At 36.6% G+C, this 61,295-nt stretch overlaps 7 protein-coding genes and 1 long non-coding RNA gene across 14 annotated transcripts; 5 read left to right on the top strand and 3 right to left on the bottom strand.

Moving 5' to 3' along the window:
- Positions 1 to 661: 661 nt before the first annotated feature.
- On the top strand, positions 662 to 3,992 carry LOC118056082 (CBS domain-containing protein CBSX3, mitochondrial). Of its 2 annotated transcripts, none has more exons than XM_035068185.2 (6): positions 662 to 815; positions 1,701 to 1,964; positions 2,067 to 2,148; positions 3,185 to 3,258; positions 3,337 to 3,397; positions 3,505 to 3,992. In XM_035068185.2, the coding sequence occupies exons 2-6, from the start codon at positions 1,707 to 1,709 to the stop codon at positions 3,645 to 3,647; spliced, it is 618 nt and encodes a 205-aa protein (XP_034924076.1). In that variant the 5' UTR covers positions 662 to 815; positions 1,701 to 1,706; the 3' UTR covers positions 3,648 to 3,992. The 2 variants fall into 2 exon arrangements, with proteins under 2 accessions (XP_034924076.1, XP_034924077.1); XM_035068186.2 differs by lacking the exon at positions 662 to 815 and adding an exon at positions 847 to 1,206.
- Positions 3,993 to 12,862: 8,870 nt separating this feature from the next.
- LOC118056085 (uncharacterized) lies at positions 12,863 to 14,024 on the top strand. Its single transcript, XM_035068188.2, has 2 exons — positions 12,863 to 13,646; positions 13,743 to 14,024. The coding sequence occupies exons 1-2, from the start codon at positions 12,957 to 12,959 to the stop codon at positions 13,887 to 13,889; spliced, it is 837 nt and encodes a 278-aa protein (XP_034924079.1). The 5' UTR covers positions 12,863 to 12,956; the 3' UTR covers positions 13,890 to 14,024.
- A 795-nt stretch (positions 14,025 to 14,819) lies between these two features.
- LOC118056100 (methylenetetrahydrofolate reductase (NADH) 2) lies at positions 14,820 to 19,560 on the bottom strand. Its single transcript, XM_035068215.2, has 11 exons — positions 19,012 to 19,560; positions 18,856 to 18,916; positions 18,653 to 18,735; positions 18,388 to 18,561; positions 18,096 to 18,269; positions 17,905 to 18,005; positions 17,661 to 17,772; positions 16,540 to 16,620; positions 16,250 to 16,427; positions 15,462 to 15,796; positions 14,820 to 15,165 (listed from the first exon to the last, which is right to left on the bottom strand). Exons 1-11 carry the CDS (start codon positions 19,450 to 19,452, stop codon positions 15,082 to 15,084), a joined length of 1,824 nt encoding a protein of 607 aa, XP_034924106.1. The 5' UTR covers positions 19,453 to 19,560; the 3' UTR covers positions 14,820 to 15,081.
- A 572-nt stretch (positions 19,561 to 20,132) lies between these two features.
- Positions 20,133 to 26,218, bottom strand: LOC118056101 (histone-lysine N-methyltransferase ASHH3). 2 transcript variants are annotated; one of them, XM_035068217.2, is made up of 14 exons: positions 26,052 to 26,217; positions 25,551 to 25,586; positions 24,852 to 24,978; positions 24,458 to 24,569; positions 23,107 to 23,206; positions 22,683 to 22,761; positions 22,399 to 22,570; positions 22,218 to 22,298; positions 21,901 to 22,075; positions 21,725 to 21,752; positions 21,522 to 21,612; positions 21,301 to 21,349; positions 21,138 to 21,220; positions 20,133 to 21,051 (listed from the first exon to the last, which is right to left on the bottom strand). In XM_035068217.2, exons 2-13 carry the CDS (start codon positions 25,581 to 25,583, stop codon positions 21,149 to 21,151), a joined length of 1,119 nt encoding a protein of 372 aa, XP_034924108.1. In that variant the 5' UTR covers positions 25,584 to 25,586; positions 26,052 to 26,217; the 3' UTR covers positions 20,133 to 21,051; positions 21,138 to 21,148. The 2 variants fall into 2 exon arrangements, with proteins under 2 accessions (XP_034924108.1, XP_073261776.1); XM_073405675.1 differs by having other exon boundaries at positions 25,551 to 26,218.
- Positions 26,219 to 26,564: 346 nt separating this feature from the next.
- Positions 26,565 to 32,428, top strand: LOC118056102 (cysteine protease ATG4). 4 transcript variants are annotated; one of them, XM_035068218.2, is made up of 9 exons: positions 26,565 to 26,885; positions 27,276 to 27,838; positions 27,945 to 28,030; positions 28,182 to 28,232; positions 28,368 to 28,747; positions 29,561 to 29,699; positions 31,579 to 31,634; positions 31,723 to 31,796; positions 31,922 to 32,428. In XM_035068218.2, exons 2-9 carry the CDS (start codon positions 27,370 to 27,372, stop codon positions 32,116 to 32,118), a joined length of 1,452 nt encoding a protein of 483 aa, XP_034924109.1. In that variant the 5' UTR covers positions 26,565 to 26,885; positions 27,276 to 27,369; the 3' UTR covers positions 32,119 to 32,428. The 4 variants fall into 4 exon arrangements, with proteins under 4 accessions (XP_034924109.1, XP_073261955.1, XP_034924110.1 ...); XM_035068219.2 differs by having other exon boundaries at positions 26,566 to 26,885; positions 31,726 to 31,796; XM_035068220.2 differs by lacking the exon at positions 26,565 to 26,885 and having other exon boundaries at positions 27,367 to 27,506; positions 27,638 to 27,838.
- Positions 32,429 to 39,859: 7,431 nt separating this feature from the next.
- LOC140954906 (uncharacterized) lies at positions 39,860 to 40,929 on the top strand. Its single transcript, XR_012168532.1, has 2 exons — positions 39,860 to 40,253; positions 40,448 to 40,929. It is a non-coding gene; the product is annotated as an uncharacterized lncRNA (long non-coding RNA).
- A 38-nt stretch (positions 40,930 to 40,967) lies between these two features.
- LOC118056103 (F-box/kelch-repeat protein SKIP20) lies at positions 40,968 to 42,967 on the bottom strand. Its single transcript, XM_035068221.2, has one exon. It carries the CDS (start codon positions 42,524 to 42,526, stop codon positions 41,141 to 41,143), a length of 1,386 nt encoding a protein of 461 aa, XP_034924112.1. The 5' UTR covers positions 42,527 to 42,967; the 3' UTR covers positions 40,968 to 41,140.
- Positions 42,968 to 47,441: 4,474 nt separating this feature from the next.
- On the top strand, positions 47,442 to 52,417 carry LOC118056105 (MLO-like protein 1). 2 transcript variants are annotated; one of them, XM_035068226.2, is made up of 14 exons: positions 47,446 to 47,739; positions 47,943 to 48,000; positions 48,101 to 48,321; positions 49,387 to 49,503; positions 49,616 to 49,673; positions 49,854 to 49,948; positions 50,362 to 50,436; positions 50,503 to 50,591; positions 50,776 to 50,825; positions 51,244 to 51,284; positions 51,393 to 51,602; positions 51,693 to 51,760; positions 51,858 to 51,918; positions 51,992 to 52,417. In XM_035068226.2, the coding sequence occupies exons 1-14, from the start codon at positions 47,623 to 47,625 to the stop codon at positions 52,226 to 52,228; spliced, it is 1,497 nt and encodes a 498-aa protein (XP_034924117.1). In that variant the 5' UTR covers positions 47,446 to 47,622; the 3' UTR covers positions 52,229 to 52,417. The 2 variants fall into 2 exon arrangements, with proteins under 2 accessions (XP_034924116.1, XP_034924117.1); XM_035068225.2 differs by having other exon boundaries at positions 47,442 to 47,739; positions 50,362 to 50,591.
- Positions 52,418 to 61,295: the final 8,878 nt, after the last annotated feature.

The following is a 61,295-nucleotide window of genomic DNA, read 5'->3' as shown; positions in this document are numbered from 1 at the left end:
GGCTAGTTTTTGTAGGTATTTGCATTTATTTTCATGCCCGGTTGGTCCCTGACCAGAGGAGCCTGTTTCAATGTGTATTTTCGTTGAATTTTAGGAGAAATTGAATGCTGGCAATTGGCGTTCCATCAACACAAACCAGATTAGTTACACTAATCTTTTTCTCCTGTCACATTATTTTTCTTTTTTTTTTACTATTGGATTTTCATAAAATTTTAGATAGACTTTTATTGAGGTTAATTAATTTGCATAAGACATGGATTTTGATTTTAATTTTGACTAAATAACCAATATTGAAAATCTGATTTTGTACAAAACTAACCTGTATTATTTTCCTAATAATTTGTCTACTTATATTGTTTTACTAATTCTTTTACCAAAGTGTCATTTTTGAAAAAACAATCCTCATTTTTTTCTTTGGTTTTAGGCATTTTTTGGTAGTATAGTTGGAGCATTTTTTTTTTTTTGAATTTTTAAAAGTTTTTAAATTCATATTTTTAATATGTTTTGGTGATTTTGATGTATTGATAATTATTTTAATATATTTAAAATAAAAACTTTTAAAAACAAATTGCACCAGAATCCATGGCTACTGCTATAAGTGCTTTGTATCTATCCATACTTTATCCTAATAATTTTATTATTATATTATTCGAAGGGGTAAAGTTTATCTTATCCCATCATCTTAACCTTAGTAAAGAGTGGTGGGCCAACTGATAGCTCTGCTGCTACCTCAACCTTATTACTGCCATCTGGTTTGCCTCGGTGCTGTTTCCTCTTCTTCTTTCTTCTTGATTTGAAGATTAAATCACTATCAGGTATCTATCCTATCCATCCTTCATCATCTCCAGCTTCTTTCTGCTTCACATCTCTATATAGCTTAGATCGATCTTTTGATGACAGCTTGATCATCTTTCATCACATCATATCACCAACTAGATATATATAGTGTTTCTATTTTAGGCAGCATATTCATAATTAAGTACTAAATACATATAAACTCAAATAGATAGACAGCTTTGCCAACCGATCTTTTTATTTTTAAAATTTTATTTATGATTTAAAAATATAAAAAAATTAAAGTAAAAAAAAACATTTTTAAAACAAACAAGCTATTGCTTTTCTTTACAATTCCAGCTTCAGTTCCAAATCCATGTCTAACTAATCACGGATCCTTTACCTGCCTATCCGTATGCCATCATTGATCTGGTATGCTTCTACTACCGCTACCTTCCATGATATTATTAACAATTACTTCTAATTTATTCTCATACATCATATCATATCCTTTATTAATTGATTTTCTAGGAAAAAAATAGCTGCTAAAAAAAACTATGAAGGCTGTGCTACACAACTCTCGAATGTATAAAGAAAATTTATATATGGATCATACGTACTTTTATTGTTGGCCACATATCATATTCCTTTCTTATTTTTTTATCATACTTAATAAAAAGTTGTGCTGATTTGTAAATTATTTTAGTCAACTATGCTATTAAAAAAAAAAACTCCTATTCATTTATGGAGTAATTAGATGAATAAATAGATGGACAGGGTAGCTATCTAGCTACTATATATGGATATAATTAATAAATAATGCATGCATAACCATCTTAATTAATTTTTCACCCGTTTGCAATTACTACTAGCTAACATGCTTACTATTAATGCGTTACTTATGTATAACCTCTCTTCTTTCACAGGAAAAGATGCAAGGCGCACTTCGCACGTTTTTAACCCATGGAAATGTCGTCAAGGATTCGCTCTTCCAACATCTCCGTGTTTCGAGTCCAGTCTTGCGGCCCATTGTGTTTTCTCGTTTCGAATCAGTCTCCTCTGCTCTTATTGAAGAGAATGGCTTCGAGAGCACCACAATTGCTGACATCCTCAAAGAAAAAGGTAAAAGTGCGGATGGTTCATGGCTTTGGTGCACTACGGATGACACTGTTTATGATGCTGTCAAGTCGGTAAGCATCTTCGCTTCAGTGTGAGCATTTGTGGCGGTTGTTATCGTTAGTGCATCTTCCACTTTTCTTTAGCTTTTGAGCTGATAAAGCATTTCGCTCCAGATGACACATCACAACGTTGGAGCCTTGGTGGTTGTCAAACATGGTGAGCAGAAATCAATTGCAGGAATCATCACAGAGAGGGGTATTTTAAAACTTCATACTCAACTCAAAAAGCTTATGGCTGAAGTTCTGCATATACACGAAACCTTTTTTAAGGCAGTTGGACATTATGATATTTCTTCTAGTTCCATTGAAGATTATAAGATCTCTTCCTTCCCGTTTCCTCTTTTGGTAGTTGAATTTTATTTCATAGTCTATCATGCTTCATGAATTGAGTGATAATCAGTATTTTAGTTTTAATTACAAATTCGTGATATCTTCTTAATTTATGTGGCATCCCACAATGGAAAGGAGTCTGAATAGAGATACATTTTACAATAAAAAATTCCTTTCGTGCTGTGAGGACATATAGTGCTGAAGCTTATAGTAGTGCTTTTTTGCGAAGAGAGACATTCAATTCCTATTGTCTTGTGGGGGGAAAAAAACATTTTCCTCCAAGCTTTATTGCGGAGACAACTTGGTCAACTACTTGATTGTAAGAAATCAGTCATGCATGGTTGGATTTCTTATGAGTAAGTGCATGTCTGCGTGTGTGTTGACACATTGCCCTAGTATATTAGCTGGGCTCTCCTGGCTGCCTTTAGAACCATTCTAAGCATCTTTTAGCTCTAGCTTTCTGTAACCTCTGAATGGAATCAGGGAACCACTTGGCTCTTATTTTTCCTGGCATGTGGAAAAATTTGATGATGGCATCGAATAACATAACCAGGTCCCACTGCTGGAACCCTTTCTAGTGGAGGATGTAATCTCAATCGCACAATGACATACTTCTTTCTAAAAGTAGTCTCAGCTTCCAATTACCTCCTTGTAAGTTGTAACAATCGATTTCTCATTTAAGGCTTTGTAATAGGAGTTTAGGTGTCCCCAATGTTCATTTTGCAAAGTATGAGTTTGTTTCTGTGAAAAACAAATATTATAGCTCGATAACCACCTTGGTTTGGCACCATTTCCCGTTGTAATTTTGATGATGCTATTGGTGGCCCCACCACCAAACAATGTGGTGTGAGGCATTAGTACTTGCCAATTGAAATTATATCTTGTTTGTTGAAAACTTCCAGACTATCTGCGGAAGATAATTGTGCAGGGAAGATCGTCCAAGTCAACCAAGGTTGGGGATATCATGACTGAAGAGGTATGATGCCTTTACAAGAGCATACGTTGGTTCTATTAAGTTGTTTACAGGTTGCATAATCATGCTTGGTGACCGCAGAACAAGCTTATTACTGTCACGCATGATACCAAAGTTCTGAAGGCAATGCAGTTAATGACAGGTATTTTGTACAAATTGCGAACTGTGGGGTGTTACTGTTTTCTAGTTTATTGATTACTTTCTCAAATGAAAGATGTTATGAAGCTTGGAACTTGTAATGAGTGGCAGATAAACGCATTAGGCACATTCCTGTGATTGATGATAAGGGAATGATTGGCATGGTATCTATTGGAGATGTTGTTCGCGCCGTGGTGACTGAGTACAGGGAGGAGCTGGACCGTCTGAATGCATACATACAAGGATGTTATTGAGACAAGATGTTGATGGTGATGCTGATGACAAACATAACAGGGAGCTGCTAATATACCTGCTCCTGGAAGACAGTGAGCCTAGAAGAGTTTGTAAATATGGTTTGTACGATCACCTACTCTTGGAAGACAGTAAGCCTTGAAGAGTTTGTAAATATGGTTTGTACGATCACCTACTCTTGGAAGACAGTAAGCCTTGAAGAGTTTGTAAATATGGTTTGTACGATCACCTACTCTTGGAAGACAGTAAGCGTTGAAGAGTTTGTAAATATGGTTTGTATGGATCACCTGCTCTGATGTGAATATGCAAACTTTCAGCTGTTTATATATATATATATATCCTTTCAATATTGGGTTAATAAGAAGCACTCTGATGTCGCTTAAGAACTATGTTGTTGTGCCCTTGGATGGATGCACATGATCAGTGTGCCTTGTCAGGAGCAACCTCGGAACACAGAGATCATTCAGAAAGGTTTGGGTGGACTCGAGAACTTTCAAATTGATCTCTTGCTTCTATAAACAGGGAAAGAATCCTTTTTTTTTTTCTTTTTTTTTCTAAAAGTAAGGTCATTTTGGTGGAACGCACTGATTTTGGTTGAAGGAGATTTGACGAGATAAATGTGTTGGGAAAAATGATTTTTTAATATAACCAGGCATGCTCGAGATCAATGACTTTAGACCAGAGGCCACTGTGGTTATTAATTGCCGAAGCTGAAGGCTATGAAAGAGGCGAGCAACGAGAAAGTGTACCAAATAGCTACTTCTCTTCTGTCCAGATATTTGCAGAGTAATAAGAATAACGTGCAACTGTGTATTAAATAAGTACAGGTTTAAATTAATTGGCTGGTAAACAATTATTTTACAATAAAGCTCTTTGATGCTTTCGTGTTTTATTATTTTAAAATTTGTATTAAATAAGTACAAATTTTACTTTTCAAAACATAACAATATTAACAAAACATGATTGGGAGAGATTTTCGCTGTTCTGGTCCCCGTTAGATATTGGATATATTTAGATATTTTCACAGGTTGTTATTAAATTATCAACGAAAAAATATTAAAACAAGCATCAAGGAGAAATTTTATGTTTTCATAATAGGTATCAATTCATCCAAGGGGCATTTTAATATTTATCCAAATATATATAACCAAAAAGCACAGTAAAACAACCAAAATATCATTAAAAACAGATTTTTTAAAATTGATGTCAAGGAGTTTTCTCATCTTTTTGTAATGGTATTTTTGTTATTACCATGTTAGTTTAGGAAAACTTCGATATATGACCAAATACATACATACATACATACATATATATAAAGTTTGGGACATACGTGATAAGAAAATATATTGCACATGTATTTTTAGTCATTCATGCTTTATTTTAGAGAATTTCATGTGTTCCTTAGCAAATTGTCTTGAGTTTTAGATATCTTTGAGAATTATTTATTTCATGGGGATTCAATGTATTTTAGTTCATGAGGATTCAATGTAATTTTTATATATTTAACTACTGGTATGCTGAATTTGAGATCATATGAGAAGGCAAATAATGAGTTGAGCTCACTGGTTGGTTTGTCCTAGATAAGCTTGAGCACTAATTAGTTTTTGGGATATAACGGGAGTTCTACAACTTTGTTTAATGTCTTCTCTACCTTTTTGAAAAGTGGAGATATAGGCCTACAATTCTTATGAAGAGAAAAGAACTCGGTTTTGCTCTTTTGAAGCCCAAAAAAAAGTTGAAATACAAAATCTGAATCAGACCTAGAGTCCCTACGACCTAGACATTATCTCGGTTTTTTTCCCATATCTCGAGTTCCAAACGTACAAAAATTTCAAGACTAGTTTCATTAGAAAGCAAATTTGCTTTTCTACAATTGTTCCCAAAATAAATAAGTCTCAATTCACATGTGTTTTACCTCAAAATTAGCCTATAATATTAGAAAAAAAAAAAGTTAGAATCGGTGACAGGGAATGAAAGTGATTTCCTTTCCTTTGAAGGATAAAGCCAGACTATAAAAACCCGTTTAGGAAGCAGCTAAGGGATGTTTTTTTTATACCCGAAACACACCAAGAGAAAGGAGGCAGCATCTAGGGGTAGAAACAATTAGAATTGAAAGAAAAAAGCCAAGGGCAACAACCCTTTTAAGACATTCAGCTCTCTAATCTTTTCATACTCTTAAGTGATGTTCATTGTATCAAGTTTTTATTTATTTATTTGGCTATGGAGTGGTTCTTTATTCTAGGATTTTTTATGTAGTGTAACTATGATTATGCTAATATTTTTTTTTGATTGAATTAATTTAGTATTTATTAAGTATTTCATTCTAAAATGAGATAGGTGTTGACTAGCCCCATAAGAAGAGAGGTTGTTATTTATGTCTCAATGTATTCCTGTAACAACTCAGTTATATAAACTCAATGTATTCTCTGTATTATTTCAATACCAAGTTATCGACTCAATTATTTCTCAACTTATAGCATCAATCATAATTTGCATCCCATCATTTGGACTTTTAAAACTTAAGCATATATCAATATCTCATTTCTATTTTCTATAATGCTAATTAATTCATAGCATGCATCGTTTGGTTTTTTTTTTTTTTAATAATTGTGTTCAAATGTGTAAACAACCAACCATAATTCAACCTAATAATAACAACATCATAGATTACATCATACATAAGTTAATATCTTTTAACTTTCATATTATTTAATTAATTTTATATTATTTTAATAAATTACTTATATTAATTATATAATTAATAACATCATAATTATATTATATATAAAATATCTAAATTAGTTATATAATTATATTAAAATTAATTTAACATGAAATATATTAAAATATAAATGGCTTTTCTAAATAGTTTTTTACCATTGAAATGTATATAATCAAAAAGGCTATATTTATACTATTCAAAAAGCCATTTTATCAATTTGGCTCTTCAATTTAGCTTTTTGCATCAGAGATGCTCTTATAGGACAAGTGATAGACTGAGAAGATCTGAAAGAACCCCCAAAAACAATCCCAAGTTTTCGGCTTGAGTTAGACCAAGTATAAGCCTTTATATTTTATTTTTCCTCTACTATTTGTTTTGCACTTTTGCTCATTCAAAGTTGTTACAATGTATATCCCTTGAAATAAAGCTAGTTAGTTTTCGAAGTTGAAGTTGATTTGTTAAGCCTAACTCTATTTATTAGAACATTAGCAATGAATAAGGACGACAATAATTTTCTTGAAAACACTTGTGGTTTAGCTTTCACCCAAAGAAAGTCAATATTCATTAGCATTGTTTCTGTTGTTTGACCTGGACCTATCATTGGTATCAGAGCATGGTTACAATGACATCCAACAAAGAAAAAATGGAAAGTTTGGAAGCTGAATTTGATGGAGTTCAAGATGGAATGCAATAGCTAGAGTTATGCGTAATGAATAAACTGCACCATTTAGAGGAAGCCATCAATAAGCTATCAGAAGCTTTTCTTTCAACCATAGAAGTCTCTAGCAACAACCAACGAGAAGGATCTTTCCATTCGCAACGAAAGGGGAACAATGGCAACAGACAAATTTTCTCTTCCAATATAGTGAAGTTGGCATTCCTAAAATACTCTGGAGAAGATCCAACTGAAGGACTTAGTAGAGTAGCTCAATTCTTTGAATTTCAAGGCACAAATGATAATAAGAAGATATTTGTAGCATCTTTTCACCTTGAAGGGGAAGCTAACCAATGGTGGCAATGGATGCGTCGAACATACAGGAGGAAGGCCGATTAGTAACCTGAGAGTTTTTTAAAAAAGAATTGTTGGCTCGTTTTGGACCGAAAAATTATGAAGATTTTGATGAAGCGTTATCTAGAATTCATCAGGTTGGATCCCTTCGAGATTACCAAAACGATTTTGAAAGGCTAGGCAACCGAGTTCAAGGTTGGACACAAAAGGCTCTTGTTGGCACATTCATGGGAGGATTAAAATTTGAGATCGCCGATGGAATTTGAATATTCAAACCCAGAACGTCAAAGGAAGTCATCAGCCTAGCAAAAATGAGGGATGAACAGATCACCAGAACAAAGAGGTTCACACGACCTCCATTGCTGAATTGTGTACCCTTCGCCATCACTCTAGTGAACTGTTCTACCCCAACAATGACACCCAAGAGATTAAGTTAGGATGAAATGCAGAAACAAAGAGCACAAGGGCTCTGTTTCAACTACAACAACATATTCACCCTAGGATATAAGTGCCAAGGGCCTCAACTACTCCTTCTTGAGTGCCAACCTAAAGAATATGAGATGGAAGACGAAGAGTTGTAGATGGCAGATAACCTAGGAGATCTAGCTAAACCAAAAATCCCATTACATTCACTAACAGGCTAGACATCCCCACAAACCATGCGAGTAGCAGCTACCATTAGGTCTTAACACATGATGGTGTTGATTGATAATGGATCCACTCATAATTTTTTGAGTGAGAAAATAGCTAGATTGCTTCGACTTTTAGTAGTACCAACAAAATCATTTGTTGTCTGCATAGCAAATGGGGAATGATTATTCTGTTAGGGTTGCTTTAATGAGGTACAAATGAATGCACAAGACATTAAATTTTCACTCGCCCTTTATTCTTTACCCCTAGTAGGACTTCATATGGTGTTAGACATCCATTGGCTAGAGATGCTAGGCTCTGTGGTCTGCAATTGGAAACAATTAACCATGAATTTCCACTAGGATAAACAAGCACGAAGATTACAAGGAATTAACCAACCCATTCAAGCAACATCATTAGCCTCAGTTGCTAAAGAAATGCATCAAAGCCAAATGTTGTTTGCCATCTATCTACAAGCCATAGAGAAGTTCACCTGGGCAGACACTAATCCTGACATGCAATAAATTTTGAAGGACTACATAGATGTGTTCAAGGAACTAACCACACTACCACCTCTAAAAGACATCGACTATCATATTACCCTCAAATAAGATACTGAACCCATCAATATACGAACCTATAGATATGCACATTTTTTTTTAAAAAAATAAAGATTGAAAAACAGGCCCAAGAAATGCTCAACATGGGATTCATTCAGTCCAGCACCAGCCTATTCTCATCCCCGATTTTATTGGTGAAGAAGAAAGATGGCACTTGGTGATTTTGCACAGACTACCAGGCACTAAATTCAACCACCATTTAAGACAGGTTTCCCATACCTACCATAGATGATATGCTAAATGAGTTATATAGGGCAGCCTATTTCACAAAACTAGACTTGAGATTTGGGTATCATCATGTACAAGTTCATGCTCACAATATTCCAATAACTACCTTTAGAACCCATGATGGCCATTTTAAGTATCTAGTTATGCCTTTTGTCTTATGTAATGCCCCATCCACTTTCCAAGCCATTATGAACTCCATATTCCATCCTTATCTTCACAAATTCATACTAGTCTTTTTTTATGACATTCTTGATTATAGTTCTACCTGTGAATCACATATAAAACATGTTAGAACCACATTAGACATACTAAGACAACATTAGTTTTTCATCAATTCAAACAAGTGTGATTTTAGCAAACAGGAACTAGAGTATTTGGGTCATATTATAACACATTAAAGGGTAAAGACAGATAACAAAAAAATTGAGGCCATGATAGCTTGGCCACAAACTACTAATATTACTGACAACATGGATTTTTAGGCTTGACAAGTTATCATAGGAAATTTTTTCAAAACTATGGACTTTTGGATCGGCCCCTAACCAATCTCCTTAAAAAAGGAAACTTTTAATGGATTGTAAAAGCAAAGGTTGCATTAAAAATATTCAAGCAAGCCATGACAACTACCCCGACTCTAGCCATGCCTAATTTTAATAGCTCTTTCATTATTGAAACTGATGCCTCAGGTGATGGAATTGGTGATGTCCTTACTCAGCAAGGCCGACCTATTGCATTCATGAGTTGCGCTTTAGGAATAAGTTTACAAGCATGGTCCATTTACGCCAAAGAAATGCTCGTGATTGTTAAAGCAATTCGGACATAGCAACCCAATCTTTTAGGCAGAAAATTCATCATTCAAACAAATCACATGTCTCAAATATTTCCTGGAACAACGTGTGGCTACTTTTGAGCAACAAAAGGGGGGTAGCAAAGCAGTTAGCTATGACTACAAAATTCTTTATCATCCAAGACATGAAAATTCAGCAGCTGATGCCCTTTCCCACCACCCTGATAACCCTCTCATTAACCCTTTGTTTGTTCCACAGTTTACTCTTTGGGATGATATGAAAAGGGCAATCCAAGATGATCTATATATGTAACAAGTGAGCCATCGATCAACTACAGATCCCACTGGTCCATACTCCATACAAAATAGTTTATGTTTCTACAAACAAAGAGTAATGATTCCATGAGTTATCCGCAACCAGCTGCTACAAGAATTTCATGACAGCAAAATGGTAAGGCATTCTAGCGTATTGAGAACATTCAAAAGGTTAGCTCAATAATTTTATTGGTCATCCATGTATCGGTCTGTCCAGGACTATATTGCCCAATGTGAAGTTTGCCAAAGAACCAAAATTGAAACTCTTACTCTGGTGGAATTACTTCAGCCACTACCCATTCCCTGTCAAGCATGGGATGATATCGATTTGAATTTAATTAAAGGCCTTCCATCTTCCCACGGCTAAGATAGTCCCTTGATGGTCGTAGATAGACTTAGTAAATATGCTTATTTTTTCTTTATCGCATCCATTTTGTTCAAAGAATGTAGCTGAACACTTTGTAGAACATATCATCAAACTCCACGGTATGCTGAAATCAATCATTAGTGATCGCGACCCCATCTTTATTAGCAAATTCTTGTAAGAATTCTTCACGATGTCAAGAACCAAATTGAAATTGATCTTTGTCTACCACCCACAGCCTGACGGACAAGCTAAAGTTGTGAATCATTTTGTTGAACAATACCTCCTTTTTTTTATCCATCAATGGCTACGAAAATGGTATGGTTACTTACCTTGGACATAATTTTGGTATCATACCACCTACCACAACTCAACAGGGATAACACCTTTCCAAGCCTTATATGGTTGGCTTCCTCCTTCCATTCCCTTGTATTTTGATGGGTTATCTCGGGTTAACGAAGTAGATTAAAGCCTCTTACATCAGGATGAATTGCTCCAGCACTTGAAGATAAATTTGGACAGAGCAACTAATAGAATGAAACAGATAATAGACAAATCAAAATGTTTTGTAGAATTTCAAACAGGTGATATGGTTCTCCTAAAGTTACACCCTTATCGCCAATAAACCTCCTTCAAATGAGTTCACCAGAAACTCGCCAGCAAGTTCTACGGCCCTTATTGAATTGAGAAGAAGATTGGCAATGTTGCATATTGATTACAATTACTAGTATGTGTAAGGATCCACCTTGTTTTTCATGTTTCTTTCTTAAAGAAATATATTGGGAGTCCTTCTTAAGTTACCTTAGAGCTCCCACCAATTACAGATGAAAGAATAGTTTCTATAACACCAGAGAACATCATCGATACATGCTGGATTAAACAGGGTGATAAATTTATGGAAGAAAGTTTGGTGAAGTGAAAGCAGTTGCTTATTGAAAACGTTACCTAGGAGAACACAGTTCTATTACATAATCAATTTTCTTATCTAAACCTTGGGGACAAGGTTCCTGTTGGCGGGAGGAGTATTAATAGATCGAGAAGATCTGAAAGAACCCCTAAAAAGAATCCTAAGTTTTCGGCTTGAGTTAGACCAAGTATAAGCCTTTACATTTTATTTTTCCTCAACTGTTGTTTTGCACTTTTGCTCATTCAAAGTTGTTACAATGCATTTCTCTTGAAATAAGGTTAGGTAGTTTCCAGAGTTGAAGCTAATTTGTTAAGCTTAATTCTATTTATTATATAGAATGTTAGCAATGAATAAGGACAACAATAATTTTCTTGAAAACACTTGTGGTTTAGCTTTTACCCAAAGAAAGTTAGTATTCATTAGCATTGTTTCTCCTATTTGATCGGGACCTATCATCAAGTTCCTCGAGTGTGCTTTTTACCTTTGGTAACACTGTTTTAATAATTGGTGACTATTTTTTTGCTAGTATTGTTGCAGTGTAAAAGGGGAGCTTTTGAGGGAGAGGAATTAAAACCGTGTTAGTTTAGGTAGATGGATTAAAACTCTCACCGTTCTTATCTATCTTGTACACGAGCTTATTGTTACTGAGCCTTGGAATATAAATGTAAAGCTGGCGAGTAGCAGTTTTAGCCATATCCCTTCCTTCATGGTTAGTCATGATTTCAAAAAGCACATCTTTGAAAATGGGTCATTTCAGCTTTATAATTGTGCAAGTATTCGTGCGTGGGCATCTTTTGCTCGTTTATATGCTGGCTTCTTGTCCAAGTTTCTTTGTCAATTGGTTGTGTTCCATCTAAAACCTTGTTAATGGTCTGTTTTTGTAGCTTATATCTGTAATTGACCGCCATTGATTATCAACAGATCATCCTATCAAGTTCATTTCTAGAAGGCACCCACCCACCCTGAAATTTAAGATTAAGCCATGTATGTTTCTTCACCTTAAAGGAGCTTACAAGGCAAAATGACCATCCTTTTTTAACCCTAGCTCTTTCCATTTAGCAGACACTGTTCTTGCAACCATCAGTGAATATTCACTTTCGAGTGTGAAAAGATCTCTCTTATCTTGGATGTCAAATTCCCACTTGTAAGCAGCCTCTTGGTAGTTTTTGAGATGAAAATTACAATAAGAAAAAAGCATACAAAGTGATATTTTTGTTAATGTAGTAGTATCTGCTACGGTGAATGAAAAGAGTTGTGTTTTTCTAAAACAGGGTAATGTTAATTTAATTATAAGATATATCTATTTATTTTAAATAAAAGTAAGTTAATTTAATTGTCAGAAATTGTCTATAAAAATAGATAATTTTAACATGGTTTTTATTATTCAGAAAACTTCGGTATCTCTAAAATTTCAAAATCTCTTTGCTCTATTTTACATAGCATAACTTATAATTTTTTTTGGTTCACACCCTTTCTCTAAGAAATTATAAAATATGAAGAAATTTTTTAACGTTGAAGTCATAATTACTAATAGAGAAATAAATATAAGAAAAATATGATTCTCTTATCCTTTTGTTTTAAAATTGATATCATTATAATTTTTTTTCAATATATATAAAAGCAAAGCAAGAGAGCAGAAAGAAAAGGGGCCAAAACCAAAATTGCAACCAGAAGGTAGGCCTATATATAGGGTGAGGGGTGCTTGGTAAGTGATCGAGTGAAGGAAGTTATGGCGACGGCGACTATGGCTGCAACAGCTGCTAAGCTTATAAAAGGCGGGGGAAGTCCACAAATGCTCCTTTCCTCATCCAAATTGGCATTCTCCTTTTCATGTTTCCCCATTATTATTCATAAGAAGAAGAAACCCATAAATAATATTCCACTGCTAATTTCATTTTCAGCAGCAAGGCATAATTACCATCTCCACCATTCATTTTGCACCACTGCAAATGTGAATGCGGATGCCATCTCTACATCAGATTCAGAATCACAATCAGGAGGAGGAGACGCTAACAGTGATGATACTGGTACTAGTATGAGTAAAATAAAAGATGCAGGGAACCTGCTCGACATAAGGGTTGGGCGCATAATCAAAGCGTGGAGGCATGAGGAGGCTGATTCCCTCTATGTGGAACAAGTGGATGTAGGTGAGGCAGAGCCTCGGATCATCTGTAGCGGTCTAGTTAGATACATCCCCCTGGACCACCTGCAGGATAGAGATGTGGTGGTGCTTGCTAATCTGAAGCCCAGGAACATGCGGGGTGTTAAGTCAAATGGAATGCTGATGGCTGCTTCAGATGCCTCCCATGAGAATGTTGAGCTTCTTCAACCACCTGATGGTTCAATCCCCGGGGATAGGATCTGGTTTGGATCCCCTGATGACCAAACTAACCTTCCCGATCCTGCCTCTCCCAATCAGGTAAAAGGGTTGTTCTATTTCTTCATCGACCTGCATTCAACAATCCCATCATGAATATACCCATGAATATGTCTATCTGTTGCCTCATGCATGCAGATACAAAAGAAAAAGATTTGGGAATCAGTGCAACCTCATCTAAAAACTGATGATTCTTCCATGGCAATTCTTGGAGGGGAGCATTTTATGCGGACATCTGCTGGGGTTGTTGCATCCAAATCTCTGAACAATGCCAACATCTCTTGAGAGGAGAAGATTAGTTAATTATTCGTGTTGCTGTTGCTGTTTTATTTTCAAGTACTTTATGCTACATACTAATGCTTGATATTTTCATCGCCCTTTTCCTCTCACTGAGAAGGAATAGGGCATGTTTTGTTTTTAGCTCGCTCCCTCGTGTGCACCCTCCAAGCTAAGCCTCTCAAGAGTGTTTGCATTGCTTGTCTTGTCTGCCGCTAATTATATTAACTTTCAATTGATTGAAAATCGAAATGAAGTTTCCATTTATTATTTCGCCTTTGAGCCATGGTGCATCGCCCCTCACTTGAGCACCTCAAACCATGCCACTTTCCTTAGTTTGTTCAGATGTATTGTTGTATCTGTATACACCCTGTGGAAGGCACCAGCTCACATTAAGAAAAGTCATGTCGAGTGCTTGAGCAGGATAACGGTTGATTGATTGATTAACCAAGGGGTGCCTTGGATGTACTGGAACTTTTTATCAATCAAGAGGTTAACACCTTTACGATCAACTAAAATTGATTTTCATTTATTTTTATCATTTATTTTTAACATTGATTTTCATTTGCAATCAATTGTGTTCATTTTTTTCAGAATAATACCTTACGATCAACTAAAATTGCAAGCCTCTGGTGGAGGATCTTGCAATGCAATAAGCTACACTAAAGAAGAATTACTAGATGTATCGGACTGAATCGAATCTGCACACGCGATTAGGGTGTGAGGAAGATAGCAGGAAGGTTGGGTGGTGATGTTGATGGCCCTTAACCCCGACCCTGCTACTATGCTAGTTATTTCTCAAGCGAAGTTCTTCTGCTAACTAGAAGGAAAAAAAAAAAGAACATGAAGCCAGCCAATGGAGGTCAATTGCACAGTGAAGGACCATGACCTGGAGATTATGACACCTTAAAAAACGAGGAACGCAGCTCAATTGAAAAGTACCGAGAAAAAGAGGCAATCATATTTTCTTAAAGCTTAGAATTGGTTGCCACTCCAAATACAAATTTGCAGCATATAATGGAGAGGGGAGTAGCAAAATCACAATGAATTATTATTACATTTCAATACGGAAATAATTTCAAAAACAATGTATGCCCATAAGAAGATTAAAGCTGGGATTCAACTTAGGATAAAGCACCACCATTTTTTTGGGGACTAGGATACTCTTAGCAAATGCAGGGGTTGCAAAGGGCCCCTAGCATCATAAATCCGCGAAGACAGCAAAAATATCCCCATGGATGTAATCATTATCTACCAAGCTGACCAAAAAGTAGCTGCTCTGCACCTGCAAAATTTAACATTGTACCATCAGTGAATCCGATGCCGCCTTCAGCAAATGAAATGTGCATGCATGTCTGTATATAACATATGCACACGAGATTCATATTTAGTGCACATTTAATATTGTGATGCAGAGTGCTTTTCAAAAGTAGTTTTTGCTTGAAAATAAATCAAAATGATTTTTTTTCAGATTTTCTTTTTATTTTTTATATCATTAAATCAAAACCATCCGGATGCTTTTTCAAGCCAAACACACCGAAATGCAGTCAGTTACAAACGCAATGTTAAGAAGGCTGTTACCTCTTCAAGTAGGGTTCTGGATGGGTCACCCTCTGGGTACAAGGAAGCCCATCCTCTTGACCAGATTTCAAATGCCTCATCCTTCCACACACTGAAGCTGGTGGGATCCACAACAGTTGGTTGGATAATCTCCTTTGCTGGGAAGACTCCCCAGGTTACAGCATTCACATCAGTCAGGGCAACATTAGAGATCCAACTCCCTCCTTTGTTCACAGCAATGTAAGTTACAGAAGGGAAAGACTTGCACTTCTCCACAAGAGCATTCAGCTTGTCCTTGGAGCAGAAAAACTCTAGATAAGCCTTCTGATATACATACCCTCCTGGCCCACCCCAACCTGCAGGACATATATGGCATGGGTTCATCAAGTCAAAGATGTCATATGTGCCTTCCATAATCATGCTAAGGCAAATGATATGAGGGCCATTTTCACCTAAGATTCTTTACAGAACCAAAATCAAAAGACTACTGCAGTCCAAATATAAAGGGCTCAAATCTTTAACTAGTCCCTTCATATAGCAGAATCCCCAAGGTCATCCTTGAACATTTACTTTAAAAACCTCTTTTACTTTACAAATCATAGATATTGAAGGCTAAAGAAAAATGAACCACATCACTTTTTGGAATTTTGCAAGCATCAAAGTTACAATAAGCTAATGGCACTGAAGACATGAATGTAACATGATTATCCAGTATTCTCCCAGAACTTTGCACGAATTTTGCTAGTTTCTAACCGACATAATGCTAATGATACATTAGATTACAAATAAGAAATGCAAGTACCACTTACCAACAGATGGAGAATCAGATTTTTCCCCATTGACAGCTGGTTGACTATTGATAGTCAGGAATCCCTTCAAGTTGATCTTACCCAGCTGTTCATTAATGATTTTAGTCTCTGGCTGAAGGCCATCTAGTTCTGACCAAGGACTACTTTTCAACTTCCCAAGGCAGTATACCTTGAATTTCTGATAATCAAAAGTTCCACATGATTGGGTTAAAAGGTTAAAAAAAAAGAAGTTAAGAGTAACTAGAAATGGAAAAGAGAAAACACAAAGTAACCGTGGATGGAAACTCTACCTCGTATATATCCTCAACACTTTTCAAGGGGGCAGCCCACTCATCAAGAAGTTTCTTGCCACGTGCCCGGGGTCGCATAAACTATATTGAAAAATTATAACTTGCATCGTATTAACAAAAAAAATATACATTTCTCTAGACTGCATTTTATTAAAGCAAAGGAATAGAGGGCAATTACAAACACAAGTAATTGAAGCTTGGGTCCTCATCTAGAATTTATGCAAGGAAAAAAAAACAAGAAAAAGAAAAGGCAAAGCAAAAGGGCTCTCTTCATTTCTGTTCCATCCATTCTCACCCTTAGCTTTCTCCATTCAGTAGTCATTGTTCTTGCAGCCTTCAGAGAATATCCACTTTCAAGCATGAAAATAACTTTTACTTGGATGCCAATCCCCTATTAACAATGCACCCTCTAACAGGTTTGAGATGAAACTAAGAGAAGCAATTATGCTAGTTATTAGGTTATTTTTTAGTATGATATGTACATCATAGTGCTCTTACGGCATTCTATCCCATTTATTTTTGGAGCAAAAGGAACTATACAGAGTTGTCCTGTTTGTCTTGCAGGACCTATAGAAATTCTGCCTGTGTAACTTTATGTTTATCAAAGCAAAACATATTTGTCAAAAGTGATTTTTTTTTTTTTAATACAGGATGTATGATAGCCAGAACATTCTATGCTATCCAAGGGAGTAACTAATGCGTACTCATTATTTAGAAGTTATTTAAAAGAAGATGAAGCTTCAAGAGCCACAAAATTGTGATTTAATCATGTGTTCTCCTTGCAAGGTTTCTTATAGTGGTTGGCAGCGCGTTTTGGGTTGTTGAAATAGCAATTCCTTATTCTTCTAAGGTTCTCCTACAACTGAAATATTCCTCTTTATTTAATTATATATAAAAAAAAAAGGACGAGAAGGTGAACAAGCAATCCAACCTAAAAAATCTTATATCAATATACCTAACATTCTACATCGTTAGAATGAAAAGATAACTATGCAAACTTGTTAGTTATTGCTGCAACAAACTAGATTGCAAGTGATTAAATTGCACTGGATGACTTTAAAAAGAACGAAAAACTCCTAAAAGGAAGAAACTAAAGAACTGAGTTCAGTAAGCCTCTGCACCTGATAGTCAGATAAAGCACCATAGGATGGATTGCGAGAATCACCCCATCGGCCATGAGGGTACTGGTCCCAACCTATTGTCCTTGTTAGGTAGCTCTTTGGACGATTAGCCCTGCAATCATCAGCAATAAGTGTCAAATGTATTGGAAAAAGAAAGCAATAATAAAGGAAAATTAAATAATGCATCTCCAATCAAACTGAATCTGCACAAAAGAAAATAGGGAATTCGAGACGAATTACATACCAAAATATCGGACGGACATCTTCTTTTACACGGAAAACATTTGTCGGGGGGCGCCATGGTAACGGCCTTGTAATCTTGGACTCTTCAATCAAACCAAGATTCTGCCATTGTAAGTCTACCATCAGATGCAATCATAGGTAATACTATGAGCATTTCAAGGAAAAATAATGAAATGGAAACCAGAAGAAAACCATTAATATAGCTAAAGCAGATTTCTCCATGTTCAGAGTATAGAGATGCAATGTCTTGATTCCATGAGCTAAAATCTTCTTGCACATTTCAGTTCCAAGGTGAATCCCATAGGCTCTGACAGCTTCTTCATTATCCTTGATAGGCTCCAATGCCGCAGTAACCTCAGCTGGTACCTAAATTAAGAAATGAAACATGGCGTTGACTATGAATTCGTTATCATTTGCATGATGGTTTCATTTGTTTCGAACAGGGAGAAAACAAGGGAAGATAGCACAACAGTAATATATATACCTTGGTTTTGCAAAAACCAGTCATACGTATGAAGCCCTTGTAGTTATTAATAGGCATAATACCAGGGACAATGGGACAAGAGATTCCGATTTGGCGGCAGTCATTCACAAATTTCAAGAAAATATCAGTATCATAAAAGAGTTGAGTAACAATTAGATCAGCCCCAGCATCCACCTAGAAATTAAAAAAAAAAAAAAGCATTAATTAAATAAATAAACTACTAGTTAGATTCATAAAGATAATTAAAGAAAGGAAAACTAAGGACCTTCTGCTTCAAATAAGCAAGATCTTTATGGTAATCCTCAGGAGTAGCAAATCCATCACTTCCAATCACATCAGGATGTGCCTCTAAATTAGATTAACAGAGAATTAATTAAAGAGCTGGATCAGGTTTGAAATAAGCTGAGATCATTTCGACAATTTAATTTAACGAAAAGAAAAGGGAAAGCAGAGGGAAGGATGAAGAACCTGGATAGCCAGCGACAGTTATGCCGAAGTAATCACCATGTTTGGATCTGATATGTTTGACCTGCATTACAAAGAAACACAAAGAATAAGAAGGATTGATTTCGATTCCGGTTGATTAAAGAAATGGAATGGAATGGAATGAAAAGAGGTTCTAACGAGGTCGAGAGCGCAAGCGAGGCCGCCTTGGATCTGGACGAATTTATCCTGACCATGAGGAGGATCGCCACGAAGAGCAAGAACATTCTGGATTCCATTGGATTTGATGGTTTCGAGGGCGTGATCGATCTTCTCAACGGGCATGTTGGTGCAGGTGAGATGCATCATAGTCTCGACACAGATGATGTTCTGCATCTTGTTGGCGATGTCTAAGGTCAGATCTGCGGTGGAGCCACCAGCACCCCAAGTGATGTCACAGAAGGAAGGATTGTGAGAGACCATCCTGTCCATTCTCTCGAACAGGTTGTCCACTCCATCATCGGTCTTTGGGGGAAAGAATTCGAAGGAGAAAACAACCTTATTATTGCTGCAGCTATCTCCTCCATTTCCATTGGCATCTCCTGCTCCTGCTGCCGCCCTTATCTTATCAATAACCTTCATTCTGTGCTTCTTGACAAGTGCCAAGGGGGAGGGGGGAGGATCCGGATAGAATGAAAGAGTTAAGAGCAAACCCGCACCGACAAGTAGCAGTTGTAGTTGTAGTTCATCGATTTTATTTTTTTTTCTATTTATAGACAGAGAAAGATGAGATGCAACCACCAACCACACCCCCCCAAGCCAGCCGAGGAATTGCACGCCCACGCCAGCTCCTCCTTTACCAAATCCCCGGCTGTTGTTGTTATTATTATTTTAGTCTATTCATTGAGTAATGCACCTTATTTATTATTTATGTGGTAATATAACGCATATAATCTTCCACTTTAAAACACATTTTCTCAGACTTGAAGCATACTTTATACGATCTTACTGGGATGGTAACTCACCGTGTCCCCGTAGATTTATACATTTCCGTCCAATAATAAAAAAAGCAGAATTAATTTTCTTTTTGTTAATTAAAGAGTGATAGTAAGTACTTTTACTTGGGTCACAATCCCAAAAGGGGCTAAAATTGTTATTGTACCATGGTGCGTGTGGGTGCGTGTGTGTATACGGAGCCTGCCTCGGGTTTGAGCGAGCAGGAAGGTTGACTAAAAGTATGAAACTCCATGGCTTTTTATGATTTAACTTATTACCAAGAATCTATTATTTACTAAATACAAAAAGGGCGATAATTCAATATCTCTCTAATGGTGCATGGAACTCCCTTGCAACAACCATCTTTTCTCCACACAGAAAGCGAGTGAGGGGATCTAAAAATGCCCGCCAGGGCTCGTTGTCAGTCCCGCATCTTGTTCCATGGGTTAAGCTCAAGTATCTGATGCATTAAACTTGAACTTGGGGGGTCCGAAATGAAAAGAGGAAACAAAAAGAAGGGTTGTTTGGTGAAATTGCATCCACTTGTCATTATCCCCTCCTACTCCCACCGTCCCCACCCAAAGACTATGGGGAAATGGTGGCTTCGGGGGGGTTGGGATGGTTCAGGTTGGTGGGAGGGGGCCCACCAGACCTACCCCCATTCCCCCTCATCGCCAATTCCTCGCTGCACAACCACAGCCGAGTAAAATATCTTTCAAGCGGCACGTGCTTTGCTTCTGTCGTTTTAGTTAGGACCCAAACCTACAATTTGTCAACATCATCTTGAGCTTGGTTCTGTTTCTTGGTTGAATTCAGTCCTGATTCTAATGGCAAAAGGCTGAGAGACACATGACATGAGCTGTCTGGTTACCTCATGCAAAGCACAAATGCAAGAGTGATCATTCAACCACCAATTCCCTTGTGTAGGGTCGGCCCACTCTCGCCGGTCTCTTGCTCCACTCCTCCACCGTGGTGGTCACAGCAAAGCAAACTACAGAGGAAGAGCCCCATCGGCCTAATGTTCTTACCAGATAATAATCCTCCATCCCAGAGTTCCTTATTATTCAAAGAAAACTAAAACCGAAAAACACATTCCAGACAAACATCCTGCTAAATGTAAACCCTTTGCAATCAAATATTGTTTTATTGGGGCACAGAACTAGCTCATACACCTGGTACAACATTTATGCAAATATGTCAGGTTAGGTCAAGCGCTACATTTGCCCACCATTATTACCTGCAATCCTGCGATGAAGATAACAATTGCATCAGGTTATAGCATTTCGTCTCATCAGCAATCCTTTATTTAAGAAAAATCACAATTACTCAACCTGGAATCAAATCACAAAGTTACGAATTCCCAATCTTCTTTCGACATGTCAAGAAATTTAACAGTGCCATCTTCAAACATGATCTGCAAGAATATAAATGAAATCAGAAATGATGACGACACTCAGTTGACCTAACTGTAACCTAATAAAGAGCTCTTCTTACCGAGTGTTTTCTTGAATGCTCATCATACTGTTTAATAATCCCAAAATATCTGGAAAATCAAAGCATGGAAAATAAAAATAATTAATAGACCACCACATATGCAAGCTATCAGAACTCGGTTTTTTTATTGAACCTATGAATGAGAGTTCATGAACTGGGGAAAAAAAAAAAAACATTTCTGCATGAAAGCCTGAGCAATATAAGTAGCCTTCTAAACATACATCTGATCAGTGCGACTAGATAGTCTAACCACTTCGCCAATGCAATTACAGGAGTATGTTGGTAGGCTACTGAAAGCATGTTGCGAACTCCCTGGGATGGAATGAAGAACAACAAAGGAATAACATTCAGATAACAATATTGCAGGATTTTGCAGCCATTAAATTAACAAAACAAGGTAACATGCTGAAGGAAACTTCCTTACCTGTGTGCAAACCTCCATTCTGGTGAACCTTCACAAATAACAATACCAGTATCAGTCTGCTTTGCATAAATATATGCACATCATGTGCAGGAAAAAAAAAAAAAGAACAGAAAAGAGGGGAAGCTGAATGGCAACATAAGTGTAAAACCATACATATAACCACCACATATACATACATCTTTTCCAGACAGCATTGCTTTCAGTTTGGGAGAGGATACAGCCACCTGGCATGCTACTAGTTTTAATGCAGCATCTGAAGACATTTTAGGCTTGCTCGGTTTAACCCCTAGCTTTTTCCTGCAGCCTGAGGCACCACAGTGGCAATCTTGATCTGCACCAAATTGGACAAACCTGCTAAATTTATTAGATTGGACTAAGTATAGATTTTGAAACAACAATAAAAAACTAAATGTCTAAGAATGCTCACTGTGTGAGCAATAAAACACTCATCCATAATTAAAGAAAGCAAAAGAGTGGATGCAAGCACTCATACTGATAATCATATGTCAGATGCTCGCCCTTTCGTATGTCATGTGTTGCAAATATGCCAATTCTTGTCTCGCCATCAATTATCCTTTAAGAAAAGAGATGGATAAATTAAGATCGTCTAAAACATGTATGACTGTAATGTTGACTAATAGGATTAAAGTGAGGAATAAGGGTCAATGGAGAACCATTTCTGCATCTCGGTATTAGGAGAACAACTGTGGTTTATATATCTTGACTTGTTTCCCTTGTAAGTAGCATCAATTACCATATTGCGATTGATTTCACACAAGTAAAAGTTTGTTTCCCCACGGTGTTTCATTTTCCAAAGCCTTTCCTCACATGTATTATCATCAATAACTGCATTAAATAATAGATTAAGTATTAATTAATAGGTTTCCAAAATGATGAAACATCAACCTGTCATATATGAAATTTCAATTGAATACCAAGCAGGGACCAGAGACATCACCTTCTCCAACATACTCTATTACAAACTCTCCTTGTTTAATATCTTCATCTGCCACAATTCCAGAGCCACATTTCTCGGTCTACAAACAATACCTTCTTAACTTCATATATTGAGTGCACAAAGAAAAGTGAACAGAAACCAAAGCACTATGACATTTGAACATCAAATAAATTGTGGATAAAAATTCTTAAGAAGATGAGAGGAATTATTTTCCAGGTCCACAATCCATAGCCTAAATAACAATATCCAAGATAAAGAAGAGCAGGAAGACGGAGACAGAAAAGTCATGTACTTGTACCAATAAGATCCTTGTGGTTCTTTTTTCCTTAATACAAGTATCATTCTCAATGCCCTTCACCCTTGATTAATATAGTCCTTCTACTCTACATATTAACTAAGACAAATAAAAGCCACAGAAATATACCTGCACTAATTTCATCTTCTTCAGTGGTCGGTGCTGGAATGGTTTGTTGCTGCATGAACTCCCACATTTGCAGCCTGAAGAGCAGCTAGACAGCAGCATCCTTGGAGATAATAAAAGTAATGATAAGAGTTTTTAAACTATTAAAGAAGCTTCCAAATATATTAGAAACTCAACAGCAATAATAATAACATAAGACACATATAAAGCTACAAGAAATACTATTAACCACACGCTCCAATTATTGAAGACAAGGAGTGGATAAAAAGAAGGGGCACGATTAAATTGTTAGATAATAATTGCTATTAAAGAAGCTCCCAGAGAATGAAAACAATTAACAATAACAATTATATAAATGCTGCATGACATCATCTTAATCATTCAGCTCCAATTACCTAAGACAAGGCATCGGGTGACAGTGAACATGATCATGGACATGTTCCCAGGTCATTGTTACTCACTATGAATTTCAGACAACTGCTGTTAAATTAAATGATCTCACCATGATAATTGTTCATTCAGATTCACATGCATGACAGACACTCCAGTATCAACTCTAGATTTAGGCAGGGTTACATGCACATGTTTCACAGAAAATCAAACTCAAGTATAAACCTATTTCAACCAATCAGATCATCCTGCTCTGACAATTAACAAACATCAAATCTAACCATAAACTTATTTTGACCTCTTGATAAGCAACGAGCAAAACCGCAAATATGCACTGAGCAAGGATATCATTGTACAACATGAACATTTATTGCATTGGCTAAAGCTTGGGTTCAAGTTAGGCACTAATCAATGGCCAGGAGCTCTGACTTGTCTATGTGCACAGGGCCAGACTCAACTTTTAAGTATTGGAGGGGACAAGAGGCTAAATTACTATTTTGAGGGGATCATTATGCAAAGATAACACCATAAAATTATCTTTGACTGCTAGAAATGGTATATATTTCATCTTCGAGATGGGGAGCCCAGGGGCCCCTTTTACCCCTGTATCTCCCTGCATGTAAATGTTCTAAACAGTAACTCGTGAGAGATCAGCTAATAAAGTAGAAAGTGGCGGACACCAAAAACTCATCATAAATAGGGACGGAGTACTAGAACTTGTACAAAGAATTAAGAACAAGTTACAAAGGCAATCTGACCAATGAGTGGCATCTCCAGAAATCAATCATGTACAATCCAATAAGGCATAAAAATAAACATGTATAAACTGAAAATAAAGTTGAAGCCAGTAAAATTATATCAAACTAACATGCTATTACATGAGACTCGGTTACGAACTGTATATGGCATGAAAACTTATCATATATAACTCAGAGTAACCATGATATTGATGGCCACCTCTTACCCACAATGGCAATCTCTATCACACACACGAGAGGAACCCAGTGATGCACTGCAGGAGCAGAATATGCCATCGTCCTCAAGGCGCCTTTTAATCTTCTTGGTGAGATATATATCTTGAAAGTGTCGATCAAGAAAAGCAAATGTGGTATGTTCATACATGGAGATGGAGATAGAAAGAGAGAACCCAGTGCTTTAAAAGCACAAGGACATATGATATCAGTTTCAATTCCGATCAATGAAATGTCTACTGAAGCAATGCAGAGTCCACAAAAGGAAGATCCAAACAATGGAAGGAAAAGCAAAACATCATAACAGCTTTCTAAGCCAAAAAATGAACACTAAAACTGTAACCCCCATAAAATGGCTTTATAAAGTAACATATTTTGAGTGGATACTGCGCTTTATGAGGGTGTAGGCTGTAGACTTTGATTTATTAAATGCATCGGGAAGCTCAAACTCAACTTGATTTCCTATCTCCTTCAGCAACTTGTTGAATGCAAGGGTGATTCGTTGATCAAGGTTCTAATGAACAAAAGAAACAGCAAAAAGCACCGTCTCGGTGAGTTTATCAAAGTAACACCCTAGAATCAGATCAACCCAATGTCGTAATATCAGAAAAGGATAAGTACATAAGGAATTAGTTGAAAGAGCATTGCCATCTTAAAGTAAGTTGTAAAGCGAAAAAACCAGGTTGAAATATCCTAAAATTGCAAGGTAATTAATCTCAAGAAAGAAAGAAACAGGATCCTATGAGAGGTAGGTATGAGATAAACGATTACATGTCTAAGACAGGAGAACAGAAACATTGAGAAGAAAAGGAGAGCATATGCAGTCGAATTTTAGTGAATAAGAATTTCAGAAGAGAGCAATGTCACATTAGTATGGCAAGATGGCGTTGCTGCTGCTAAAACTATATCCATGTAAGAACAATTTGTTAAAAGGAAGACGCGAGCCAGTCACCTATAAATCCAACATCCCAAATGGATAATCTTCACTGATGAACTATAAAGAAGTAAGAAGAGAGAATTGAAAACTAGTTCAAGTTTGAATGTCAAGCTAAAAGGAAAAGAAAATAGAAAGAAGAGCAGAGTAACCTTCTTCGCAGCAGGCATGGCTTCCAGTAGCATAAGCTTGCAGAATGCCAATCATAAGGGATATTACAGTGAGTCAGCAACTAAAGATATCCATTGAAAAGACTTGAAAAAAAAGAGAGAGATAAAAAAGAATTGATGATAATAAAAGGAAATGGGCGTAAAGATTCTCAAAGGGTGGAAGGCAGAATCAACTTAATCGTAGTTGGAAAAAATAAAAACCCAGAAATCAAACACCAGGAACAGACACTGTGAATTCTTTCTCAGTCCACAAAAGATGTTCGTAAGGCAAGGAAGGACATTTTAAAAAGTGAATTCGTTTGATTCAATTCTTAGGAAACCAGTTACCAAACAGAGAATGTTTTAGTGAATAGATCTCATCTGGTGTGGTGTCAGCAAGCGAAGAAGAAAAGATTGCTTTGTTTTAATGGATAAAGAAAAGGGAGGAAGGAGAGGAATATGAGAGGCAAGAGTGTGTGTGTGTGTGTGTGTGTTGTGGCTTACCAGGGGAAGTGAAGAGAGCAGATCTTCTCTCTTCTTCTTCCTCTTGTGCCTGTTGAGGGAGCGAGGGAAGTTGCTTTTTTCTCTCCCTCGCCCTGACAATATTTTACTGCCTGGCTCACTTACAAACGGATGTGTGATATGGCAATAAATTAATAAAAACTAACGACCAAAGAAGGAAAAGTAAAGAAAGGAAGGAGGAGCGCTTGTTTTTGAATTTTAATTTTCTTCTTCCTCTTAGAGAGAGAGAGAGAGAGAGAGAGAGGTGTATCCATCCATTGGACTGGGCTGGGCCCATAGCTTGGATTTTCTAAGAAGAGAAGAAAAGGGCCAACCCGAAAGAAAGAGAGGCCCGAGACCCAGCTGGAAAATGCAACGACAGCGCAGAGAGCTGCTTTAACATGACATAACATCAACCAATAGTCTCTCACACAACACACACGTGGTGATTGAAATTCAAAACGACAAAACCAGTAATAATTATTATTGCTATTACGCTCCCTCCCCCATCATAATCATTGGGGAAGAGTAAAATAATAAACAAAGAAATAAAACATTGTATAATTCCACAGATTTACAGACAAAAAGAAAGAAGCAAGGAATTCCTCCTCGATCAAACAAGAAAAAAAAAAAAAAAACAAGCAGAAGTCTAGCACGAGTAGAAGAACTTGAAGAAGAGGCTGTTAAATTAAAATAAATAAATAATCAAATTTGTTTCATGTTTGATAGTTTGCGTGTCCCTCCCCTCTCCTCTCAAACTCTGAAACACAAGCCAAGCAAAGGAGACTCCTCTCTCCCTTTCCTCGCTGAAATCAATCTCGAATCGAATCGATTCAGGTATCGATTCCCTCTCTCTCTCCCTGTGTATGTGTATAATTGTTGATAAATAGAATTGATCATGGTCTTATTATTAACGCACTGCTTTCTTGATTTGGTTTAGGGTTTATATATATATGTATATCTCTGAATAGATTAGTTAATAAATTTTAATTTTGTTGGAATTTTATTTTTTCAATACAAGACTGTGTCGTCGAGAATAGGTCGATCAGTATTATCTCGATGGCATGAGCTTCTTTTAAATAAATAAATGATTGAATTAATTAATTAAATTTCTTTTTATTAATAAAAAAATGAATTATAGGCAACCATCAATCCGATTTGCAGACCTTTGATCACTGTCTACTAGTGAATAAATCTCTAATTCGTTCCATTTTTTGTGTTGCTCAGCCACATAAACTGTGTTTCTCTTTGGATTCTTGACGACACTCTGGTTGTGTCTATGAGCCCTTTCTATTGCTACATGCTGCTCGATGACTAGGTAATGAAGGGTTTTCGTGAAAGGGGGTTTGTTGCTTCTTCCAAATCTTCATCTACAGCTGAATCCCCAAATAGATCTTTCACTTCTGATTCTTCAGAACTGGGGTCCGCCGACACCAAGTTTTCCAAGCCTTCTTTATGGTCAAACTTCTTTGCATCAGCTTTCTCTGTCTTTGATACACATTGCGATTCATTTTCAACTAGTGAAAAAAAAGCACCTCATATTAGACATGGTAATGGTTGGACGTCAGCTGTGAAGAAAATTGTGGCAGGTGGCTCAATGAGGAGGATCCAAGAGTGTGTATTAGGGACAAGCAAGACAGGGATTTCTAACACAACTAGTGACATTTGGCTCCTAGGAGCATGCTACAAGATTTCACAAGATAATTCTTCTGGGGATGCTGCTGCTACCAATGCTTTAGCTGCCTTTAATCATGATTTTTCTTCACGAATTCTTATCACATATAGAAAAGGTTTGTGTTATGACTTTTCATCCATTTCAGCGTATCTTTAAGTAAAGCTTTAGCAAGCATAATAATCATAACTATGGGGAGCTGTCCTAAAAGTGTTCATTTATAGGGTTTGATGCTATTGAAGATTCAAAACTTACCAGTGATGTAAGCTGGGGTTGTATGCTTCGGAGTAGTCAGATGCTTGTTGCTCAGGTATACTGCTGCTGCTGCATTTCTCACATCAATACTCTCTTCTATGATAGTTCAATCATTTCAGCTAACTTTCAAGCCCTTAGTCCTTATATGTTTTGTTATGATGCTTGCCTTCCAGTTAATTGGTGAATTCTCATTTCTGACTCTGCAGGCATTGCTTTTTCATCGATTAGGGAGATCTTGGAGAAAACCTTTGGACAAGGTGAACTTGTGGATTTTCAATTTTAATGAATTCATTTTTTCCCACCATACAACGATGAATCAAAAAAAAAAAAAAAAAACTTATCTTGCTGCACTATCATGTATTACTTTTCATCCTCCCAATTTAATTATGCAGCCATTGGATCGAGAATATGTTGAGATTTTACATCTTTTTGGTGATTCGGAGTCATCGGCTTTCTCTATTCATAATCTTCTTCGGGCTGGAAAGGCTTATGGCCTTGCAGCTGGGTCATGGGTAGGCCCTTATGCGGTGTGCCACTCTTGGGAATCTCTAGTCCGCTCTAGAAGAGAGGAAACCAATCTTGAATACCAGTCACTTTCAATGGCTGTTTATGTTGTTTCTGGTTCTGAAGATGGGGAGCGAGGGGGAGCTCCAGTTCTCTGCATTGAAGAAGCCGCTAGACATTGTTCAGAGTTTTCTAAAGGTCAAGAAGATTGGACGCCAATTCTTCTATTGGTTCCTTTGGTTCTTGGGCTTGATAAAATAAATCCAAGGTTTGTGATCATGTTCTACACCTACTTTCATATTGAAATCATTGTTGCTTTAGCTGAGAAATCGATTTGCTTTGTGTGTTGGTTTGGTTAGGTCTAATTTGCTGCTTTCATAGAGATTAAATAAAGGAGCATCCATTGCATTCATGAACTGTGATGCTGTGTTTCACCATTTAAGGTGGAAGAATAGTTGAATATTTTGTACCTAACTGGAGCCTTTTTAATTTTCCATGAAAATAAAATGATTATTTTTATACCTGGTAGGCTGGATGCAAATGTTTGTGGGAAGCCTTTGATAGAAGTGACATGGGGCAATTAATGTGAGTCAAATTAAATACCATTGTCTTAACTAACTTTCACAAATAAATACCTAGACTTTGGAACCTGGGGATGTTGTTGAGCATTTATAAGCTAGAAGAAGTTTACAGTCAAACCTTTTACCTGGTGATTGGCTGAAAAATGCATACCCTAATTATCATTTTTTCTACATATTAATGGGGTGCTTCTCCTATTGGAAAGTAACAATGGTGCATTGAGAAAATAGATTTTGGTTTAGGGATATTCCCATTTTTATAGTGGAGAGCTTCAATTGGATGATCCTGTTTTTCTTGTGTAAGGCAGTTTTTCATTTGGTTGCCCAGCATTCCTTTGGGGAATGGGGAAATGTATCATATGATTCAACATTAAAAACAAATAACGAAATCACTTCTTATTTCACTGCTCCCTGATTCTATTAGCATAACATAACTTTAGACATGTATTTAAAGTTCTGTCATGTTTTATTTGTTAACCAGTTGGAATTTAAACTGTTCTCAGGTATATTCCGTCCCTGCAAGCAACATTCACCTTTCCCCAAAGCCTTGGAATTTTGGGTGGGAAACCTGGTGCTTCAACATATATTGTTGGAGTGCAAGACGAGAATGCTTTTTATCTTGATCCACATGAAGTTCAGCCGGTAAATCATAATTCTTCTGATTTATCTGTCATCATATTGTTGATGACTAATTTATTCATTCCTATGTCATTCCATACTCTATGGCCATGATTGTGTACTCTCTTTTTTTACTTCATTTATCCTCTCATAGTGATGATTTACCAGAAATTGAATCTATTTACCTGACATGAGTTTTTCTTCTGTTGAATGAAATGATAGAGATGCCTCCTTTAGTTTCAAAATGAGACATGACCACCACATGGTTGTGCCACCTGTAGATAGGTCAAGCCGGTGGATGCACTAAAGGGAAGTTGAATCAATTGCATCCCTTTCTCTGCAGTTGATTTTGACTGCTTGCTGGTATTTGCCCTCCAAACATGACAAAAAAGAAATTGGGAATCACTTCAATTTCAGAACAAGAATTTAAACAAATTGAAATATGGTACCTGAAACAAGAGAGAGAAGCAAAACAATTGAGGAACGTGCATTTTATCCTATAATGGAAAGGACAGTGTAGATATGAATCTGAAAGGTAGTTCAAGTTAGAAAAGTGTCAAAAAGTTTTAAGACGCCAATTTTTGGTTAACATGTTTAGAAAATGTAATCCGAAAATGGCACCTTACATCTCTTCAAAGCATAAGGGAAAATACAATTATCTTCAAGAACAAAATGTTTGTTAAAGTCTATAACAGGCTCCTAGACTGTGGATCTAATGTTAACTTGATGCTTGCTTGATAAAACACTCCAGGGAAATAGTATGCTTTGATGGTTTTCTACATGACAATCATGATACTAGGAATTAGGAGTTGCTGACTCTTAATCTTCAATCATCATTCGTATTTTTTGTGATTTGTGGAACCTTTTTCACAGAAAATCAAGATGAAAAATGATTGTTTATGTTACATTCATATTAGTCTATGAACTTCCAAAATTAGTCTGTTTGGAGGATTGGGCTGAGCATTAGTGTTAGGAGCATGGCTATAACAAATCAATCTTTGTTCCTTTTGATGAATATAGATACTTATTAGTGACCAAAGCATCTGGCTAATGATCCCAAAAGATCTCCATATATGTGGTCCGTTAAAGTTCGTTGCAATATCCAAGTCAAACTAGTTTTATGATTTGATTTTTACACTGAAGTTGTTGTGTTTAATAATAATTATTATTATTATTATTATTATTATTTGATTTCTGCAGCATATAGGTTTGTAATGTAGATAACTTCACTTCTTGACAGTGGTAGCTAACATACTAGTCCGATGGAGGATCTTTATGAATATTTATTCTAGGAAGTTGGAAGAAGTTATTCTATGCTATTTGGTGAATCTGTTTATTTTAGATTATTAAGATATTTAGAATTAATCAGGGATTTTATTTTGTTTTGGACTGTATTATTTCTATTTCATTTTAGGTTTTCATTAGGGTTTAGGACTTTATATAGGCATCAAATATACTATTTTAAGGTAAGCTGGAATGGTTATTGATAATTTTTTTTTTTTGTTTTTTTTTTCATATGTCGGTTTGTCTGTCTTTATCTCCTCCCTCTTCCTCTGCTCCTTTCTTCCCATGTCTCCTTCCTATTTCCCCTCTCGTATCCCTGTCCTACATCATTGTCTCCCTCTTTTTAGTTGGCATTTGCATGAGCCACAAAATTCTCCTCTTCCAATCCTGCAATATCGATCATGAACCTCCAAAAGTTGTTTGCTAAGATTATTGAGACAAGCACTTGTTTCCATCCCAAACTGATTTCTCATGCACGTCTTTGTTCCTTGTTCTCTTCTCATTTCTTTCTAATTGTACCAAGCTGAATAGTGATATTGTTGCCTACTTTCCATCAATTCAGTTGATTGAGCACATGTTAATTTTTTGATGATATTCTTGCTGGTGCTTGGGTCTTCAGGTGGTCAATGTTAGCAGAGATGATGTAGAGGCCAATACTTCATCTTACCACTGCAAGTAAGCTTATCCAGGGACTCATTTTCTTGTTTAATTACCAATGGCAGCAAATGTTTTAGACTTTGCTAAAAAAAAGTTTTAATTCAAGCAGTGTTGTGCGGCACATCCCTCTGGACTTGATTGATCCATCCTTGGCAATTGGATTTTATTGTCGAGACAAAGGTTGCTGGTTGAATTGTGTTGGTTTGTGATTTTGTTATTTTATCTTTTCAAATGCAACCTGTTAACTAGGCTTCTTCTCCCCCCCCCCCCCCACTTTTTTTTTTTTTCCTTTTTCTGGTTGACAGATGATTTTGATGATTTCTGTACGCTGGCATCCAAGCTGACAGACGAATCAAATGGTGCACCTTTGTTTACAGTGGCTCATTCCCGTAAATTATCAAGGCATGACAGTGGTGAGGTTCAGTCGGATGATTCCCTTGGTGTGATGACTATGAATGATGTAGAGGGCTGTGTACACGAGGATGATTGGCAACTCCTTTAAATGGAAAAATCGTTTGGGGGATTTAAGCTAGTAAGTAAATGGTGTGGATTGCATGGGGATCGAATGCCCTTTTTCCTCAGCACCTCATATCAGGCAGTGCAATGAGGTGTTTAGTCCACGCGTGCTTCAATTCATGACTCCTTTTTCGCTGTTGGATTCAACATTTGTAGAAAGTAGAGGAGATATTTATGATTCTTTTCACGGTGGCAAAAACCGCAAATGTTGTAAGATAAATGATCAAATCTCATTTGGCTGATGAAATAATTCCTTTTGTTTCTTGCAAATGATGATGCAGCATTTACCCAAGACCTATCCATGCGGCAGTGTTCTTGTTTGATCTTGAAGAAGGTGTTAAGATTTGGGAGTAAATCACATTAATTATGGGAGTAAAATGGAACTATCCAACAGTGTTGCTGTCCTTGCATTTGTGAGTCATCACAGGTATCTCATTTGCTTAATAAAAATTTATAATTCACATTCGTTAGAGATGCCAGGATGCATGCATGTTCTTCGAGGTCCCCAGCAACAAACTGGCTCGGGCGGCCTAAATCTTCAGTCTAGTACGATGCTTCTCCCTTGTATGCTTATTGCTTATGCAAAAATTTACTGTATCTCCCTTCGACATTCTCAAGGGTCATCAGTAAATGGCCATATCTCCCGCCTTTCTTTTTCCTCTGAGAACACTAACCTTTCAACCCAATCACCTTTAGAGATTTAGTGTTGTAATTGTTTATTGTTTTCAAATAAAATCCTTTTTTTTTTTTGTGGGAAATTTATGTTGTGAAATACCTTTTACATCCATACTTTCCTAGAATGAATAAAAGTTATATTCATGTTCATATAATTTAAAACTATTAAGAGATTGGAAGTTGTATATATTTTTTATTAATTTTTAAAATAAGATTCATCTCTTATTTTGTTGTTTATCAAATTCCTTTTACATCCATACTTTCTCCTAGAATTCTTAACTTGTAAGTGTTATATATATATATATATATATAACCAGCCTACCCAATAAATAAAAAAGAGTACAAGGGTATTATAGTCTTCAAAAATGTTGACGTTCTAAAAAAGGTATTTTCCCTTGTATAAAAGAGACATCAGATTGTATATTTGCTTTCCTTTGGAGATATATGTTGTAAAATTCTTTTTTCATGTGCACTTTCCTATAATAAATATAATTTTCTTAATTTATAATTATTTACGAGTTAAGAAGTATTTAACTACTTTTTTTCAATAAAATAAAAAGAAAATACAAAGGTATTATAGTCTTCACAAATGTTAACATTCTAAAGAAGCCCTTTCCTCATCCTCTCCAAAAAGTATAATAATCTCCTCTAAGCCCCTTCATATAATTTTATCAAGGACTGTAATCCAATTCCGTGCTCCTAGCAGGTTCATTCCACCGACCATTAATGGGGACGATGCCCATTTACCTCGCATGTTTCGTGTGTTTAGCCTTCCTCTCATTTCTTTTCAAGTTCTTGAACAAAGTATATATGGTGGACTCCAGTTCGCATACAGTCTATGATGAGGTCACAAGGAATCAAAGGCCCTTCTTATAAATTCATCCATGGAAACTCCAAAAAGATTATCAATATGAGAACGAGTGTCGTGAGCTTTCCATTGGAGTTATCACATGTTCATGAGTTGCTCCCCAGAGTACAGCCACACATTCACGCATGGATCAAGCTATATGGTAGATTAATTTCATCAATTTTTTTTTTTTTACCCAAAGCACCAACTTGGTGGAATCTTACTCTTTTTTTCTTTTTTCCTTTTTACATACCAATCATGTCCAGGGATGAATTTTCTGTTCTGGCAAGGTCCTCAAGCCCTGCTTGTTGTGACGGAACCTGAACAAGTCCTTAACAATAAAAACGGAGAATTCCGAAAGAGAGACCCTACATTTTACATATGAAGAAGCTATTGGGGGGTGGAAGTGAAGCAAGCAAGGGTGAAAAATGGTTCAAGCTGCAAAAAATATCTAACCATGGTTTCCATGCAGGGTGCTTGAAAGTAGTGCTATTTTTATTTTCAGTTTTCATAATTGTTTTCAAAGTTCTTACAGATTAAAACAACTCATATAGATCAAAGAATTTCTCTTCTTTAACAGAACATGATTCCGGCATTCATTGCCAGTGTCGAGGTGATGCTAGAAAGATGGAGACAGCACGATGGCAAGGAGATTGAGTTGTTTCATGAATTTAAGATTTTGACATCAGAAATGATTTCCAGGACAGCTTTTGGAAGCAGCTACCTGGAAGGACAACATATATTTGACATTGCTGTCAGGAACAATTTTAAAATGACAATTCCTGTAATCGGGTACGGTTCCTACCTTACTCCAATTCCTTCATATCCATTTGTGCCTTGTTAAATGTGGTGGCCATAGACAGAAGTTGTAATCGGTTTGCAAATCTATTGATCTACCTTCTATAAGTGCAGAACCTTTCTGACTTCTGAATTATCGCTTCCAGAAAATTTGTGAAATTAAGTGCTGATGACATTGAATCAGACAAGCTTCAGCAAGACATAAGCAATTGCTTCCTAAATATGATTAAGAGCAGAGAGAAAGCTATTACGGGACATCAATATTTCGGTTAATAAAGAAGAAAATAATACTAGTCATTCAGCTCTCTCATCACATGCACAAAAGGATAGATAACACATATTTTGTACATTCTCCCTTTTCTGTTACTTGTAATGCTTTTTATTTTTCTTCACGTTTCTCTTTCCAGTTAGTTAGACAATACAAAACAGAATAGTCAGTGTATATATATAAAGGCTCTCTCTGTAAAGAAAATACTAAGTGAAGAATTTCAACAAACAGATACGGGGCCTTCACCTATCTTTTCCATAAGTTGATTGTTTTCCTTTTCAAGGTTTTGATAAAACTTACATGGTATCAGAGCTTCGGCTAATTATTCTCCCTTTTCCAATCAAACCATGGAAGAACAATCCCCATCTTCACAATTTACAAATACTCAAAACCCCAAACACGTTTCTCCTTATTTCAACTTTTCAGATCCAAATAACCCATATCGTATAGAGAATGGTGACCACACATCTTTGGTTCTCGTCACTGAGCTGCTCACTATTGAAAACTACTTTACATGGTCACGATCAATGCGTCGAGCACTTAGAGCGAGGAACAAACTTGGCTTCATTTCTGGGAACATTGTTAGGCCAACAAATGAGAAGGATCCTCTGTTTGAAATGTGGGAAAGGTGCAATGACATAGTAGTTTCTTGGATACAAAATGCAATCAGCACCGATATCAAACATACTTTAGCTTTTGTGGATGATGCTCAAATGGTGTGGACAGAACTCAAGGATCGTTTCACTCAACAAAATGGTCCTCGTATCTTCCAGCTCAAAAGAGATTTGGCTACCCTTCGACAGGACAGAGACTCTGTGAATGCATGTTTTGGTAATCTCAAAACTCTTTGGGATGAAATGATTGTTTATAATACAATGCCATTATGCACATGTGGTCAATTGAAAGTGTTGAGTGAAAGGTATCAAAGAGATTATGTTATACAGTTTCTTATGGGTTTGAACGACCAATACACCAATGCTAGAGATCAAATCATGCTGATTGAGCCCCTTCCCAGCATTAACAAGGTGTTTTCCTTGATTCAATAACAAGAACAACACCACCAACTTACCAATAACACTTCTTCTTGTGAATCTATGGCATTGGCTGGTAAGTTTGTTAATACTCCTTTCAAGATAATTAAGAGAAATTTTACAAGCCTTAGAAAGGAAAGACCATACTGTCAACATTGTCGCACACAAGGACACACATTTGAAAATTGCTATAAGGCTGGAAATGCTGAGCCTTCAGTGTGTTCTCACTGCAATGTAAGTGGTCACATGGTTGAGAAATGTTACAAGCTTCATGGGTATCCCCCGGGCCATAAGCTGTACAAGGGAAGAGTTGCAAGTTCATTTGTCAATTAAGCTACTTTGTCCACAAGTCCTAATAAGGAGGAGGTGAGTGAGGAGAAGATGGTTTTCACCAAGGAGCAATATCATCATCTCATAAGTCTTATCCAACCTAAAAGTCTCCTAACTGCAACCCCCACGGCAAATCCAACTTCATTCAATTCTAAAAACAGTGCCACACCTTCAAAGATGTCTGGTAAAATTATATTTAATGGTAACATTTATGCTGATTTTTTAAAGCCAAATAGTGATCCCTAGATCATTGACTCAGGGGCTACAGACCATATGGTGTGTAGTCATTCGTTTTTAACTTCTGACATTACAAAGGTATCTTATAGGGTAAGTTTGCCTAATGACACTTTCGTATCAGCCACACATCTAGGCAACATTCAACTTACTGATAAGATTGTCCTTCCTGATGTTTTATGCATTCCTTCAATCTCTTTCAATTTGTTTTCTGTTAAAAGGCTTACTGAAAATTTAACTTCTTGTTTGGTTTTGATAAATGATACATGTTTTATACAGGACCTTTCCACCTGGACCATGATTGGAATTGCTAAAGTGAGAAGTGGCTTGTATCATCTCCTTCCTAAAGCAGTCCCTCCTTCATCACTGACCGATCTTCTATCATCTTTGTCTATAAATTTTCCTTCAGTTGCTATTTTTGTTAAAAGTAGTATGGATGTGAATGGTCTTTGGCATTATCGCCTCGGTCATATTTCTGATTCACAAATGAAATTGATTAACGATCCTATTGTAAGAGACAACTTGCTTATAAATAAAACTTCTCCTTGTTGCATTTGTCCTCTTGCTAAACAACATAGACTTCCTTTTCCTAACAACTCACATAAGTCTTCTAGTATTTTTGAATTAGTACACTGTGATATTTGGGGGCCATGTTCCACTAATTCTTATGATAGGTCTAGATATTTTTTGACCTTAGTAGATGATTTATCTAGAACAACTTGGGTTTATTTACTTCAAACCAAATCTGAAACAAGAAAGTGCATTGAATCTTTCTACCACCTTGTAGAGACACAATTCAACTGTAAAATCTAAAACATACGTAGTGATAATGGTATTGAGTTCAAGATGAGTGATTTTTACAATGAGAAAGGGATTATTCACCAACGAACCTGTGTCGAGACACCCCAACAAAATGGGATAGTTGAGAGAAAACACCATCACTTATTAAATGTTGCTCGTACACTGTTTTTCCAATCTAATCTTCCCCTATCTTTTTGGAATGATTGTATCTTAACTGCAGTCTACCTTATAAACAGAACACCTACCCTTATACTTAACAATCGAACTCCTTATGAAGTCCTTTTTAATGTTGAACCATATTATTCTCATTTAAAAAATTTTAGATGTCTTTGTTTTGTTACAACCATATCAAATGGGAGAAGGAAATTTGATCCGAGAGCTAGAAAGTGTGTTTTTCTAGGTTACCCTTTTGGAGTCAAGGAATATAAATTGATGGATTTGAGTAGTAAGATAGTTTTTCTTTCTAGGGATGTCCTCTTTCATGAAACACATTTTCCTTTCAAAGCATCCCCTTCCACAAGTGAAGAACATTCATCTTTCCATTCCATACCAGCCATACAGTATTTTCCTTGCCCCAATCCCTCATTTGACTTTCATTGTTCTCCACCATATGTAGACAACCCCTCTACTTCACCAAACATTCCATCTTCCTCTAGTAATCCTGTTACCACTTCTCAGGATGTCAATCTTGACAACTCATATATCTCCTATGATCATATTGACTACGATACTCCTTCTCCTTCTCAAAATCTTCGAAAATCCACTAAGAACAGGACTGCCCCTGCCTACTTGTAGGATTTTCACTGTCAACAAGCTGCACTCACTTCAGATTTCCAATCCATGGCACATGTATCTTTTCCTTCTTCAAATTGTTCTTTTCCTTTGTCCAATTATCTTTCCTATGATCGTTTTTCACCATAGTTCCAAGCTTTTTCTTCTAATCTTTCTATCATGGTTGACCCAACCTCGTATTCTACAGCAGTTAAGGATCTAGGTTGGTGTAAGGCAATGGATGCTGAATTGCAAGCCTTGGAAGAGAATCAGACTTGGATTCTCATTGATCTACCTCCTGGAAAAGACGTTGTGGCTTGTAAGTATGTCTACAAAATCAAGAGAAATTCAAATGGCAGTGTGGAACGATTGAAGGCCAGATTGGTCACAAAAGGGTATACTCAACAAGAAGGCATCGATTATCATGAGACTTTCTCTCCTGTAGCAAAGATGGTCACTGTGCGATGTCTTCTATTAGTTGTTGTTGTTCATGGTTGGCGTTTGCATCAATTTGATGTAAACAATGTCTTCCTGCATGGAGACCTAGAAGAAGAGATTTACGTGAGAAAACCACCAGGGTACAATAAAGGAACAGCTGGACAAGTGTGTAAACTCCTCAAAAGCCTGTATGGTTTAAAGCAAGCTAGCAGACAATGGTATGCCAAACTCACTTCATGCTTGATCAACTTTGGTTTCACTCAATCAAAGGCTGATTACAGCTTGTTCACCATGTCCATTAGCACTTCTTTCACAGCCCTCCTTATATATGTCGATGACATAATTCTTGTTAGCAGTTCCATGACCAACATTGTTGTAGTCAAGAATTTTTTGCATGACAAGTTTAAGATTAAGGACTTAGGTCTCTTGCGATTTTTCCTTGGCATAGAAGTGGCCAGATCACCCATAGGCATACACATCTTCCAACGGAAATATGCCCTTGATATTATAGCTGATTCAAGGATTCTAAGCTGTAAACCAGTAAAGATTCTTATGGAACAAAATTCAAAACTAAGCAAGGATGCAGGCGACTATTTGGTTGATCCCTCCACATATCGACGACTCATTAGCAAATTACTTTATCTAACCATTATAAGGCCTGACATTAGTTATCCTGTGCAAGTTCTGAGTCAGTTTATGGATAAACCTTTATAGTCTCATTTGACAACTGCTCACAAAGTTTTGCGGTACATCAAGTCTGCACCTGGCCAAGGATTATTGCTATCCGCTTCTTCCAATTTAGAGTTACTTGCTTATTGTGATTCTGATTGGGTTTCATGCCCTGATACTCTTCGTTCAGTTACAGGGTATTGTGTTCTACTAGGACAGTCTTTTATTTCATGGAAATCAAAGAAGCAAAGCTAGTATCTCGGTCTTCTGCAGAGGCAAAATATCGGGTCATGGCTACCACAGTCTCTGAGCTCACTTGGCTTAGGTTTCTCCTTACTGATCTGCATGTTAAGCACCCTCAAACAGCCTCCCTTCATGGTGATAATCAGGCTGCACTCCATATTGTCTCAAACCCAGTTTTCCATGAACGTACGAAACATATTAAGCTCGATTGTCATCTCATCTGGGACAAAATTTTGGAAGGATTCATTGTCACCATGCATGTCCCCACTCACCTTCAACGAGCTGACCTCCTTACGAAGGCACTTCCTTCTTCTCTTATACAAACTCACTTACTCAAGCTGGGAATTGTCAACCTACATTCTTCATCTTATGGGGGGTATTACGGGACATCAATATTTCAGTTAATAAAGAAGAAAATAATACTAGTCATTCAACTCTCTCATCACATGCACGAGAGGATAGATAACACACATTTTGTATATTCTTCCTTTTCTGTTACTTGTATATTTAGCCTCTAGAATTAGCTGGAAGATGCTTTTTATTTTTCTTCACGTTTCTCTTTCCAGTTAGTTAGACAATACAAAACAGAATAGTCAATGTATATATATAAAGGCTCTTTTTGTAAAGGAAATATTAAGTGAAGAATTTCAACAAACAGATACAGGGCCTTCACCTATCTCTTCCATGAGTTGATTGTTTTTCTTTTCAAGGTTTTGATAAAACTTACAAAAGCAGCCATGGAGGGCAAATGGGATGGCTTGGAAGTGATTTTCTTGGATTACTGTTGTCGGCTCGTCATGACACCGATAAGGCAAAAGGAATATCTGTTAAAGACGTGATTGATGAATGCAAATCCTTCTATGTTGGTGGGACATGAAACAACCAGAGCCTCACTCGCCTGGACTTTTCTTCTTCTGGCAATTTACACAGATTGGCAAGATAAAGCAAGGAAGGAGGTCCTCTAATTGTTTGGTCTGCAAAATCCAAGCCCAGAAGGCATCACAAAATTGAAGATTGTAAGAACACATCTTTTAGCAAAAAATCCCGGTGGCATTGCTCGAGGAAATGCCATGCGTCCTCGCTACATTTCTGTCCTGCATTTATATATATTTACCAACATAGAGAATTTGAACAAGTATATAATTGCTAAGATCTGCGTATTAATTTTCAGCTGATCAACATCCAATTTCTCACTCATTTCTTCCTGTAGGTAAGCATGATTATCAATGAATCTCGACGATTATATTGCCCTGCTGTTCAGATCGCAAGGACAGTCCACAAGGAAGTAGGATTGGGGAAGTTTATTCTTCCAGCGAGCACGGAAATCGTTGTTCCAATTGGCGCAGTTCACCATAGCCCTGGAATATGGGGAGAAGATGCTAGCCATTTCAAGCCAGAGAGATTTGCAGATGGAGTTGCTAAAGCAACAACGTGGCTGCATTTCTTGCATTTGGAATGGGGGCTCGGAATTGTGTGGGGTCAAACTTCTCAATTACTGAAACAAAGATTGCGCTCGCAATGATCCTGCAGCGTTACAGGTTTACTTTTATCTCCAACGTGGCTTATATTTTGACAGAGGGACTCAATTAAATAACTTTGAGTGCTAAAGGGTTGAACAATGTCACACGACCCCCCTTGTTAGATGTGCCTTCTCCATTCAGTCATTTTTTTTAATTTCAATTTTAATTCCAACATTTATTTCCTTCTCTTTTTCTTTCCTCCAGATATAATGAATAAAAAATGAGATTGTTGAGCATCCAATATTATAAATCCATTAAGGTACACACGGATGGATGAAAGTAGTATGAATGTGGTTTTTGTAGCCCTGATGAAAGGAAAAATGTTTCATCAATCACTACACAAGTAATTTGAAGTCGCAAAAAGCTGTTCAGAAGTCAAATTCTCAGATTATGAGAGAAGAAGCTGAGTATGGAAAACCAGAAAATCCCACGGGAGTGTGGATATGCCTCCACTTGATGGTGCCGTTATTGCTATATCCATCAGAGAGGAATGCCCCTTCCCCTTCACATTCGCCACAAGCAAGTGTTGAGGATCCCCTGCCGCCACCGCCACCGCCACCGCCACCGCCACTCATTACAAACAATCGATGGTTCCCACCTTCTTGGCCAACATGATCAAGAGCAGTCACACATGGGGTTGTTCCAGTTATGGAATTTGGAAGTGGAATTGAACAGACTATTTCCAACCTAATGTTGTCACTGACCTTGACTACTTCTCTGCTTTGCTGCTGCTGCGACTGTTGTTCACCTCCCAAGAACCATGACCATTGGTATTTGTCCCTGCTGACACAAACTGTAGTTGTGACTCCTCTAGGGCTAGTTGTCGAAAAAGGCCAAACCCCATCAATCTTAGACCAACACCCAGTATGGCGGTCATAAAACTCAACATCAGACCTGAATTGCCCCTGGCTTTCTGTGCCATATCCACTCACAACCCAGAACTTGGAATCCCCCTCCCAAGACAATCCCTGACACTCATCCCTCTCTTCAATCATATCTGGCAACATTTCCCATTGGTCAGTCTCCACGTCATAGACTTCTGCCGATCGCAATGCATTCTTCTGACTGTCATGCCCTCCTGCCACGCACACTGTAGAGGGTCCAACGACACCACAGGCGAAGAAAGAGCGTGGCACTGACATTGAAGCTCCGCGTCTCCATTTGCAGGCAGCTCCAGTAGTCTCGATGAGATCCAGGATGTATACATGAGGGACTGGCTCCAGGGTGGTCGGATCCCAACCACCTAAGAGGAGTAGCTTGCCAGAGGACGGAAGGGCTAAACATTGGCAGAACATGGGAATTCGCGATCCCTCTGGAGGCCTTGTCCTCTGCCAGATGTTATGCGTGGCATTGTAGGTGCTCAGTGCATACTGAGGTGGGCTGTGTATGTGCTGCTGCTCCTCCTCCTCTTGCTTGTCTTCGTCTTTAAGTATTTTATTATTGCTGCTGCTATTGATAAGGGGATCGTCATCGTCATCGTCATCTTCAGTAGTAGGAGAAGTAGTGGAGTGGTTTATCGGGGGTAGTGGTTGGACAAGGCAAACAAGATGCTCAGCAGTGCCAGATTGGAGCCTTTGTTGATAGAAGGAAGGATGGGAGATCAAGCGTTGCCAGGTATGGCAGACTGACTTCATATTGGAATGGAATTGATAAGGCACTCTCACCAGGCACTCCATGGCAATCTCATCTGGAAGGCCTGGAATCAGCTGCTGCCTTTGATCATCTTGTAGTGCGTTTTTTAGCTTGACACTAGTTTTTGTTTCTTCCATTTTTGTTTTCCCTTCCTGTGAACAATTTCCTACATTCAACGACGAGTCTTTATGTATAAAGGGTCGAGTAAGATATTTTATAATTAAAAAAAAATTAAAAAATCGCAAGCTAGCTAGCTAGCCGGACATAATGGAGAAAACTCCGGTTTGTATTTAGCGGATGTAAATGAGGAAGGACGGTTGTAGAGTCGTGATGTACATGTGTTTGTTTCGAATGGATTTAGGTGGGTTGAAGATGTGGAGTGCAGTGGCTAGCCAGCAAGAGGTAGGGCTACAAATTGTGACTGTTGTTGATCTGTGTGTGATTCAGCTTTGTGGTGGTGGTGACTGGTGGGTGATGAGAGCGCGGCGGGGAGAGGAAAAGACAGACAGGAGTGGTGGACCTGGTGGTAAAGATAGCAATGAGTTGCGTGCCTCCCCTCCCTCCCTGCATGCCTACCTTATATCTACATAAAGAGTTGCAGGTCCACATGTGAATTTATATCCATAGCCACCCCAACCCCATTAGTAAATTTACATCTTCTAGAAGCCCATCCCCATGGCCTTGTCGATCGTAATGGATTAGACAAGGTGCTCGCCCTTCACCACACCGTGGATCTATTATCTTGTAAGGAAGTAGACAGGTGTCTCAAACTACACCGTAGGCTTGTTATTTTTTATTATAAAAAAATACCGACGCGATGTATATTTTTAAAAAACAAATAAAATTAAATATTGAGTCAGAATTTAGTATTAAGCATATTAAAAAACAATTAGAGAAAGAATTACTGATAATTACAAGTGATAGGAAAAGCAGAGAGAGAGGGAGGGAGGGAGCAATTACTGATGATCCTGCAAATGTCCAGCAGAGCAGGGCAATTAATTCAATGGAGAAGAGGGGAGGTCGGCTTCGAATGAAGCTCGTGTTCAGACAAACCATACAAGTGTGCAGGCAAGGCAACTGCTCCTTCTAGAAACCTTTTTAAGATTCCCTTCCGAAAAATCGGTTGCGGACAAGATTTAACTTGCCACGTGGCTCCAAGAGTGTGCTTCGCATTATGACCACACCACTATCGTCAAGAATTCATCATCATTGAAGAACAAAAGGATATTGTTTTGACGTGCTTTTCAATAAAATCATTTTCTTACGATTCATCATCGTTCTTATTCAAAAGCAAGATCAGTCACTGAGCGAGGAAGGTTTGTTTTTGTGTTTTAAAATTATTTTTTTAAAATATAAAAATATTATTTTTTTATTAATTTTAAATTAATATATTTTTAGTATTTTTAAATTATTTTAATGTGATGATATAAAAATAATTTTTAAAAAATAAAAAATATTATTAATATATATTTCAACATAAAAAATTATTTAAAAAACAATAATAATTACACTGTTAAACCAGCTCGAAGTGGATGATGATATTCTTTCTGCAGCTCCAAAGCAAACGGGTCTTCTAGAAGGGGAATTGAAAGGCATAATGGCACGGTGCCTCTTCCCTTTCCCTACTTGTCCTCAACCAATTAAAAAAGAAAGCCACATGCACTCAGTACTCTGCTTGGCTGTTGTCCTGTCGCCTTCTGGCAGTTGCTCATTGATCGATCATGCATGCTGGCCGGCTGCCGTTTCCGTCCATCGACTCAGCCCCAGAACTCTTCTCCATGACAAGCATGTGTTAACTGACCGTTACTTTTATTATACGTTGACAAAAGAAAGAAAAAAAAAATGAATCAAACAATTCAATGTTTGAAAAGTCATTAGTTAATTAATAATTAACTGAAACGTGATGGTGAGTGAGCCATTTGATGTCAAAAAAAAAAAAAAAAAAAAAAATTAATTTGTGATGCACAACATATATACATGCAGTACGTGGTAATCATCATGGAGAATAATTTTCTTTTTTGTGTGAATATATAACTATTAAAAGGAGTTGTACGTTTAGATGCTATCAATTTATGAAACAAGGCTTTCAAGTAAGCATGGTAATTAATTAATGACAATTTGTGTGCTCCTACTGATAGCTTGTAATAAAAATAGATATTCCTTAATGGGTTCAGTTGGGTTGGGTGCCTTTTGGGACCGGTTTAGCCATTTTCTTCCCTTGCCCTTTACTGGTCTTTTTGGGCCAAATTAAAGAGTTGTTCAAGAAACAAGGACTGAAATGAAAATCTGTAACAAAAAAGGCTAGTTAGCACGTGTTGCATCTGCCAAATTTAAACGGGTTGCGGGGTCGTCCAGCCTCCATTGGTAAATATCGACGGTGCTTTGATGGCACTCCAACACCTTCTCGGTTTCCGTACTCGTTTTTAACTTCTTTCTTTTCTTCCCCCTGCCTGATTGGGCTTGTTGGGCCTGGTTAGGTTCCATTAGGCCTGTTTGGTCCGGTTGAGCCTCTCCTTCTCTTTCTCTTCAGGGGCTCAGTCTTGTTGAGCTTGGTTGGGCCCCCATTCTATCTCCTCTCCTCCATGGATGAATTGGGCTTTTATTTTGACCCTCATGGTTAGTGTGGTGGCAAGTTCCAACTTAATCATAGAGACCTTAGCCGAGGGACGTTCATAAATGTTTTTCAGCTATAGCCTATAGTGAGGTTTAAGTTGGTAAGCTGCAATTCCATTGTGGTACATATTGTTTTCTTTTTATATAGAAATGTATTAAAAAAATTTAATTTTTTAAAATTTTATTTGAAAACAATTTAAAACACTAATAAAATAATTTAAAATATAAAAAATCAATTTTTTTCAAGATATCGTTTTACCGCAAAGACAAAACAATCAAGTCTCTTTTAGTCAATACTTGGCATGTATGATGGCTGGCGGTGACTTTGGGATTCTTTTCCATGATATATCCTGTTTTTACACTTACACTATAATTAGTCTTCGCGTCTCCATCATGTAGCTAGGAACTTTCTTGGCAAGACTGAGAACCTGGCCACATTTCAATTTAGCTAATATATCAATCATCATTTAAAGCAATTATTTCATTTTTGTTCAAATCAAATTTAAATTCACTCCCAAAAACCCTTTATTTAAGTTTCCAAACTCTTTAATTGAGCCTTAAATATATTTAATTTAAAAAAAAAAACATAAATAAGTAAACCCTAAACCCGATGCAACAACACATAAAACTGAAAAATAATACGAAATTCATTAGTCAGTTCCATCCATTAGACCAGGTCTGTCTAATGCAATCACAACTCTCATTTTAAAATGTATGGAATCTTGGTAGACACCGCAAATCTACGTGTTAAATTCATTAAAAAAAAATAAAGAAATGAACCTGTCTACCCTCTTGGTAAAGAGTTGACTGGGTCATTACCTCGGATGATCAATTAAATTAGTTTTTATGATCAGGGTTTTAGGGTATAGAATTGACTTTTTCCTTGATGTTTATCAGAAGAAAAATGATATAGTGGAGAGAGGATCCAGAAGGCATGCATGCAGTTGGTTGGGTTCTGACACAGTCAAGCAATAATAAAAACCGATGAAAATGATCAGTTGGGAACTCAGCATGTGAAGAGAGAAACCTCCATGGATATTACTGGACCATGCACAACAGTGTTCTGATCAGTCATCGGGCCGGCGAGCAATCATCCATCAGCATACACGTGTACGTACGTGCGATGAATCAAGTAAGAATATATATATATATGAACTGAGAGCAGCACTTTCGACACATGGACCTTCCCTCCCTCCCTAAATTATTTCGAGTTGCTGCGTTCTCTCCCAGTATCCATCAACGTGAAATTATTTTTTTATATAAAAAGAAAATGTTTAAACTTTGATCAAGATCATGGTATAGATACAATGAAGTTTACCTATGATACTAGGAAATACTATTTCTTGTCAAACGTGTGATGCTGGGTATATTCCTAGATTCATTTTTTTAAAACGATCAGTACTTATTACACGATGATGATCATTTTTTAAATTATTTTTTAATTGAAATATATATTAAAATAATATATTTTTTATTTTTTATATCAATTTATTTAAGAATAATATTTCCAACACGTTCAAAAGCTGCCCTTGTGTGTGTGTGGACGCACAAGTAAGAAAGAATAGCATGCACGTACAGAATAAGTCCAATGCTCCTAGCTACTCCATGGAAATTAAGCATGTGTGGGTGTCCACTGTAAAGCCCACGACGACTCTAGAAGAGAATATTAATCTCCATGTGAGCACTGTTTTCGAACTTTACGTGTAAGCTAACCCGAGCTTGAAGCCTTGTCTCGAGAGAGAGAGAGAGAGAGAGAGTTGGCCCTACATGACTCGTAAAAATACCCATTACCTAGTTAACTCGGGAAAATAAAATTCATGTGAAAGTCAACCAGTTCTTGATGGCTGTCTACATCAAGCGAATCCAGGCCGTGTAATAAAACGCGGTGTTTTCTGTTTCATTTTAATAAAGGGGTAATTACACGGTTTACCAACTAATTGAATTCAAATTGGTAATCAACTAGAGACCGCATCAAAAAAATAGGAATTCTTGGTCCTAAAGTTAGGCAGGTCGTTCGCCATCCATTTACGTTGTTTGGTATTGTAATTAGTTTATTTTTTCTTTACTTAAAAATATATTAAAATATTTTTTTTATTTTTTTTTAATTCATCACATGAAAAACACTAACAAATACATTAATTTAATATTTTTTTAAGACAAATACACCTGGAAAAAAAAAAAAACAACAACAACAACAACTTAAATCAGCTCCCAAACATGGTATTCAATTTATTTATTTTTTAAATCATTTTAACTGCAACTATAATTTAAAACTTGCCAGTTGACAACTTGGCACACCGCGTGATATTCAGGTAAAAGAAAGGAAGCCAGGAATCACGCGGCACGGCCCCTTTGCACCCCCTAACACTGTCCCTACTGCACTTGTAGTGAACTTACTTTATTATCTTTAGAAAAAATAAAATAAAATTTTGTTTCCTTAAATTAATCCCGCCGCCTGCGGACCTTCTTTCTCGTTGTTGTATGTACACAATATATATCCAGGCTAACCAATACAATAGAGAAAGAGAGAGAGAGAGAGAGAGAGAGAGAGGCAAGATTCGAAGACTATTACAGGCTCAGCGGCAGCAAGAGGAGGCAGAGAATAATATCGAAAAAACTTATGGCAGAAGGAGGGACTACCTTAGAGTATACTCCCACATGGGTTGTGGCGGTGGTTTGCTCTGTTATCGTTCTTATTTCTCTTATTGTTGAAAGAACCCTCCACTACCTTGGCAAGGTCACCCATCATCCACACTCTCTCCCTCCCATATACAACTATATATGTTATGTTGTATGATCAGTGATCAATTCATTTAATCGCCATGAATTGTTCATCTTTCTAGCTGCATATACATGGAAGAGAATTAATACTCATGTGCGCTAGTACTGATCATCCTGATTAATATATTCAATAACGTTTCTATCCCTGGCTGTCTGCAGTTGTTGAAGAGGAAACACCAGAAACCGCTCTTTGAAGCCTTACAGAAAATCAAAGAAGGTAACATAATAATATTCATATGATTCCTATATATATATGGTGGGCGCGCGCGCGCAGATTGATGTGTAGAATCTTGATTTTGATGGTGATGGTGGTGCAGAGTTGATGCTTTTGGGGTTCATATCACTGCTACTGACAGTGTTCCAGGGAAAAATTAACACCATCTGCATTTCTGAAGATTGGTCAAAAAAAATGCTGCCCTGCAAGGACGAAACCAAAGAAACCACTACTGCCCATTTTCAGACTTTCTTTTCCTTCGTTCCTGGTGGGATTTCCCGTCGCCTTTTAGCCGAGGCCTCCTCTGCTAATTCTTGTTCCGAGGTAGTCAATCAATCAATCACTCCTTCTATATGTTCTTATTTTTGTCATCACCAGTAGTGAGCATCAAGTGTACAGTTATCAAAAGTAGTAATCATAAGTAATATTAATTTGGGTGGAGTGGTTGGCAAGGCATCATGGATATGATTCCGCGCGCAGGCACCAACTAAGTTTCCTTTTTCTCTTTTCTTCGAATAAAAAAAGACCTCTAATTATATTATCGTGTTGTGGGGGACATGAGACAGGACTTGGATTGCTCTACAATAATATAATATAATCAGGTTAAGATAGATTACACGTAAAACTGAAAACTTACTTTTGATTGTCAGTAATATATTAGAGTTCTTGCAGCTCGGGAGACGCTCAGACCTCAACTGAAGTCTGAAGATGTTCGATGCTTAATCTGGATTATAATATTTGGGTTTACTTTTTCTAGTCGATGAAAGAAAAGAGAGTTTTCGGGAAGATGTAATGACCTGTTTGGCACCCTTGTTAGTAACTATTGTAACCTCTCTTTCCAAAGAGACTCTAGTTCCCGTTCATTCAATTATGATTACCTTTACAAAATTGGAGTAATTAATTAGGCCTAGCTACTATACTTGCTTCTTCTACAACCTTCAATTGCTTGTATCTGTTCGACAGTATTTCATTAGCCATGACATCTCTGTAGTGAGAAGAAATAGTTTGCTAGTTTAGTTTCAAAATCATGCTCTCACAAATATTCAGAATTACTCATTGCTCCCTGTCCCTTAATTAATGGTGTTTGACAGTTGAAACCACATGCAGTTTTAGATGCCTTGCTTAAGCATGTATAATATGAACATCGCTTGTAGTATAGACCGTGCTTTGTCCTTTGAAGTATGGATTTAAGCAAGCAGCATTTCTTTTTTGGATAATTAATAGTAGCTTCAATAAAAAAAAAAAGTTTGAAACACATTTGACAGGATTACGTGAATTCATGTGTCTTGTAAGAAAGAATTTGTGACCTTTTTTAGCCATGTGATCTAATGGAAAATTCATATTTATAAGTGCGTGCCTAACATCTTTCCTTTTTTCATCACGTTGCAGGGAAAGGTTCCAATGTTATCTACAACTGCACTGCATCATCTTCATATATTTATCTTCGTGCTAGCTTGTGTGCATGTGGTTTTCTGTGCTCTAACCATTCTTTTTGGAAGCGCTCGGGTAACTTCCACATATTCATTTGCCTTTTTTCCTCTAATTTTTTGTCTAGATTTTGCATTTTTTCTGATCCATCGTATTGAATACTGTTTGTTAAATGTCTTCGCTGGTGCAGATAAGGCAGTGGAAACTTTGGGAGGATTCTATCTCAAAAAAGGAACAAGATCCGGAAGGTAATGCTTGTTAATGGCTTTAGTTTGCTTGTCCTTTTAGATGCTTGTTCTCCTGAGAATTTTATCATAGTTATACTGATTTAACTTCAGAATGAACTGATATCATTCCTATACTTTCTTCAATAGCCAACTCCTCCTTTTGTTGATTTTCTTCTTGCTTGTGCTAATATATTATTGCAGCTCAAGGTCCAAAGTTCACTCATGTTAAAGAACATGATTTTATCAAGTCACGATATCTGGGTTTTGGAAAGAATTCCTACATCCTGGGTTGGGTGGTAAGTCCTTCCACAAGTTCAGATACTAAAACTAATAGAAATTACAAACACTTTTGACCTGTTCTACATTAATATTTTGATAAGGAAAAATTGCTTTACCTTAATATTTTGAATTGAAACGTGTCCTGTCTGAGGATGAGTTTCTGACTCGGAGAAAACACTCCCCTATGAGTTTTTCACTTCAAAAGTGTCTGAAAAATATGAATTAGAAAATTTATCATAGCAAGTAGCTCTTAGCTGCAAAAGAGTGCCCTCTATGCGTGCAGAATTAATGGCAGCCTTGTGCTGTAAACATTAGTCAGCAGGGGCTAATAAAATTAAATAATCATGTGTTATGAACTTATGATATGTGTGGCTTTCTTCATTACAGAAGAGTACGTCTCAGAAATTACCCATCCTACTTTATTTTTCAGCATTCATTTTTCAAGCAGTTCTATGCATCTGTTACAAGATCCGATTACACCACGTTGCGACTGGGCTTCATTATGGTGAGTTTAGGACTCTATTCATGCAAATTTCTGCGTTTCTTTCCATCTGTAACATTTTTTCTACAGACCCATTGCAGGGGAAACCCGAAGTTTGATTTTCACAAATACATGATGCGAGTCCTCGAATCCGACTTTAAGAAAGTTGTTGGAATAAGGTTTGTAATTTTCACATTAATATAATCTTAATTTATGCAATGTAAACTATCTTATCATGGAGAATTACATTACATTCATGCAATTTGAAACTGCTAGTGTTTTCAAAGAGCATATCATCATTTCATTAAGTAGTAATTCTTCTGCGCAAAGTGAATGCACTAAATTCTGGTTTCATGGCTGCAGTTGGTATCTTTGGCTATTTGTGGTTATCTTCTTGTTTCTGAACGTTTCTGGTAAGCTGGTTAATTTTGTTTATCAACAACTAGAGCATCTTTTTGCATCTCTTATATTGAAATCCGTTATTTTACTAGCGGAGCGCGCCATTTTTTTTAATGCAGCACAACCGTGTGAAATTTGATGATTGCAATGAATTGTGCTATTTAGTGTGTATTTGATATTATAATAGCTTTTATGGTTGTAGTTGCAGATAAAAAAGATAACTTCCAAAAAGTTTTGATTTCCAAAACATAAGATGTGTTAATGACAAGCCAAAACCTTTTCTTTTTCTCACTCTTAAAGACTGCCTTGTAAGTTTTGCTGATAAAAAATAATTAAGCTGATGCCATATTCTCTGTTTCCATCCTTTCCTGCTGTATGAACTCATTAAGTAACACAGAAGGTTGTGTTAAATCCAATCTTTTTGGTATGCAGGTTGGCATGCATATTTCTGGATTGCATTCATACCCTTCATTGTAAGCTGTCAAATCCTATATTTTTTGCTTTTATTATGCGTGAAAGAAGTTGATACAGAGTTTAATCTAATTTATTTATTTATAATTATGATGGTGCTCTTTTTGCAGCTTCTGCTAGCCGTGGGTACTAAGTTGGAGCATGTGATTATCCAACTGGCCCACGAGGTTGCTGAGAAACATGTAGCAGTTCAAGGGGATTTGGTTGTTCGACCTTCAGATGAGCACTTCTGGTTCAACAAGCCTAAAATTGTTCTCCTTTTGATTCACATCATTTTATTCCAAAACTCTTTCGAACTGGCATTTTTCTTCTGGATATGGGTAAAGACACAGCACCAGTACACTGCACTTCCAAACAACATTCAGCAAATTACTGCATGAATATATGACATTTTTCACTGATTATTACAGGTGCAGTATGGTTTTGACTCCTGCATAATGGGACAAGTTGGCTATATTATTCCAAGACTTGTTATAGGGTAAATTCACTTCCATGTCTACTGTGTTTTCTACCTTATATATTGATGGACATGTCCTAATTATATGCTCTGTTTCAATGCCAATTCCATCTTTTAGGGCATTCGTTCAGTTCCTCTGCAGTTACAGTACCCTGCCTCTCTATGCCATTGTCACACAGGTAAGTTAGATTTTTCTCAACAGAAGCTGTGTGACACAGAGAGTGTAATTCTATTTGTTTTTTTATAATGCAGATGGGAAGTTCATTTAAGAGGGAGATATTTGAAGAGTATATTCAAGAAGGGCTTGTGGGTTGGGCTAAGCAAGCAAAGAAGAAGGCAGGGTTGAGAAGGGCTGCAAATGAGTCTAGCCATAATCAAGTAAGTCCCAAAATGGAGTCTCCTCTGATTCAGATGGCAAAAGCTGGATCTAGGGAAACTGCAGTGGAAGAGAACAGATCAGGAGAGATTGTACATGGAACTGCCTCCTAAGGAACTACCATGGGAGTCACTCAAGAATCAATCTGCTTGCCAGCTCTCTTTATTATAACATATCCTAGAAAGTATTGTAGCTGTTTTTTTTTTTTTTTTTTTTTTGTTATTTTTCTTCTAATATTTTTTTTTAATTTAGTTTGTTAATGTTAAATTTTTTTTATTTAGCTATTAGACTTTCATGACACGGATCTCAGGCTTGATGAGTTTGTTTAGTTTAGTTTAGTTTAGTTTAGTTTAGTTTAGTTTGTTAATGTTAAATTTATTTTTATTTAATTATCAGATTTTCATGACATGTATCCTGGATTTGACGGGTTAACTTGGTTTGATAGGTTAACCCAGTTAATTCTGGGTAAATCCGTCAATTTTTTTTTCTATTTATTTATCAAACTTTCATGACACGAATCTTAGGTTTGACGGGTTAACCTGGTTTGAAGGGTTAACCTAATGAATTCAGATTTTTTTTCTTTTTCTTCATTAATTTTTTTTCTTCCTATTAGTTTTTTCTTTTGGTTTTTTTCTTTTTAATTAATCTATTTAATTTATCATTTTTATGACACGACCTTATAGCCAGACCCACATGCAATGCTCTTGGGTCCGGTGTTGCAGTTAGACTCACTTAAACTTAAGTTATATAAATTTAATATTATTATTAATATTATAAATATTACTTTTGGATCAAGCGTTATAGCCAAATCCAAGATTATTAGGTATAACTTTGTAAAAAGATCTAACACTTTTAAATTTTAGTTTTTTTAAAATATGTTTTATGTTAAAAAAAATTAATTCGCGGCATCACACGGGTCATGTAACTAATTATGGTCAAAGCACGTGGGTGATGAGAATGATTCAAGGAACGAAGTTAAGGTATCTGATATATGATTTTACAGAATCCAAACTAAATTAAATTAAATAAACCGGTAAGGTGAACGAAGTTAAGGTATCAGTAAAGTGAAGAATTACATGGTGATCAAGGCAAATCAGTGCATTTTAATGAGATACAGAAACCATCTGGAAAATACTATTTCTTGTCAAATGTGTGATGCTGGGTATATTCCTAGATTCATTGTTTTTAAAATGATCAGTACTTATTGATCATCGATCATGAATACAGAGATTTGCTCATTCAAACGTTATTTCGGGGCGTTTGGTACTGCGGTCCAAACGGTTTTTTGCACAATTTCAAATTTTTTTTTTCTAAAATTGAGTTCGGTTTGTACTTTCTGGATCGTTTTGATGTGTTGATATCAAAAATGATTTTTAAAAAATAAAAAAACATTATTGGCATACTTTTCGGCACGAAAAACTATTTGAAAAGCAACAGCTACTACACTCTCAAACACCCTCGTGTATGTAGATGTCAGAAAGGATAAGTAATGAGAGTCACAGTTTTATTTTTTTAAATTATTTTTTTAATTAAAATATATATTAAAATAATATATTTTTTATTTTTTATATCAATTTAACAATAATATTTCCAACACGTTCAAAAGCTACCCTTGTGTGTGTGTACGCACAAGTAAGAAAGAATAGCATGCACGTATAGAATAAGTCCAATGCTCCTAGCTACTCCATGGAAAGCATGTGTGTGCACACTGTAAAGCCCACGACGACTCCAGAAGAGAATATTAATCTTCATGTGAGCACTGTTTTCGAACTTTACGTGTAAGGTAACCCGAGCTTGAAGCCTTGTCTCGATAAAAATAGAGAGAGAGAGGGAGGGAGGGAGAATTGGCCCTACATGACTCGCGTGACTCGTAAAAAATCCCATTACCTAGGTAACTCGGAAAAATAGAACTCATTTAAAAGTCAACTAGTATTTGATGGCTGTCTACATCGAGTGAATCCGGTCCGTGTAATAAAACGTGGTGTTTTCTGTTTCTTAAATGGGTAATAACACGGTTTACCAACTCGCTGAGGCAGCGTTTGCTTGCATGGTAGCTTCCACGTCTACGATTGTTTATGTGTTTGGCTAACTGCATTCCACACATTTTGATGCATGGTACCATAAAAACTTGTGTTCCAACCGCATGAGTGACTTGCTTTTGTTGTGGCTGCTGTTCAAAAAACGTTATTTTTAATTAATGTTTGTTATCCAAAATACAAATTAGCCCTGTCATCGATCTGTCCTCCTTCACTGTGCTTCCCTCGTCTCATCGATTTTTCCTCCTCCACTCAGCTTCCCTCTCTCAACCTCACACAAACCATAAAACATCTCAAGGACAAATTAGCCTCTCATCGATTTGTCCTCCTCCACTGTGCTTTCCCTCTCTCAACCTCACACGGACCGCAAACCGTATCAAAGAGATCCTAGCTATCTTTGAGAATAGTTTGGTGTCGATCAGCAGAGCTGCTGTCTTTTCCTCTATGCGATCTTGCCTTGCTCTCTCTACTTTGCTTCCCCCTGTCATGCCAAGCTCACACTAACTGAGAAATGAGGGCTCAAAGACGCACTCGAAACGAAGTGAGGGCACAAAGACGCCCTCGAAATGAGGTAGGGTTACAAAACGCACTACCTAAAGAATGGTGGCTCAAAGGTGCACTTGAAAGAAGGTAGGGTTAGAAAACGCACTACCTGAGAAGTGAGGGCTCAAAAGCGCACTCGAAAGGAGGTAAGGTTAGAAAACGTCATCCTAAAATTTGATGGTGTAATACCGATCTGACAATGTTGGAAGCAATGCATTATAATTGATATGCATGTTTACTTACCTGAGAAATATAGGTCCTCATTTCTTCATGGTGTCTTTTCTTTCTCAAAAGTTGAGGTGTTGGTAGTAAACTTCGATGGCTTTTTTGCTCTTGCTTACTCGAGTCATCTCTTGTGATCTTGACCTCTAGGAAGGACTTGATATCATCATACTTCTTTGTCCTCCGCCTTTTATATCAAGGGTTGCCAATTTTGCCCAACATTTTTTTTATAAAGAGAATCTTGGAGCCAGCCCTACCAGGAGTTTTTATTACCCCCTAGCTTGAGCATGCTCCCAAGTAATCAATTCAGGTTTAAGGATGAGGCTATGTGAAGGAAGGTTTGACAAGGAGTTATTGGAATTTTTGGAATTTCAAAGTTATTCCAGACACATAAATCATTTTGACATCGATCCAAAGCAAACTCATTCTGAAGAAATTCAAGTGATTCCTATGAAGAGGTTTTTAGAAGTGATGAAAACTTTTTGTTTTGATTTTGATGAAAAATATGAAGTGACATTTGGTTGGTCAAGATGTGTTCAAGATTTAATATGAGAGATTCAAACAATCAATCTTCAAAGCATTCATTTTATTTATATGAATAATAGAGCTTGTCTTGCATGGGAAAGCATTACATACCGATCTAGATTGCTTGCCTTTGATCAGAAAGGGCTTGATTAGGCATGTAATATAGGTTTGGGCTATTAGTTATGAAGAAAAATGATAATTGCAGGCTCAAAAGGTGTTTTAGGCATTTCAAGACTAAGGATCACCAGTGTTGGTTTCCTAACCTATTGTCTTTGAAATATCTTTTCAAAATGGTCGATTGAGCCCCCTAAAGTTGGACTTGGGCTCTTTTTCTTTGTTTTTGTTTTCTTCACTTGGTCGAGCATCATCATATTGAATTTTTTTTATGCTCAGAATTTTTAGATCCTTTGGATTTTTCTTCATGCCCCAGCTTTGTTTGGGCACCTTCGATAGTTGAGAATTTTCTGTTATACCCTTCAATGTTGCTTGAGCACTTTTAATCGTAGTTTTTTTTTTTTTTCCTTTTCGTACTTGCCCCTAGTATGGGGTGTGATCCTAGCCAAGGTTATTCCTAAAAAGTAAAAAAAAAAAAACTTTATTGGGCTCAAAAAAAGACTGCAAATGATATATTTTATCCTCGTTTAAAGATTATCAAAGATGGTCTATCTTCATTCCAAACTCATGCATTTAGGATCGGTAAGTCTTGTTTTCAAGCGAGTATGCAAAGTGATTTCTTATTATTCATTCAAATAAAACTCAGCTGTGGAGTCACATCATGGTGTTTTTGTTTTTGTTTTTTTTTTTGTCGTGGTTATTGTTGCTATTTTTTTCTACGTGTATGGTTACCTTTTTAAGGAATCGCTTGAATTTTTAGAATTTGTTTGTTTGGACAAACACCAATATATGATTTATGTATTTGTACTAAACTTTGAATTCCCAAAACTTCTTGTGAACATGTGCGATCATGCATTGTTTTGGAAGAAAAGGGAAAAACGCCAAAAGATTTTTAGCACAATGGTTTCATGCTTAAAGGTTATGCTCAATGTGTTATTTGCATGAAACATCAACAAAAATGATGGTATGTCATGAGCACAGGAAAACACATGATCTTATTAACAAGAAAGACTCATTTGACAAAGAAAGTCTTATGGTATTATAAGCTTACCAACAAGACTGAAATAGGTTGAAATATCAAAAAGCTTTGAAGGCATGATCAAACAAAGGTAGTTATTTTTAGACAGAACAAGAATAGGCTCCATTTTGTACCAGTGGTGCAATTCCCTTTCGGACAACCTCCCCAAAAAAGCTTTTACGAAAATGTTGGATTGTGTTGAGGCTTTTAACAATGTTTGCCCCTAATTTCTTCGGGTGGAGTCGTTGTTGGGGTTTGAACAAAGATGATAGGTCGATTGGAAAGAACATTCCTCATAGTTATTTTTCAATATTTTCTCGAGTAAGGTAGAGGTGAGTCAAGCTTGTCTTCAGAGACTCCAACTCTTCTTGAAAATAGACGTTACGATGATCACACTCTTCATCTTTCATATTTCTTGCTTAAAATTGAGTGTTGTAAACTCATTGGGGACCTATATTTCAACTTTTTATATGTATGTATGTTATTTACAAATGAACGGATGTATGTATATGGATGCAAATGTATAAAAAAGCATATTAGGGAGTTCATACTCTAGCAATAGGTTTTAGACCATTACAGGATGGGTGGCTTTCTACCTGGTCTCAAAAGGGTCTCTTGGTGTCCTAGTGATCACCCTTGTGAAGGCAATATGGGGGCTCAGCAAGTAATGGGATGGCATATGCACCAATCATTACCAGTCTAAGATCTTAGCGAAGAGTTGAGGTTTACACAAACTTAAACCTTGACTAAAAGTCGTAAGGTAAGCTGCTAGTCTCTCACCTAACATAAAGTTTTTCGATATAAATTCCTTTAAAATATGAAATGATGTATGAAGAAATTTTACAATGCAAAAAAATATTTACAAAATTAAAGCGTATGTGCAAATAAGGAAATACATATTACTAAGGACACAAACCGAACAATAAAACACAATAATCAGAAAAAAACAAAGCTTAGTCCACAAGGTCCCTGGTGGAGTTGTCATTCTGTCACACGTGTGCAGCATTGCGATGATCATTCACCCTCATGTATGGATATATATCTGGTAAATATGGGAAGACAAGGAATTCTTGTTTTTTATCAGTGGAAAAAATGGAATGGGAGTCGCCTCCTAGTATTTTGGTCACTAGGAACCGTAACTGGTCTCAAAGATCGTGTATGGAGAATGGTTGCGTAAAGAGAATGTATTAGCACCCCATATACGCCCTACCTAAGGTAAGCTGCATTGTTTTATTGTCTGATAAAAACTAAAGTCTTGTCGTGTTCTTTAATTTTTGATATGTCTATGGTTTAAGAAAAGTCCTCTTCGGTAAGGAGGTCCTTATCTTATCAGGTTAAAACCTAATTGTGCTAACATCAAATAAAAAATCTACCTTTTTAATATTGAAAGTGCGTTTTACGTATAAATTTGTAATCCTGAATATTAAAAGAAAAAAAATATTTTTTTGGGTGTTTTTTGAAATATTAGCCTAGTTCTCATGACTTTAACAAACTGGTCATTAAAGCCAAGATGCATTCTAATTTATATTTTTGAATTTTTGTTGTCTGAAAATATGATGTGATTTTTTCTTTGAGAGACTTGGTTGTATGCATGAAAATAAAAAAATAAAAAAACATTTTTTTTAAGTTTTGAAGAAAACCAGGTATTTTAATACCGCATTTGTGTTTTTACGATATATAAAAAACAAATCGATATTAATTAAAATGGATGGAAAAATATGTGAGAAAATCATGGATGTTTTTGAAAATTTATTTTTTTTGTAAATTTTTGAACGGGCTGGACCCGGAACAAAATTAGGCGGGGACCGACTCGAATAAAACACAAACTACCTTATATTGGGTTGGAATCGGCCTAGTCGTGTGGACTAGACTGATGATCCAACCCGGAACCACCCAAATGTAATTATCTAGTTACGATCCAACCCGGGTAATTATTTTTCCTTGCTTTGCAGAAACATGCAAAATGCATGTTCTGCATGTAAGGGAATGAAACGGGAAAACAAAGATGAAAGGACGAGAATTACTTGGACTGGAGGCTCTATGGTTGCTGAGCTGACGGTGGTTGGTGGTGACGATGGTGTTACTGCAGTGGTAGACGGTGATTGCTGCAAGAAGAGGAAGAAAGGAGAAGAAATCTATAGAGGCTGACGATGGTGACACTCACGGTGGCTGATCCACCACCTATGAAGACTAGGTTGGTGGATATAGAGGTGGACAGACCGGTGGTGGTGTTGGTTGTGGCAGGAGGCCACGGTAGAGAGAGAAATAGAGAGGTTCTGCTGGCAGCAGAAACCGAGTTAGGGAGGCTGGTTTTTTAGCTGTCTTTAGACTGACATTTCTCTACCTCTAGAGCATGATGATAAAATATATTTATAGGCAGTGGAAAAGGGACACTTTGTCTCTTCTGGTGAAAAATCTCAACCATTGGTTCGACCCGAAAGCATCCCAACCATTGACTCAAAGTAGCAATGATGAACTGTCAGTTTTATGCAGGAAAATGACTAGTCGGGTTGGCCAATTTGTGACGGTTCCAGCACTTTTGTAGCCTTGATCAGCCCAAACAGCTTGCACTAGCGTGTAGTAAGGTATCACGGGGTTGTTTTCGTGTACGTTTCATCCAATTTGGTGAAGACACGAGGCGCCAAATGCCTTGGGAAGGTGGTCACCCAACCAGCATCATTGGAAAAGAAGATGAACCGTACCTTACAATTTAGTCCTTCAATTTGTGATTTATTTCTATCTACACCCCTGATTACTTTTAATTTTGCTTAATTTTACCCATGAAGAGCTTCAATTTAAACCCCAGATTTCAGCGCATTTTCCCTTTGGTCCTTAGTTTTGGATTTATGCAATTTGATCCTTAATTGATCAATAAACTTTCAATTTCTTCAATTTGACCCCTGATTTGGTCAATTTCAGTCCCTTTATTTACGTGCCATTTCCAATTTGATCCTTGATTTTAGATTTCTTCAATCAAGTCCCTAATTAGCTATCAAACTTCAATATCTATGCAATTAAGCCCCTGATTTGACCAAATCAACTCTAACAAACTCTACATTGACCCCAAAACTTTAATTTCTTTCAATTAAAGCCTAAATTGACTTAAAATCAATTTTTCTTGTAATCAAACCCTATATAAATTCAATTAAACATCCAATACAATTTAATTGAGTCCATAAACATCTGATTTTGGACTTTTTTCTCAAATTGAATTTTATTCGTCAACAAAGCTCTTCATTTGTAAAAAATATACTGTCAAATTTTAATCTTTGAATTTTTTATTCTCCTAAACCAACTTCTAGCCATTTTCTAGGCACTCTAACATCATTTTCTCACTGTTATTATTCTTTTGCATTTTTTTTGTTTTTAGTTCGAATATTTTTTGATATTTTGGAAGAGAAAAGGTAAATTTGGGGAATAACTCAGAAATGAGTTATGACATCTGTTTCAGTTGAATAATTTTACATCAAGGTTAGTGGCTGTGTATTTTTTGAAGTTACATGTTTTTAATTGTTAGATTAATTTGGAGATAAAATTTATGCCATGTTCTTATATATTTCATGCAATCATAACCACTAAATTTTGGGTGTGGGTTACAATGTTGTTTTTTTATGGTTACATGTTTTTAAGTTTTACATAGGTTCGGGAAAAAAATTACAGCCATGTTCAGGGATGTTCTTATTACATCCATGTTCTTATTTTTTGTGGTTATATATTTATGCTACCACTGCCACTGGATATCGGGTGTAGATTACTGCTTTTTTATTTTTGGGTTAGATGTTTATAGTTTTTACATAGTTGCAGCAAAAATATTATAGCCTTGTTCTTACATATTTCTGCAATAATTGCCACTGGATATCTGGTGTGGGTTACATGTTTTCAATTTTTAGATAGTTTCAGGAAAAAATTACAGCCATGTTATATGGGATTTATCAACAGCTTAGGAATAAATTAACTGCCACTATATTTTGATTATGCACCTAACACTTTGGATAGCTCATTTTGTAAGTCTATGTTCTTAAATTGTATGCTTTCTTTAAGTTGTTGTTTTAAGAAAGATTGTGCATTCCATGTTTGTTACATTTCCTCTAAGAAATTAACCTATTAATTGTATATTAGACAAAACATTTTAACCGAGACTATAGAAGATTCTCAATCATAAGATAAGGCTTATTGGACTAGAGAGATGTTGAACACCTTTTGTGACATATGTATTAAAGCAATTCAAAAAGGTATATGACCGAACACACATTTTGACAAAGTTGGTTTGAAATATGTTATGAATTGTTTTAAGGACCGGACTGACCATGCATTAACGAAAGCACAATTAAAGAATAAGTGGGACAAAATTAAAAAGGATTGGAGAATATGGAAAATGTTAATTTCTGAAATGGGAGTAGGCTGGAGTTCTGAACTTGGAACAATTTCGGCGCCTGAAGAGTGGTGGAAATCTAAAATCAAGGTTTGTTTTTTTTTTTTTAGTATGTGTACAACTATAATAAACTATTTTATTCTTTGTTGGTACAATAATTATGATGCATTTCTATCTTCATTGTCCCTTGTTGTAGAAGATACGAGGAGCCAGAAAGTTTAAGCATGTTGGCATCAATCTTGCATTATGTTGTAAATATGATATCATATTTACAAACATTGTGGCTACCGGTCAGTATGCTTGGGCTCCATCATAGGGTTTGAATTCTGATGAAGATAGTTTCGGTGAAA

This window comes from Populus alba, chromosome 17, assembly GCF_005239225.2.
Source record: "Populus alba chromosome 17, ASM523922v2, whole genome shotgun sequence".
Lineage (NCBI taxonomy): Eukaryota > Viridiplantae > Streptophyta > Magnoliopsida > Malpighiales > Salicaceae > Populus > Populus alba.
The sequence above is the reverse complement of the archived record's forward strand: the minus strand, read 5'-3'. Positions and strand labels throughout refer to the sequence as shown.

Excerpts from the sequence above, each read along its gene's own strand:
- LOC118056101 (XM_073405675.1), bottom strand. The coding sequence starts at position 25,583 with ATGCTACTGGAAGCCATGCCTGCTGCGAAGAAG. Across the intron at positions 22,299-22,398 it reads AATACCGAGATGCAGAAATG|GATAATTGATGGCGAGACAA; the intron begins GTTCTCCATTGA and ends CTTTTCTTAAAG. Across the intron at positions 21,753-21,900 it reads CAATGCTGTCTGGAAAAGAT|GTTCACCAGAATGGAGGTTT; the intron begins GTATGTATATGT and ends TTATTTGTGAAG.
- LOC118056103 (XM_035068221.2), bottom strand. The coding sequence starts at position 42,526 with ATGGAAGAAACAAAAACTAGTGTCAAGCTAAAAAACGCACTACAAGAT.
- LOC118056105 (XM_035068225.2), top strand. The coding sequence starts at position 47,623 with ATGGCAGAAGGAGGGACTACCTTAGAGTATACTCCCACATGGGTTGTG. Across the intron at positions 49,674-49,853 it reads AAAGGAACAAGATCCGGAAG|CTCAAGGTCCAAAGTTCACT; the intron begins GTAATGCTTGTT and ends ATATTATTGCAG. Across the intron at positions 50,826-51,243 it reads CTTGTTTCTGAACGTTTCTG|GTTGGCATGCATATTTCTGG; the intron begins GTAAGCTGGTTA and ends TTTGGTATGCAG.
- LOC118056100 (XM_035068215.2), bottom strand. The coding sequence starts at position 19,452 with ATGAAGGTTATTGATAAGATAAGGGCGGCAGCAGGAGCAGGAGATGCC. Across the intron at positions 18,270-18,387 it reads CTGGTTTTTGCAAAACCAAG|GTACCAGCTGAGGTTACTGC; the intron begins GTATATATATTA and ends TTCTTAATTTAG. Across the intron at positions 16,428-16,539 it reads GTGTTGAGGATATATACGAG|AAATTCAAGGTATACTGCCT; the intron begins GTAGAGTTTCCA and ends TTTGATTATCAG.
- LOC118056085 (XM_035068188.2), top strand. The coding sequence starts at position 12,957 with ATGGCGACGGCGACTATGGCTGCAACAGCTGCTAAGCTTATAAAAGGC. Across the intron at positions 13,647-13,742 it reads ATCCTGCCTCTCCCAATCAG|ATACAAAAGAAAAAGATTTG; the intron begins GTAAAAGGGTTG and ends TCATGCATGCAG.
- LOC118056082 (XM_035068185.2), top strand. The coding sequence starts at position 1,707 with ATGCAAGGCGCACTTCGCACGTTTTTAACCCATGGAAATGTCGTCAAG. Across the intron at positions 2,149-3,184 it reads AGGAATCATCACAGAGAGGG|ACTATCTGCGGAAGATAATT; the intron begins GTATTTTAAAAC and ends GAAAACTTCCAG. Across the intron at positions 3,398-3,504 it reads GGCAATGCAGTTAATGACAG|ATAAACGCATTAGGCACATT; the intron begins GTATTTTGTACA and ends AATGAGTGGCAG.
- LOC118056102 (XM_035068218.2), top strand. The coding sequence starts at position 27,370 with ATGAAGGGTTTTCGTGAAAGGGGGTTTGTTGCTTCTTCCAAATCTTCA. Across the intron at positions 27,839-27,944 it reads TCTTATCACATATAGAAAAG|GGTTTGATGCTATTGAAGAT; the intron begins GTTTGTGTTATG and ends GTTCATTTATAG. Across the intron at positions 31,635-31,722 it reads ACTTCATCTTACCACTGCAA|CAGTGTTGTGCGGCACATCC; the intron begins GTAAGCTTATCC and ends TTTTAATTCAAG.